This window comes from Apium graveolens, chromosome 6 (assembly GCF_009905375.1).
Source record: "Apium graveolens cultivar Ventura chromosome 6, ASM990537v1, whole genome shotgun sequence".
In the NCBI taxonomy this organism is placed as follows: Eukaryota; Viridiplantae; Streptophyta; class Magnoliopsida; order Apiales; family Apiaceae; genus Apium; species Apium graveolens.
Genome location: NC_133652.1, coordinates 93,077,450 through 93,149,538, shown reverse-complemented (window position 1 = coordinate 93,149,538; position 72,089 = coordinate 93,077,450). Strand labels below are relative to the sequence as shown.

General features: G+C 35.1%; 1 protein-coding gene across 2 annotated transcripts; it reads right to left on the bottom strand.

Annotated features, from left to right (window-relative positions):
• Positions 1-37,632: 37,632 nt before the first annotated feature.
• On the bottom strand, positions 37,633-42,799 carry LOC141667027 (MADS-box protein SOC1). Of its 2 annotated transcripts, none has more exons than XM_074473323.1 (8): positions 42,671-42,799; positions 42,173-42,392; positions 39,295-39,376; positions 38,884-38,945; positions 38,673-38,772; positions 38,551-38,592; positions 38,257-38,298; positions 37,633-38,003 (listed from the first exon to the last, which is right to left on the bottom strand). In XM_074473323.1, the coding sequence occupies exons 2-8, from the start codon at positions 42,352-42,354 to the stop codon at positions 37,860-37,862; spliced, it is 654 nt and encodes a 217-aa protein (XP_074329424.1). In that variant the 5' UTR covers positions 42,355-42,392; positions 42,671-42,799; the 3' UTR covers positions 37,633-37,859. The 2 variants fall into 2 exon arrangements, with proteins under 2 accessions (XP_074329424.1, XP_074329425.1); XM_074473324.1 differs by lacking the exon at positions 42,671-42,799 and adding an exon at positions 42,559-42,666.
• Positions 42,800-72,089: the final 29,290 nt, after the last annotated feature.

The window sequence follows — 72,089 nt, the reverse complement described above, 5'->3', positions numbered from 1 at the left end:
ATGTAAATCTCGCACTTCTCTCCATACAAGTAGTGCCTCAAATCTTTAGGGCAAACTATTTCCACGAACCCAAGCTCATGGGTGGGGATATCGAATTTTATATTCCCTTAATTATCTTGACGCGTACGCGATTACCTTGTTGTGCTGTATAAGAAGCACCCTAATTCCTTATGCGAAGCATCACTACACATCACAAAATCTCCTTTTCCATCCGGCAACGCCATCATAGGGGTTGTCGTCAATCTTTGCTTCAGTTCTTAAAAGCTGTTCTCGCATTTCTCTGTCCATTTGAACTTCTCAGTCTTACGAGTAGCTGCGTTAAAGGGGCTACTATCTTTATAAACTTGAACGAACCTCCGGTAGTGACCGGCCAATCCTACCTCTGATAGTTTCCCTAACCATGGTTATCAATTCATCAGTGGTCCTTCATTCATTCTTGTCAAGATCCTCTACGGGATCCTACTCAGCAACAATCCCTTCTAGGACAACATCCTCAACCGCTACATCCTCAATATGAACATCATTCGGTCCCTCGTTAGGATGTTCTATCGGATCCACAATCTGATCTCCAATAAGTAATAAAACATCACCGCGTTGTTGCTCCTCAACCTCAGGGTTCGGAGTCCCGCTACCATATACGATAACGAACTACGCTTTTATCACGATATTTATAAGGGTTCCCATAAGGGTTTTAACTGTCAGTACTACGTTAGGTAGCCCGACTATGAACTTGGAAAGAGTTCTTATTATCTTAGTGAACTTATTATCTTAACGCCTCATCATCTCTGAGGTTTATAACGCTTAGCTCTGATACCATTTCTGTAACACCCCCAAATCCGGGGTCGGGGATTCGGGTTATCACGAGTTCCATTTCCCTTATCAATACTTAATCTTAACAGTCAACCAACAACTGCGTAATGTGACCCCAAAATATACACACATACACCACAAGTTATAGTCTCAGAGATAAATACCAAAATAACACAAGTCATTTTATTCCATAATTATAAGTCATTACACCTCAAAAGGGTTTCTAAATAAATTTACATATACTTTGCCATTATTACAATTCATAATATACATAAGTCCGGTACATCAAAAGTTGAAAACCTAGCCTATTGGTAGTTCCTACCTCAGCCACAACGCATCAACGCCTACAGGAAACTGCGGAACGTTTCTTATCCACTCACGAATTGGGAGCTTGGTCCTATTCATCTTGTCTATCTGTTGTTGTGTGATGAAAGAAGAAAGCAAGGGTGAGCAACAAGCCCACCAAAATAACATGTATAATAATTAACAATATATGAGCATTCTCATAGTACTCATGAAAGTCTTGGTCAAAAAGAAATGAACCAAGTTTGATATCTTAATGCGACGAAATCGCAAAATATTCAGTATATATATACATATATACTTCTCAAATCTTTGAAATCCTCTGACATGTATAATATACATAGAGTTCCAGTTTATAATTGAATAAAATATCATTGCAAGGTGATCTCATATATCTAACCTTGTCTCAACATTTTTCTGAAAATCTTTTTCATGCATAAGATAATCATTAACCAGATATAAGTTGAAAAGATGAAGTTACAAGATACTCCAATATACTTATATCTTTTCTGAATACTACTTGAACTACCACCGTTCAAGTTATAATTAGTTTCAAAAGTTTATCACATAAATGAGACTACAAGATAAGACTTGAATAGATCCAATCTTTGAAATATCATTTGAAAGAAATAAAGTTACGAGATACTTCATTAAGTCCCGATATATATCCATATATATCTCTCTCATACATTTCCTGAAAACCTCTGTCATGTAAAATATGAACAGAGTTATAATATCCAATGAATTTGGAAAGAAAAGAATTTTGGCATAAACCCGATATCTTGCTGATCAGGCAAAGATACCAATAAGTAACATTTTCTACTAGTAGATGGATGAATCCCCCACCGGTCATCACCCTGGCCTCATTAGGACCTTGTGCTGGACCGCCACCCATCCTCTTACGCGTTGATGGGCTGCCACCCAGTCACTTACACTTTGATAGACCGTACCCCGGCCTATCGCTTATGCCGACTCAATTAGATGGACTTACTTCCCGAATATTGGGCAAGTAATCAAACTGTTTATCAAAACAGCAACCTTGTTGTGAATATAAAATACACCACAGAGCCGGATCCCTCAGGTTTTGAGCGAGTATTTAAATCCCCTTTGAAAGGAGGATCTTAAATATAAAATGAGTTTTGGGATCCGCCCTAACTTTTAAACATCATTTTGAAGACTCGAAAACATTTTTAAGAATGTTTGGAGTAATGCTGATTTAATAAAATAAATCAGTCCCAATATATTAGAAAATATCTTAATATTATTATTTAAATAATATTCCCATAAAAAATAATCTTTATAAAAAAATTAATTGAAGTAGAAGTTTTAAAACTTATTCTTGAATTAAATAATAAATAACCAAAGATATACTTATACGAAAGTACAATCTTTATTTGAATAATCGAAAATAAGTTTGATTATCGAAACATTATTCTTTAATAAAATAAAGAATATTATTTAATAAAAGAAGCGGAGTCATAAGTCCTCGAATGAATATTCAAAATAATATTCATTAAATAAAATAAGCGGAGTCATAAGTCCTCGAATGAATATTCAAAATAATATTCATTAAATAAAATAAAGTTATCGAATAAACCTTATTCGATTAATAGTTTTGAAAACTATATCTATATATATATATATATTACACTCGGGAACATCGACTCCCGGTTTAGAAAATGTTCACCTTTGGGTCCCCTATACTAAGGGTATACGCAACTACTGCTTATCTCTAGCATAGGTATTATGCAACTTATAAGCATGAATCAACAATTAGATATCAATATTATGAAACAGGCATGCATATAAACACAATCAGCATGCTCCAATATATCGCAAGATTTTGCTAATAACAATCATGCATCTATCACAAGATAATGCATATATATGTATACATCACAACAACAGTATAATGGGTAGAAAACTTGCCTGAGCGATTGGGGGTGGTAAAAGGCTTGGGACGAGTCTGGTAACCTATAAACAACATATAAGTTGGAATTCAACCAAAGTCGCTTAAGAATCTTTACTTTAACCAATTAGACCCTAACGTTCGCTTTTGCGCTTAACGATTCACTTAAGTCGCTCGAGTACCCTCGGCTCCACCATTTTTAATAAATTAACCATTAAGAATTTTAAGGCGATTCTTTCGCGAGTACCCTATCAACTGCCTAATCCACTTTACATAATTGTTTCATACTCTAATTAGTCATTTAAGGACCTTAACCAAGGTTTCAAAGTAAGGCGAGGGGTAATGGTTCGTTAGCGAAATGCCGTTACTTAAAACGGTCGTTTCTCCTAAACCGTACATCGGATTCAAGTAAACCACATCTCAAAACGAAGATCGTAACATGAACTATCTAAACATGGCAATGGTCAGAATTTAACAGTGAGTTCACGGGTCCTGAAGTTAAGAGAAAAAACAGTCTAAGGTAAATCGGGCATTACGACGGCTATGTTTACGCGATTACCAAATTTGTACAACTCCAAATCAATCCCACAATCATTACTACAACCAAACTCCATCCATACTCTACTACAACAGCCCCAAAATCTCAAGTTCTCCAATTTATACTACTCTAAATCATGAACTAAAAGCTTATACTTAAGTTCATTAACTAATAATCAAGATTTACAACTCCAAAAACATTACAAAACCAACCAATCTCTAAATATCCAATAACCATGCTTCTCATGAACGATACTACTCATAACAAACTCTTAACATTCAATAATAATGCTAGGTTAAAAGATTATACCTTCCTTGAGAGTAGGAGTAACTAATGAGCTTGAAACAACTTTGGAAAATCCTTACTAAAGCTTTATCTAAACAAAAACACAAGATCAAAATTTCAAGTTCTTGAAAAAAACTATTCACTCTCTTCTTCCATGAATTATTGGAAGAGATTGTGAAGGAATTAGAAGCTTAGATTCATAGGATATCTATATCTATGTACAAGGAACCTTGGATAATTACCTCACTAATTAACAAAGCTTGGAACTTGAATTTGAATTTTTTTCTTCTTTGAAAAAGAGATGAAGCCGAGAGCTTCTTGGCTTGGAAAATGAAAGTCAACTTTGTGTTTTGTGTTTTTGATTTGTTTTGGCTTGGTTGCCTTGTTTTTGTTTTGTTTAATTAACCTCTTAACCATGGTAAAATGTGTGTGGCTTATAATCAACCAACAATTCCTTCCCTTTTGGTCATGCTTATGTCATCCTCCTATGTCATCTTCCCACACTTGTCTTCTTCTTGTTGGTGTGATGACATCATCATCACTAACCTCTTTGATTAACTCCTAATTACTTGGCTAATGATCGCTGATCTGTTATACGATTCGCTTAACTTTCGTTTTTGTTTATCGTTTGAGGGATCATACCCGGGATCTTATTACTCGGGTTCCCTTAACCTTTCTCAATATATTATATTCCTTTTATGATCCTCTCTTATAATCCTTGAATTTAAATCCTTTTTATCCTGTTACCTTATACTCAATTCTTTCGGTATCTGGTGGATTTTCGGGAAAAATCAAAGTGTTCGAATTTGGATTCTGACAATCTTTACATACACTTATATACCATATAGAGTACTAATAAGATCTCAGAATATCAATAAAAGAACCCCTACAAAGTGTGGCATGAAAAGTTTTCTTATTCAGCATAATCAGCAAAATCACTATTCATAAGGGGTACAAAAAGTCCAAATTTTTTTTGGGGTTATTACAACATTTCTGTATACACATTGTTTAGAATCTGTAGTAGTACTTAAGTCATGTTGACTGTAACTAGATATGCAGAATAGGTTGATTAATTGTACATAGATGATGTCTTATAATTCTGCATAAATGAAATGGAGTCAAGTGCCTGATTGCTACCCGACGGATGAATAACAATGGATTTGACGGATGATCAACAACCCGACGGATGATCAATAACTCGACGGATGATCATAAACCCGACGGATAAAGAATTTAAATATCTGTTGACAGTGACAACACAGTCACATGCGTCGAGTGTATGTAAATGGAATGTGGTAGCCTATTCAACTGGGTTTTCGAGAACAAAAAAGCATTGCCATTTCCATGCTATTATGAAGATATTCAAAGATGCTGGAATAGAGTCATGAAGTAGCATTGTATTAGAGTTGATAGTTTTTATTTTATTATCCTGTCTTATTACTTTGTAATCTTGGTGATATATAAACTAAGCAACAATAGAATAGTAACTAAGAAACTAAGCAACCAAGAGAGAAACATTTGTACGCTGCATTCTTAGCATTTCTCCCATTCTTAGTTGTTATCATTTTTGTAAGCAGCTGTGAGCTTTTTGCACACAGAGTTCTCTCGATATATATTATATATCTCTGATGGAATCATTCAAATCCACCAGAAAGTTTTTAAAGACTCTTATTTTTAATTACTTGTGTTTTGATTCATTTCAAGTAACTATTCCGCATTCTGCTAATCAATTCACACTTATATATATATTTGAGTTAGAACATTTTTATTCAAGAAAAAGTTTCAAGAATTCCATTCAACCCCCCTTCTGTAAACTTTTGCAAACTTTAGTGGTCGCTTATTTGGTATGTTTAAACATGCACCAGGAAGTGCTACTTGTTAGATATATTTGAGATGTCATGTCTAATATATTTCATGTTTACTTTTCAGATCTTAACAAACAGGAAATATCAGTTCTCAGAACGTCTAATGATTACCCCTTATCGCAATAACCCTTAAAGCATATACTCAACCATATTCACATAGCATGTATTACGGTATGTTAGGTCACACAACACTGTAGAAGGGGGTTGAATACAGTGTAGAATACAATCAAATCAATTTAGAACACAAGTAACAGTAAACAAATATATTCGATATAATAAACTCTGTTACAATGGTACTGTTCTCTCTCAGTGATGAACAAATATCACGAGAGCTGCTAGGTTACAATGTATAATCTTCTTGATAATGATAACACATATAGTGTAAACTTATGTTTGTGTTTATATAGTACACAGTTACAAGATAACTTCTAATTGATATGGAATATAATTCTGTCTCCTAAAATATATCAATCAGATATCTTATACAATTCTTTAAGTCTTCAAACTCTTTCCATGCATATCTTCTTTTTGTATTAGTCTCGATCTTCTTTCCTGTAAATCAGCTTCCTTCCTTAACTGTTAGTCCTCCAGTACTTAAGTTCTGATATCCATCTTCTGATATTTATCTTCTGATAATCTAAGTCCTGATATCCTTAAGTTCTGACTTCCAGTAAGTACTGATTCCAGTAAGTACTGATATTTTCCTATTTTTTAAGATCTGAAAACTAAACATGAAACATATTAGACATGACATCTCAAATATATCTAACAATCTCCCCCAACTTATAAATTGTGCGAAATATACAAGTTAATAGATTTGATGATGTCAAAAACATTTAAGTTTAAATGCAATAAGAGTTTAATAAAACTATTAACTACAACGTGCAGTCCTTATAGCTTTACCAACTTCACTGGATCAATCTGAATCCATAATGATTTTTAACAAAATCTCTTACCAGCTTGTCTTCAGCTTTCCTCAGAATTTCAACTAACTGTGCTTTAACTTGCATCAGTTCTTCATCTTTACTATCACCAATATGATAAATGGCAGTTCTGAGAGCTTGAATTGATGTTCTATCAAGTCCATCACCAAGTCTGATAACTCTAGGATGTGAAGAGTTTTCATTATAACATAAGCATTTTCCTTTCAGAATAACTTCCACCTTAGCAGAATTCTTCAGCATAGGAATTTCTCTTTCATCATCTTCAGTAATCATTGGTATATACTGAGAATTCTTTGTACCAAAGATTCTAAATAGATCTCGCATAGCCTTAAAAATGTATTCTGATCATCTTCTTGTAACATCAGATTTCCAGAAGATAGTGAATATGTTGAAGTTCTCTGACAGACTTCTTTAGCACATCAGTATCAGCTAGTCTGTAAGTTAATCCATCATAGAGAAATAAAATCAATTTGTCCTTTAAATTTTCCTTATCAGGAGCATTTATCACGATTTGAGCAGACAACACCTTGTCAAGGTGCTTTTGTTTGATTTGTTCATATGGTTTATCTGTCAACATGAAAGGATCTCTTAGAGTAACTCTTACTCCTGTTTGTATTTTCTCTTCATCAGAACCTAATCCAGATTTATCTCTAGGTTACTTGGATCTCAATCCAAATGTTGCAAGTTGATTCATCAAGAGATTGGATTTTGGTTCAACTGGAGTAGCTTTCTTCCATAACAGCTTCTTCTTATCAGCAATTATCATCTTTTCAAAATTAACTTGATCAGAATTTGTTGTATCTTCTGTAGCTTGCTGTTCTTCATCCTGAACAGCTTGAGCAGTGTCAGAGGTTGTTTTAGATTCTTCAATTACCTTTCTTTTCTTCAGAATTTGAACAGTTTCATCTTCTATCAAATCATTATCATGCATTATAGTTTGATAGACTGGAATGGAAGAACTTGTCTTTTTCTCAATCTTTAAAGGTTCACCAAACTTTTCTTTTCCTTTTGATTTAGGATCAATCTCAGTTTGTGATCTAGTATTTGACTTTGAAGTCTCAGAATTTGACTTTTCCCTGATCACAATGCCTTTTTCCTTAGGCCTTGGAGGTTTCTTTACATCAGAAGCTTTAGACTTAAGATTTATCTTCTCAGCAGCAAATCTAGCTTCTTCCTCCTTGAGAGTTTCCAAATCCATTCCTGGATTTTGTTTCAGAAATAATTTTCTTCCCATCTCCTCATCAAGTGTCTGGATTTTAGGATTTTTTTAATAACAGTAATCTGCTTCCCCTTTAGCTTCAGAGTTTGTAAAAACTTCTGAGAGTCTTTAGATCATGACTGAATCAGTATATCAGAACTTGACATCAGACTTTGTTTATCAGAACTTAACTTTAGTCTTTTAGCATTCACAGCATCAGAACTTGACTTGTTCTGTGTAGAAGATTTTCCTTGAACTTTTCCTTGACCTTTACTATTATCAGAGTTTCCCTGGTCATCACTTTTATCATCCTTTTTCTTCAGTATTTCAGTCGGTGAGCATTTGGACTTAACTACCTTCTCCCCCTTTTTGGCATCATCAGGAAGTAAGAGAGAAAGAAGGAGTTTAACTGAAGATTGGATTTCTTCCAATTGAGCTTTCTGAGAAACTTGGTTAGCCAAGGCCTCATCAATTTGGGCCTGTTGCTTCTCTTGAATCTTCTCAATGGCTTCAATTTTCTCAAGAGTAGGTCTGATATATCTGTTATTGTCAAGCTTAAGCTGTAGATCTAGCTTATCAGCATGTTCCTTTAGTGTATCAACCTTCTCAAGAGTAGAAGAATGTAGACCTTGAAGATGTTTGGTCGATAGAGCAGTGATCTTGAGTTGTGTCTTTAAATCAACATTTGTGAGCAACTCATCAGCTTTAGCAATATGCTCTGTCAGAATGTTAGAACTTGGAATGAAATCAGTGTCATTCCACTTCTTGGTCCACTCCACACCTCTATGAGTATCCTCCCAAGGAATAGGTGCTTCCTTTTCAACAAATTTCTTCACCAATTCTTCCTTTCCAAGTATAGGAACTGGAGTCTCAGCAGAAACATTGTCTTCAGAACTTGAGGAAGACTCGTCATGTTCTGAAAGCACAAATGTGTTTGAAGCAACTGGAGATTCAGGAACAGCTTCATTTAAATTCTGAACATCAGAATTTATCTCCAGAGCTGGTGTGGTTGATGTAGATGGTATCTCAGCATTTAAAATTGGAAAATGAGTTGAAAATTGCTGAGCTTCTGTAGATGGAGCTTCCAGATAAAGAACATTTGGTATATTCAAATTGTGAATATCTATTTCAGAATTTTTAGTTTGTTATTTAGCATCATCTGTAGCTTTAAAAGGTGAGACGGGAGGGGTTAAAACTGTATCAGTAGCAGTGTTTTTGGCTTGAGCTGAAAGGGCTTCAATGATAATTGGTTCTTGTGAGATCATAGATTCCTGATCCCCTTCCTCAGCTTCTTCGGTATCTTCTAATGGAGCCTTAACCAAATACTTCCTAGCCTTCATTTTCTTCAATCTCCTTGCCAACGAAGGAGTTATTTTAGCAGCTTCAAAACTTACAGATTTCTTCTTCAAAGTATCAGAACTTTGAGTTGTAGTTTCTTTCTGAGAAGTAACATTCTCAGCTCCAACTATCACAGGTTCTGATGCATGAAACCGTGCTTCAATTGTTTCCTCATCACTATCAGATTCATCTCTGAGAATCATCTTCCTTCTCTTTTGTGGAGGTTGAGGAACAGACATTGTCATCTTTGGCCTGGAAGATGAAGATTTGATGATATGTGCTGATGATTCGGGTTGAGATGATTGAGTTGATGGTTTGACAGATGTCCTGATGGTAGATTTTGGTTGTGGTTGAGAATTTTGAGGTGTTTGGGTAGTGGTGGTAGGTGCTGATGGTTGAGGTTCGGATGGTTGGATATCAGGATATAATGTAGTGTATGTAACTGGATCATAGGTTATTAAGGCCTGTTTGACAGATAAATGAATTCAGAGGGGTCTTAACACAACCTTCTTATTATCAGTAGATAATAAGTCATTAAAAGCTCTTTTAGCTAGTCTAAATGGTGAAAGTGATTCACTAGCTAATTGGGGCTTATCAGAACAACAAGTACTATAGATAAGTTGACAGAATCTAGCAAAATATACAGTATTCCTATCTTCTGTCATCCTGTCCCCAATAAAGCCTAAAACAGCACTTGCATAATCAAAATCAGTTTGATTAATGAGAGCATACCCGATTTGTTGATTGAGTATGGGGATTGCATCGAAATTAGAACATTTGTTGGTGAAGGTCTTTGTAATGCAGTCAAAGAAGAAACTCCATTCCCTCCTTATGTTTGATCTCTCCAATTGACCCAGCTTGGCCAATGTCTTTTCATACCCCAGACTGGCCATCATATTTTGAAGAACTGGCTCCTCAACAGTGGAGTAAGCACGGTTCCCAGGCAGCTGCAGTGCTTGACGAACTATAGTCAACATCACGACATGCTCATCCTCCCCTATTGTAAAAATTATACTTGGGGACCCTTGAGCACCACCATCATCATATACTCCACTTCTCCAAAACTCCAGCACTTGGGTTCCAGAGATTACTTCAGGTTGGGTTAAAGCATACCCAATATCAGAATTAGCAAGAAAGTCCTGAATAAAGTGAAGTTCCGATGGAGCATCATCCTTTCTAAGAATAGACGAATAGTTGTTAGGAACAAACTTAGCTCCATTGAAGATTGTGACGCCCTCCAAACCCGGGGTCTAGATTTGGGGGTCACTAGCCAATAAACTATAATAAAATAATCACAGCGGAATAATATAATAAATATGACCCCTTGCATGCACTGGATCGATCACAGGTTATAGTATAAAACATGCACTAAAACAAACCCAAGTATTATTACAAACCATAAGTCTAATTAGTACTTATTCAAATTTTATTACAAACCTTTATACTATTCAAGCGTCCCAAACTACCTAACTGGAAAACACACTAAACTATTTACAAGCACTTGACCTCTAATCAACCTGGAACTCAAGCCTGCTCCGGTTTAGCTGAAAGATTAGATTAATAAACAAGTATGAGCGAAGAGATGCTCAGCAAGTAATATAAAGTTTGTAAGTGAACAACAATAACAATATCTGAGTAAAAGTCCAAGTTAAGGTTTAAGCGATAATTTAATCAAGCACAATTATGCACTATGTTGTTCCTGATGATCATTCACGAAATAACACCGACATCCCGCATCCATACCGTAAATATAGGTATCGATATCCCGCAGCCATACCGTACCTATTGGATATCCATAAAAGGCATATACTCGCCTAGCAAGATATTACACTTTCGTATAATAGCTCACGTTGGACCGGTGCCTCGGCCTTTTACGCTAACCAATAATCAATTCACACAATAAATTTTGGTTAAAGAAGTCGGATCAATGACATCCTTATCCATTCAACTCCCCATGTCACATGGTCCGGAGTTATCTCAACAACTGATGGCGAAATAACTAGAACAATTAGTTATACGCTAATCTCAATTCAACGTTCCATTGTATAGAGTAATTTATAGCGAAATATAAAACGTTTAACTATTCTGAACTTAGAATAGTATGGATATTGAAAGAATAAAGTCCAGAGTCAATATCAATTGAATGGTAGATGAAGATATAAGTACTTGCATAGTATGATTCGAAATAAACGTCACTTGAACGATAAGTGAAGTTAGGGGTAGGTATGCTCGATAACCTCTTAATATAACTCTGCTTATAGTTGTTGGCTACTATCTCCATCTTACACTTGACCGCACTCCTTGCTACTCGATTCTATAAACAAAAGGACTATCTTAATTGACAAAACCAAACTTAATCGACGTAACTATACGTCTTGACATCTACCCGATCGTTTATAACTAAGCATGGCATTTTAAAACTGTAAACAGATAGCATGCATATCACGCAACAAGTAATCATGGCATTCGTATAACACGTAATCACATATTTCATGTAACACATAGATCAGATCATTAAAAGATATGTCTCAGTGCGTTCAGAATTAAAATCGAGTCACTATTAGCATTTACCGATCAAATACTGAATCAAACTGATACACAAATCAAATGATATTTTTTAGAATTATAAATATTAAGTAATTGATTTTTAAAATTAAAATAAATGATTTTTAAAACAGAATAATGTATTTTGATTTAAATTTAAAATAGAAAATCAGAAACATGTCAGGAATCTCCAGTCTCCTTCCTCACTGGATCAAAGGGCGGTGGAAAAGAACCGGTGGCCTGAGTTCGTGAAGAACTCGGCCGGAAACTGGGAAATTACCCAGAAACCGGCGAGCCCCCCCCCCCGGTATTCCGGCGACCCACAGAAGCGGCTAAATCGAGTCGTTTCTGCTCGTTTATCATATCAACTCGTTCCTAACGTCCTCAGCAACCCAGAAACTTGATTCACTACATCAAACATACCGCATAACTCATTTCTCGGCCAGAATCAAGTGACTTTCCGGCAACATCACCGGAAAATCGTTCTCGTTAATTTCTCAACAAAAAATCAAGATTTATATACCAAAATGAAGCCCAGATTAACTACAACCTAACCCAATCATCAAACATAACCAAGAACATCATTATAATCAAGAAAATCGATTTAAAAAATCCACAAAAACTTAGAACTCGACTTTAACATTCTGGGAATCAAACAACACAAATTTATAATCAAATCGACTGGAAATCATCATCTAAAGCTATCTGTAACATCAGAATCAATCAAAAATCAACACAACTCAAAAACAATTTCAAGAACAAAAACTTAAAAATCGATTTTAATCATCAGCTCACCTCAGTTTGTGATTTTGGTACCAAAAGATCCGTCTTGTCGAGAGGATTGTATTGATTACAAGAGCTTGAACACAGGTTTTGTAAATCTCTCAAAATCACCGGATTTGTGTCAAGAACAAGATTACACCCCCAAAGTTGTATTCTTGATTTTTTTTTTATTTTTAATAAAAATAAAATGAATTAAAAAGAAATAATGGCCTATTTATATTTTTACAAAAATTGTACCCCAAAATAAATTAAGGGTGTTTTTATCCCCTAATTATAATAATTAGGGCCCCAAAATAATAATTACGGGGAATAATTTTAAAAACGATAAAATACAAAATAAATGTCAAAATTCTCAAAAAATTGCGAATAATTTGAAAATATAAAAATAAAGGGTATTTAAAATACGAATAATTTTATAAAAATAAAAACATGGATTTTGAGGGGTTTGTCGTCCCGGTGGGGTCCCGGTCCGTTGATTTTTGAAAAACAGAAACGATCTCTAAATTATCGGAAAAACCCAAAAACACCTAAAACACCTTCACACGCGTATAAAATTAAATAAAATGAGCATCTTAATTAAGACGCTAATAAACACGCGTCCCGATTACAGATAAAGTCATTTAATTACAATTTAAACGTATATTAATCAATCGAAAAAATTTCTGGCCCGCACGAAAACACACATAACAGCTACAACATCTAATATCATGGCAATTATTACTCTAAATTTATAAAACACATAATATTTATTTATTTAACATATAATATTTACATAATTTTTCCCGGATATTACATCCTTCCCCCTTAACAGGATTATGTCCTCAGAATCAGCCTAAGAAAACAAGTGAGGATACTTGGATCGCATTTCGTTTTCCAATTCCCAAGTCGACTCTTCAATCTTGGGATTCCTCCACAAGACTCGCACTAGAGACACAGACTTATTCATAAGCACTTTTTCCTTCTAATCTAAAATCTGCACTGGTTGCTCGACAAAAGATAAATCTGGCTGAATCTCGATTGGCTCGTATTCAATCACATGGTTGGAATCAGGAGAATAACGTTTCAACATTGACACGTGGAACACGTTGTGGATATGCTGCATGTGAGGTGGTAATGCTAACTCGTACGCAACCTTTCCCACACGCCTCAAAATCTCAAAAGGGCCAACATAACGCGGACTCATTTTTCTTTCTTCCCAAATCTTGATAAACCTTTCCAAGGCGAAACCTTTAATAGCACTGCCTCACCAACTTCAAATTCCATATCCTTTCTGGTAGGATCAACATATCTGCGTTGACGATCTTGAGCTGCTACTAATCATTTCCGAATGAGTTCTATTTTCTCTTTCGTCTGCTGGATCAATTCTGGACCCAAAATCCCCCTCTCACCAACTTCTTCCCAAGATATTGGAGATCTGCATCTTCTCCCATACAAAGCTTCGTAAGGCATCATTCCAATGCTGGCATGATAACTGTTATTGTAGGAGAATTCAACCAATGGCAAATGTTCATCCCAACTCCCTTCAAAATCTAGCACACATACCCTTAGCATATCCTCTACAGTCTGAATCGTCCTTTCACTTTAACCGTCTGTCTGTGGATGATACGCTGTACTCATGTTCAGCTTCGTTCCGAGACAATCTTAAAAACTTCTCCAAAATCTTTAATTAAATCGAGGATCTCTGTCTGAAACTATGGATACTGGAACTCCATGTCGGGTCACAATTTCCTTAAGATATAATCGAACCAATCTATCCATTGAAAATCTCTTGTTGATAGGAAGAAAATATGCTAACTTTGTCAATCTGTCGATAATAACCCAAATAGCATCATGATTTGCCCTGTTCCTCGGTAATCCACCCACAAAATCTATCGTTATATGCTCCCACTTCCATTCTGGAATGTCTAATGGATGTATCAGTCCACTGGGCCTTTGATGTTCCGCTTTGACTCGCTAGCAAGTGTAACACTTACTTACCCATTCTGCAATTTCCTTCTTCATACTTGGCCACCAAAAGTTTTCTCTTAAGTCTCTGTACATCTTCATACTCCCGGGATGAATTGAATATCTGGAGTTGTGAGTGTCCCGAAGAATTTCATCTTTCAGCTCGGCTACGTTGGGTATCCATATTCTAGAAGAAAATCTTAATATCCATTTATCATCTTTTTGAGTCCATATTTCTTCTCCTGTTAAACTGTCTCGTTCATGGCTCATGACTTCTTCTTGACATCTTTTTATCTTCTCTAATAGTTCTGGTTGAAAAAAGATTGCACAAAACACATCTGCAGACATACTTGGGGTACTGACCTCTATTTCAAACTTCTCAAATTCCTTGTTTAATTCCTCAGATGAAGTTATCATGTTTAACCTTTCTTTTCTGCTGAGAGCGTCAGCTACCCCATTGGCTTTACCTGGATGATAGTTGATGGTACAGTCGTAGTCTTTGATCAATTCGAGCCATCTTCTTTGCCTCATGTTCAATTCCTTCTGGGTGAAAATATACTTCAAACTCTTGTGGGATGTGTAGATCTCGCACTTTCCCCATATAGATAATGCCTCCACATCTTCAATGCAAACACTATAGCTGCCAATTCAAGATCATGTGTTGGATACTTCTCTTCATGTGGTTTTAATTATCTTGAAGCGTAGGCTACCACCTTGTCATGCTGCATCAAAACACATCCCAATCCTTTGTACGACGCGTCACTGTAGATCATGAAATTTCCTTGATCATCTGGTAAGACTAGCACTGGTGAAGATACTAATCTATTCTTTAATTCTTGGAAACTTTCCTCGCACTTCTCGTCCCATTCAAATTTCTAGTTCTTCCTGGTGAGCTTTGTCAACGGCGTAGCTGTCTTTGCAAAATCTTGCATAAATCTTCTGTAGTAACCTGCTAATCCCATGAAACTTCTTACTTCCGTTGGTGTTTTTTGCCTCTCCCAGTTGATTATGGCTTCAATATTTGATGGATCCACGTCCACTCCTTTATTGGTAATCACGTGCCCAAGAAATTGTACTTCTTTCAACCAAAATTCACACTTGGAAAACTTTGCGTACAATTTCTCTTGTCGCAGTATCTCAAGAACTATCCTCATGTGCTCTGCGTGCTCCTCTTCTGTTTTGGAATAGATCAAAATGTCGTCTATGAACGCGATCACGAATTTATCCAAATACTTCTTGAATACTCGATTCATTAGATCCATGAAAGCTGCTGGTGCGTTGGTTAATCCAAATCCCATCACTATAAATTCATAATGCCCATATCTGGTTCTGAATGCGGTCTTCAAAATGTCTTCTGGCTTGATCTTCAGTTGATGATATCCAGACCTTAAATCTATCTTAGAAAACCATACAGCGCCTCTCCATTGGTCAAACAAATCATCGATCCTTGGCAACGGGTACTTATTCTTAATGGTCAGCTTATTCAGTTCTCGATAGTCAATGCACAGTCGCATACCCCCGTCTTTCTTTGACAAACAGTACTGGTGCGCCCCACGGGGATACACTGGGTCTTATAACTCCTTTTTCCAAAAGATCTTGTAACTGAATTGCCAATTCCTTCATCTCCACTTGTGTCATTCGGTACGGAGCTTTAGAAACTGGTTCTGTTCCGGGTGCTAGATCAATCACAAATTCAATTTCTCTGTCGGGAGGTAATCCTGGTAGATCATCTGGAAAGACATCTGGAAATTTGTTGACAACTGGAATCCCTTCTAGTGCTGGAACTTCTTTGCTGGTGTCTACCACATGGGCCAAATACGCTTCGCAATTCTGACGCAATAACTTCTTCACTTGAGCTATCGTTAAGAACTTTTTCTCTTCCTTATTTCCTCGAAATATCGCCTTTTTCTTACTACCAAAGGCCTGAAGTCTTACTTTCCTATTTTTACAGTCAATCTAAGCGTTATTTTCGGACAACCAATCTATTCCTAGAATAACATCAAATTCTTCCAACTTAAAAGGTATCAAGTTGGCATAGAAATGATGTCCTCCTATCTCAATATCACACCTCGGGCACACTCGGTCAACAGAAACTTGATCCTTATTAGCTAACTCTATCATTAATGCTTGTCCTAACAACTTAACTTCGCAATGCAGTTTATCGACAAAAATTTGAGAAATAAATGACCTTGTAGCTACAGAATCAAATAAAACTTTAGCATCTACGGAGTTGACTGGAAGCGTACATGTAACCACATCAGAGCTTTCAACAGCATCCTTCATAGTCATGTTGAATGTCCTGGCCTTTGGCTGGTCCTTTGCTGATGGTCCTTCAATCCTTGGCACATTCTGAGATGGAGCACTTGTAAGCCTTGGTGTGTTACTCATTGTACCTTGTGTTAGGAAATTCCTGGCAATATGTCCTGGCTTTCCACACTTATAACAACCAGTTCCCAAATTCTGACCTTAAGTCGGATTCTGACACACATTAGTAAAGTGCCATTTCCTGCCGCACTTGAAACATGTCACATTAGCATTACAATTCCCAAAGTGCTTCCTTCCACAAAACTAACAATCTGGTACTGTCGGACGATTGGGCCTCTGCTGATTTCAATTCTGAAAACGGTTGCCTTGTCCTTCATTTCCTGATGGAGGTCTTCTGAATCCCACATTCCTATTACCCTGAAACTCTGGCCTTTTGTTGAAACGGCCCTGAAAATTACTTGGCTGCTGACCTCCTTCTGAGGTTTCTATTTTCCTTTTCTTCCCATCCTTTCCTTTCTGAGACATATCACTTTTACTTTCGATCACCATTGCTTTCTGAATCACTGCCACATATGAAGTTAACTCAAACATGGCCACTCTGTTCTGAATCCAAAACTTCAAACCCTGTTCAAATCTTCTTGCTTTCTTTTCATCTGCATCAACCTGGTCTGGCACGAACCTTGCTAACTCAGTAAACTTAGCCTCATACTCAGCCACAGTAAGATCACCCTGGGTCAGGTTCAAGAATTTGATCTCCATTTGATTCTTCATATACCTCGGGAAATACTTCTACAGGAACAGCTCTGTAAACCTTTCCCAAGTTATAAACTTACCTCCTTCCAATATTCGCGTGGATTCCCACCAATAGTTCGCCTCGCCCTTCAGAAAGTAGCTTGCAAACTTGGTCTTCTGTTCAATCCCTATTCTGACTAATTCAAAAGCCTTTTCCATCTCCTTGAGCCATGCGTTGGATTCCATGGGATCAGCACTTCCCTTGAACTTGGGTGGCTTCACGGCTTGAAACTGCTTAAAAGTCACTGCAGGTGGTGCTGCTGCTTGTTGCTGTTGCTGTTATTGCTGCTACGTAAGATGTAACATCTGCTGCTCCATCAGTCCCAATGTCTGGACAATTGCTGGATCCATCCGACTTTTGGTACGATCCTCTCCTGAATTATTCCTTCTCTTTGGTGCCATTAATCTGGTAAGAAAACAAGCAACATATATAATAATTTGTCAAGCATTGTGTCAAATATGTAGCAATTCTTTAGCATATCAAAATTCTCAAGCATTACCTTTTCTCAAAATATCATAAACTTGCTACCATATTAACATAAGCGACATGATTATCACATAATCCTGCTTATTATCTTGAGAATAACAACACAAAGAAAAATCAACGAAGAATTATCCAAACCTTTTAAATCCTTGCTTAAAATCTTAAACAGATCAGCAAACAGTGGATATGGTTGAAGCACAACCTTCCAACCTCTCTTCCAACACTTCTTACCATTCTCAAAACCAACAAAATAACAAGGCAATAACACAAAGGCCTAAGGCTAAATGCAAAATAGGAAACCTAAACAACTTAACTATAACCCAGCCCGATAACCTAAATTTATCCTTATAGGAGCTAAACTACACACTCCTATCTTATGTGATCTTCCTATGATTCACCTATGACAATCCTAAGCCTGCTTCAGTGACCAAAACCTGTAGCTTTGATACCAACCTGTGACGCCCTCCAAACCCGGGGTCTAGATTTGGGGGGTCACTAGCCAATAAACTATAATAAAATAATCACAACGGAATAATATAATAAATATGACCCCTTGCATACACTGGATCGATCACAGGTTATAGTATGAAATAGGTACTAAAACAAACCCAAGTGTTATTACAAACCATAAGTCTAATTAGTTTTACAACTTATTCAAATTTTATTACAAACCTTTATACTATTCAAGCGTCCCAAACTGCCTAACTGGAAAACACACCAAACTATTTACAAGCACTTGACCTCTAATCAACCTGGAACTCAAGCCTGCTCCGGTTTAGCTGAAAGATTAGATTAATAAACAAGTATGAGTGAAGAGATGCTCAGCAAGTAATATAAAGTTTATAAGTGAACAACAATAACAATATCTGAGTAAAAGTCCAAGCTGATATAAACTTTAAGGTTTAAGCGACAATTTAATCAAGCACAATTATGCACTATGATGTTCCTGATGATCAGTCACGAAACAGCACCGGTATCCCGCAGCCATACCATAAATATAGGTATCGATATCCCGCAGCCATACCGTACCTATTGGATATCCATAAAAAGGCATATACTCGCCTAGCAAGATATTACACTTTCGTATAATAGCTCACGTTGGACCGGTGCCTCGACCTCTTACGCTAACCAATAATCAATTCACAAAATAAATTTTGATTAAAGAAGTCGGATCATGACATCCTTATCCATTCAACTCCCCATGTCACATGGTCCGAAGTTATCTCAACAACTGATGGCGAAATAACTAGAACAATTAGTTATTCGCTAATCTCAATTCAACGTTCCACTGTATAGAGTAATTTATAGCGAAATATAAAACGTTTAACTATAATGAACTTAGAATAGTATGAATATTGAAAGAATAAAGTCCAGAGTCAATATCAATTGAATGATAGATGAAGATATAAGTACTTGCATAGTATAATTCGAAATAAACGTCACTTGAACGATAAGTGAAGTTAGGGGTACTTGCCTGGTATGCTCGATAACCTCTTAATATAACTCTGCTTATAGCTGTTGGCTACTATCTCCGTCTAGCACTTGATCGCACTCCTTGCTACTCGATTCTATAAACAAAAGGACTATCTTAATTGACAGAACGAAACTCAATCGACGTAACTATACGTCTTGACATCTCCCCGATCGTTTATAACTAAGCATGGCATTTTAAAACTGTAAACAGATAGCATGCATATCACGTAACAAGTAATCATGGCATTCGTATAACACGTAATCACATATTTTATGTAACACATAGATCAGATCATTAAAAGATATGTCTCAGTGCGTTCAGAATTAAAATCGAGTCACTATTAGCATTTACTGATCAAATACCGACTCAAACTGATACACAAATCAAATGACATTGCAATACAAAAAATATTAGGACTCAAAAGTATTTTTATTGAAAGCGTAATATTTTTGTGAGTCTATATGCGTTCGTTTCGTATTAAACGGACGAACGGTTTATTTATTATGAATAAAAACAAACGGTTTATTTATTATGAATAAAATAAGAAATAAATGGAATTAAATCAATTAATAATAATATTAATTGACTTTTAAATATCAAAATATAATTTTTAAAATTTTAAAAATAATTTTTAGGAATTATTTGAATTAATTATAAATAATTTACATTTATTTAACTTTTTATAAATAAAATTAACTGATTAAATGATTTTAATCAATTAATTGAATTCATAAATAATTAACTAAAATAAATTTTAAATAATTAAATCAAATTATATTTTTGAAAATAATAAAAGAAAATAATTTTAGGAATTTAAAATAATTAAGAAAATAATTTTTAGAATTATAAATATTAAGTAATTGATTTTGAAATTTAAATAAATGATTTTTAAAACAGAAAAATGAATTTTGATTTAAATTTAAAACAGAAAATCAGAAACATGTCAAGAATCTCCAGTCTCCTTCCTCACTGGATCAAAGGGCGGTGGAAAAGAACCGGTGGCCGGAGTTCGTGAAGAACTCGGCCAGAAACTGGGAAATTACCCAGAAACCGGCGAGCCCCCCCCCCCGGTATTCCGGCGCCACAGCAGCAGCTAAATCAATCCGTTTCTACTCGTTTATCACATCAACTTGTTCCTAACGTCCTCCGCAACCCAGAAACTTGATTCACTACATCAAACACACCGCATAACTCATTTCTTGGCCAGAATCAAGCGATTTTCCGGTAACATCACCGGAAAATTGTTCTCGTTAATTTCTCAACCAAAAATCAAGATTTATATAACAAAATGAAGCCCAGATTAACTACAAACTAACCCAAACATGAAACATAACCAAGAACATCATTATAATCAAGAAAATTGATTTGAAAAATCCATAAAAACTTAGAACTCGACTTTAACATTCCGGGAATCAAACAACACAAATTTATAATCAAATCGACTAGAAATCATCATCTAAAGCTATCTGTAACATCAGAATCAATCAAAAATCAACACAACTCAAAAACGATTTCAAGAACAAAAACTTAAAAATCGATTTTAATCATCAGCTCACCTCAGTTTGTGATTTTGGTACCAAAAGATCTGTTTTCTCGAGTGGATTGTATTGATTACAAGATCTTGAACAGAGGTTTAGTAAATCTCTCAAAATCACCGGATTTGTATCAAGAACAAGATTACACCCCCAAAGTTGTATTCTTGATTTTTTTTTGTTTTTAATGAAAATAAAATGAATTAAAAAGAAATAATGGGCTATTTATATTTTTACAAAAATTGTACCCCAAAATAAATTAAGGGTGTTTTTATCCCCTAATTATAATAATTAGGGCCCCAAAATAATAATTACGGGGAATAATTTTAAAAAGGATAAAATACAAAATTATGTCAAAATTCTCCAAAAATTGTGAATAATTTGAAAATACAAAAATAAAGGCTATTTGAAATACGAATAATTTTATAAAAATAAAAACATGGATTTTGTGGGGTTTTCGTCCCGGTGGGGTCCCGGTCCGTTGATTTTTGAAAAACAGAAACGATCTCTAAATTACCGGAAAAACCCAAAAACACATAAAACACCTTCACACGCGTATAAAATTAAATAAAACGAGCATCTTAATAAAGACGCTAATAAACACGCGTCCCGATTACAGATAAAGTCATATAATTGCAGTTTAAAACTATATTAATCAATCGAAAAATTTTCTGGCCCGCACGAAAACACACATAACAGCTACAACATCTAATATCATGGCAATTATTACTCTAAATTTATAAAACACATGATATTTATTTATTTAACATATAATATTCACATAATTTTTCCCGGATATTACAAAGATCAAGTCTTTTGGTGCCATCTCTGAAGAAATTAAGTGAGAAATATATTGTTTGCAAGGTGTTTGATAAAAGTCCTGAAAGAAAAACGCTTCAGAGAATATGAGAGAGAGAGAGAGAATAAATGTTATGACCGGCATTTTGTGTAATATTAATTTTGGACTTGGTATAATATTATAGCCGAATGTAATTATACTTAATGGTTGTACGTTGTGTGAGTGAAAATTTCTGCATTTTAAATTTGCTTTATATAGTATATGATTTTTCAAAGCAAGAGTTTATTTATTTCCTTTATTTTTGATTTATAAGGAATATTCTAAACCTTGGAAAATTTTCTTTTAAAAGTTATTTTGTTCACAAATTTCAAAGGTGATTTTATAAAATTTCTAAAAATCCAAGTTATTTTATGGTATAGATTTCATAATTTTTGAACTTGTATATTATTTTATAAAAATAAATCTTTACAAATTTTATTTGTTATAATTAGCGAATTACATAGAAGCCCTTTCCAACCCCACTAACTCATTTGTTGATTACCAAATTACCACACTAACCTTGCATGCAAAATGGCCTAAGTTTAGCTAGAGGTCATTTTTGTACATTCTCACTTCCACTCATTATTTTGTCGACCCAAAAGCATAAAACTAAAAACCAAGTGGGAGAAGTCATTTTCACTCACTCCACACTCCAACACACCTCATTTTTCTCTCCTCCCCTCCCTCCCTTGTTGCTCTCGGCCGAAGCCCCCATCCCCCACTCCCTTCCATTTTTCATTCCATTTCTCATCTTCCCTAGTGTAAATCTTCTACCTACATTCATTTTATATACTTTCCAAGAGTTTTGTGATCTGGGAGTTGAAGTTTCATGGTTGCATGTGTAGTTCTTGTGTGATCTCCAAAGAGAAACTCTTGATTCTTATGAATTCAAGAGCTCTCTATGAGATATATTTTATATATGTGTTAACTAAGTGTTTTATGGAGAAACCATGCTTTAAAATCCTTTACATGCTACTGAAATTTCATTATATAATCATGTGTAGTCATGCATGCAAGTTTTAAGATGTTAAAATGATGATCAACCATGTTTTGCATGCTACTCTTTTCGAAATCATGTTGTTATGTCTAAAAATCTATAAATTCGAAATATGTGTGCTTAAAATAGATTATTTCCATGATAAATTTCTTATTAATAGTTAAGAGAAGATATATTTCATGAATATTAAGGATGAGTAATAGGTACAAGTCGAATTTGCAAGCATTTAAACTTTATGCTTTAGCCGAAATCTTGTTAAGTGTTTCCATGACTTGCATGTTATATTTTTAGTTGCATGTTATTGTTCTTGGGCATGGATGATCTCCCCTCCTGTTGAGGCACTATTTTAGGACATTAATGCACTAGGTTTGCTTTGGTAAGGGTTGGATGCTTGGTTTTTAAGCGGGAGTTAAGGTGGAAGGAGATTAGTTAGTGTTTGCATTTTTCCAGATTTGATGCACTAGTTTATGGGGAAGTTTTGAATGAGCATTTGCTGTGCACTTTGAGGACCAAGCCACCAGAAGCTAGAACTAGGAGTATATAAAAGATTTTAGGTGTTTGTTGGAGGTTTGTAAGTCATTTGGTTAGGTGCACGAGTGAAATCACAAAATCTGTCCAGCAGGGGACAGTTTTGTTGCAACTTAGAAATAGGAAGTTTTGACCATGTCATGGGTAGGCCCTCATTAGGCCCTGTTGGGCCTTAGTTAGAGGGAGTGTCAGAGGAGTTTTTCCAGCCATAGTTCATAGGATTTGAGTTATAATCATGTGTCACAAGTTAGTTCAAGTCAGGGCATTTTCTGCCCAGAAAAATAGGGGAACCATGGACTTTAAGCTTAGGCCCAAGGAGGCCCAAGATAGGCCCTTGAACCACATCGAGTTTGGAAGATGCCTTAAGGTCAGAAGAGTCTAGTGTAGAAGTTTTGGAGGTAAACTTGTAGTGAAAGAGTGTCTAATGCACTCAAGGAACCATAGATGTCATTCTGAAATTTACCTTAGTGAGCACTTTCACTTATCACATAGTTTTAGAGCACTTATGAGTGAGACCTAGGTTGACCACTATGGTTGAAAGATAGTATAAAGCCATTAGAGTAAAAGGCCCAAGTGAGGGTCAATAGGTTTTGGATAGTTTAGTAAAGGCACATCGAGTTAGGAGGCCAAAATTTTGAGACTTTGTCTAGTTTAGCGATCAAGTGACTTAGTTGGGGATCGAGATCATCCAAGCCTAGTGTTGGATTATGGTGTGTGTGATATTATTTGATATTAAAATATGATATGTGAGTATATGTGGCTATGTGTACTATTGTATTTATAAGGTGATTATAAATTGCGTGCATATAGGCCTAAGTGTCATTTGTGTTTAATTTCGGGTTGTAAATAGGTTGAGTTGGTGAGAATATATTATAATGAGGTTATTATTATTTATGTAGGATCTCGAGACGAGGGTAAACTTGCCATAAAGGTCGAGTAAAGTTTCCAGTTGCTCCTACCAGCCATACCAGACCAGCCTTTCTCAAGGCAAGTGATTCAACCTGTTTTTCATTTACACTGCAAATGTGTGATAACTAGTTCCTATATATATATGATGTGAGTATCCTGAGTTATCTTGTTATACTTGAACCAAGTGATTCTCAAATCTATCTTCGTATTATATAGAAATGCCATGAACCCTTAAGTACATATTACAAGTAGATCAAAAGTCGTATCATGCTAGTACATCAAAGTAATTGGAATGCCATGATAAAATAAAGATTTGTTATAATACTTGATTGATCCTCTTGATTAACATGCTATAGATTCCTAAAATCTTGACATCTCACCCTGATACTTGAACCCCAATAGAAACTTTACCTTGATACCTAAAAGCCAGATATTCTTTAAAGTTGTTCATGATTGTTTGATAACCCTATCCTTACCCTAAAGTTTGACATCCTGATATACCTTAAGCTAATGATCACTTTCTTTATACCTTAACACCTCTTTGTAACCAGTGATGCTTATCTTCTTGATGTTATAATACATATACCTTGTCTATAACCATTGCTTGAAGCCTAATTTGACATTATTCTTCCTATTATCCAAAAACCCTACTAAATCTCCTTGTCAAAATCCTTGTAAATAGAAATTGTTCAAGTACCCCGATAGAATAAAGTCTAGTGAATCATGGTCCTGAGATTTTGTGACATATTTCCAGTGTTTCAAAGTTGATCTATAATCCCTTGATAAAGATGTTTACTATTTAAGAAATTTTATTATCAATCGGCATCAGTTTTTGAAATGATTAAAATGTGGATTTTCAGTCCCAAAGGGGGATAAATGTTTCTTTGAATAGTGGATCTGGACTGAGACGCGAGTCCTTTCCATACTTATATTATAGGCTTAAAAGTTGTCTAGGGATCCCATTAATGTTTTAGAACCCAGCGAGGTTCGGGATTACTTCGCGGCTGATCACCGGCTGTAATCCGTAGCATCATAAAATGTTTTTGATTAAGATATGGTTTTGAAAATGTTTTGATTCAAGCAAATGATGCCATCACCCAAAATTTCATCTCTTGTTATTATTAGTTATATCTTTGCAATGTCATTCTTTCATATCTCGATTTATGTTTTGTACCGTATTGTTTAGCACTTGTTGAGCATTTGGCTCACTCCTTGCTTTAACCCTGATATTACATCTAGCAGCTATGGTTAGATTCAAGCAGATAGCACGTAAGACTTGTGACGCCGATGCGTATGTCCGAGCTCAGGTAGAATAAGGGATAGTTTGTGTGAGGACACGATGCTAAAACTAGTTATAATAGTTAGTAGTTTTGGGCTGTTCCATACCCTAAACTGTAAGATCTTGGATTCAGATGTATTTACTTTCTTTTAAATATTATAATAGTTATATATTATGTTTTGTTTAGTTGGAGGTGTGACAATAAAAGAGATTAAGAATAGAAAAGTAAGTAAAAGATTAGAAAATCTTTTTAACTCCCATATATATACTCTCTCCACTCAACAGTTATATTTTTGAAGCATGGGATACACTTTACTCCTGGAAACATGTGAACAGTCAGTAAATAGTTAAAGCATGAGTTAATGGGCACGTAAAATAAGCAATAATTACCGTGCACATGCAATTTTTCAGGACAAACACGTTAACCACTAACCGATTATGATTTTGACTATTTTTATCTTACCCAAATATATTCTGATTTAAATATGACTGATTCAGATTTTACCACAAATAAGTCAAGTAAAGAAAAATACCACGTAAGCATCAAGGATTCCATCAGGATTTAATATCAGAACTTAACTTATATCAGATTTTAACAGTCATCAGAATATGGCTTCTGAACTCAAAAAGTGAATATCTTTTTTTGTGATTCTTCATACAAATACTGACTGGGTTAATTATCAAGTAGGTCACTTACTGCGTCCAAATGTATCAAGTGAGTCACTGATTACAAAACTGACTCAAATGAGTCACTCATTTGAAGATTTATATCAAAAATATCACTCTATCGTTGGTTGAAATTCTTAAAAGTATTATATGTTGAGTTTCGCACATTTTTTATGAATGATATTACATCCAAATGAAAGGTTCTGAGTTCTACTATTTTATTTAATTTTATTATATTTTTAAAATTTTATCAACTATTTATTTTTAATTTTTTGATTATTTTATTTGATTTAAATAAAAATAAATAGTAAATAATTTTTTAAAAATCTAAAAATATTATCTAAAATACTAGACCTCAGAATCTTTCATTTGGATATAATATCAATCATTAAAAATGTCTGAAACTCAATATATAATACTTTTAAGAATTTCGACTAACGATATAGTGATATTTTTTATACAAATTTTCAACTGAGTGACTTATTTGAGTCACTTTTGTAATCAGTGACTCACTTGAGATATTTGGACGCAGTCAGTGACCTACTTGATAATTAACCCAATACTGAGTTGTTTTCTTCACAGTTTAATCATCAGAACTTCCATCAGAACTTGTCATCAGAATTTAAGCAAATGACACTTAACTGTTTGTCAAAAACAACTTAATCACCACAGTAATTTTCATTATTCATATGGAGTGAAAGTGTGTGTATTTAGCAAAATATCAGATAAAGATTAAAGTCTGATAAACTTCAGTACATCTTAGAAATAAGGCATAACTAAGAAAAGTGCTTAAAATCTGTCATCAATCATGAAGTCTACTATAAAATAAATTTATGCAAGAGTCTACCTCAACTCTTTGTGCTCATTTTATGCATCTTTTGAAATTCCTTTTTACAGTGGCTTCTCAGTGTAAGTGAGTCACGACTGCTTATCAGAATTTATGCTTTTGTCAGAGTATTTCTCCAGTAATCAGAGAATGTGAAAAGTCACCAAGAAAATTTATTTGTTTTTCTAATGCATATTACTTAATACCAGCAATGCACTTGGGTCTTCCCTTCCACATATTTACTCTAGATCTCAAAAGAGTACCTGACTTTTCTTTTCTTTTCTTTTCTTTTGATAAGTGAGGCTTATCAGCATTTAGGTCATCCTAAAGATTTACTGACATCAGAATCTAACAGATAAGAAGCAATAATCTAGTTTGTGACTTAGTAATAAGATACACAAAGTAAACTTGACTAAGCTCAAAATCAGAATTTGCTTGTGTTAATGAGTTTCCACATAAACAACTAATTCAAACATGGGATTTCTAGTATGTTAAAGACTACTAGGTCAGCATCTAGCATAGTTATCCTCATTGGATTAAATAGTCACAGAACATTCAAAACACTATCAGAGTTTAAAGATCCATATCAGATAATAATCAGCATTTAATGAATTTCACTTAAAGAACATATTTCATTAAGATAAGACAATTTGTAAACACTGATCATAAAGTCTGATGCATGAGAACAAAAACTAAGCAGATTTAGAGAAAGAACCCGAAACCATTCCAAGTTCATTTACCAGTCTTGTAAAGGTAGCTTCACATAGTGGTTTTGTGAAGATATCTGCTAGTTGTTGATCTGTTGGAACAAAGTGCAATTCCACTATACCTTCCATCACATTTTCCCTTATGAAATGGTACCTAATGCTTATGTGCTTTGTCATTGAGTGTTGAACTGGATTACCTGTCATAGAAATAGCACTTTGATTATCACAGTAAATAGGGATTTTAGAAAATTCTAACCCATAATCCAGTAACTGATTCTTCATCCAAAGAATCTGTGCACAACAGCTTACTGCAGCAATATATTCTGCTTCTGCAGTTGATGTGGAAATTGGCTTCTGTTTCTTGCTAAACCAAGAAACCAATCTGCCTCCAAAAAATTGGCAGCTTCCACTAGTGTTTTTCCTGTCTATTTTGCATCCTGCAAAATCTGCATCTGAGTAACCTATTAGCTTAAAATCTAATTCTCTAGGATACCACAATCCCAGATCAGCTGTACCCTTAAGGTACTTGAAAATTCTTTTCACAGCTATTAAGTGAGGTTCTCTTGGATCAGCCTGAAATCTTGCACAAAGACAGGTAGCATACATGATATCAGGTCTACTTGCAGTTAAATAGAGTAAAAAACCATTTAGCAAAAAAAAAAAATAGAGTAAAAAACCAATCATACCTCTGTAGTTAGTAATATCTACTGGTGGATGTTTATCTAACTTGGTTGCAGTGGCCATGGGAGTGGATGCAGTGGAACAATCTTGCATTCCAAATTTCTTCAGTAAATTTCCGTTGTACTTGGATTGACAGATAAAAGTACCTTCTTCACTTTGCTTGACTTGAAGACCCAGAAAATAACTAAGTTCTCCCATCATACTCATTTGGTATCTTGACTGTATTAGCTTTGCAAACCTCTTACAGAATTTGGCATTTATAGAACCAAATATGATATCATCAACATATATTTGTACCAAAAGTAAGTCCTTTCCATGGTTGAGGTAGAACAGTGTTTTATCAATTGTACCTCTGTGAAACCCACTTTGCAGAAGGAATTGAGCTAAAGTCTCATACCATGCTCTAGGAGCTTGCTTACGGCCATAAAGTGTTTTATCAAGCCTGTAGACATGATTTGGAAATTTTGAATCTACAAAGCCTGGAGGTTGTTCAACATAGACCTCTTCTTCCAATTCTCCATTAAGAAAAGCACTTTTCACATCCATTTGAAAGACTTTAAACTGTTTGTGAGCAGCATAAGCCAAAAAGATCCTTATGGCTTCTAATTTAGCAACTGGTGCAAATGTTTCATCATAATCAATACCCTACTGTTGAGAGTAGCCTTTAGCAACCAGCCTTGCTTTATTCCTTGTAATTATGCCATCACTATCAGTTTTGTTTCTGAACACCCATTTTGTGCCAACAACCGATCTATTCTTTGGTCTTGGCACTAGGGTCCAGACTTTATTTCTTTCAAATTCATTTAACTCTTCCTGCATTGCTTGCACCCAATCAACATCTTGAAGAGCTTCTTCCACTTTCTTTGGTTCAATCTAAGATAGAAAAGAATGATAGAGACATTTATTTGATGTTGCAGTTCTAGTTCTGACACCTGCTTCAGGATCTCCAATAATTAAGTCAGGTGTATGTGATTTGGTCCACTTCCTTGCAGATTGAAGTTGACTTCTAGAACTGGATCCTCCCTCATGATCCATGCTGTCTTTATCAGCATTTTCTGATGCTCCCCCTGTAGTTATGCTCTTTGAGACTTCAGAATTTGACTTGGATCCTTCATAATTTGAAGTATCAGAGCTTCGAGAATTATCAGAATTTAACTCATCAAAAATAGATGAATCAGCACTTAAAGAGCCAGTGACAGGTTCTGATGCTTCTTGAGAGTCTTGAGATGTGGTAGGATCTTCAGCTTACTCCACCTGGACAGGTGCATTTTCCTTTGGAGTTGTTACCACAGATTCAATGACATCAGTACTTACATGTTCAGAGTTTAAGTCGTCAGAATTTACAGAATCAGAATTTAAGTCTTCATTTTCAAATCTCAGCTGATCGTGATCATTGAAATCTTCAAGTCCAGTAATCTTCTTATCATCAAAAGATACATTGATAGATTCCATAACAACTCTTGTTCTTAAATTGTAGACTCTGAAGGCTTTTGTGGAAAGTGGATATCCAACAAAAATTCCTTCATCAGCTTTTAGATCAAATTTTGCCAGCTATTCATGATGAGTCTTAAGAACAAAACACTTGTAACCAAATACATGAAAGTATTTCAGATTTGGCTTCTTTTTCTTCACCATCTCATATGGTGTTTTTCCATGCATGTTTTTTAGTGTTGCATTCTGTGTAAAATAAGCATTCTTTACAGCTTCAGCCCAAAAGTAGGTTGGCAGCTTTCCTTCATCAAGCATAGTTCGTGCAGCTTCAATGAGAGTCTTGTTCTTTCTTTCTACAGCTCCATTTTACCGTGGAGTTCCAGGTGCAGAAAATTCCTGTTTGATTCCATGCTCTTTGCAGAACTCTTCCATGATTGAATTCTTGAACTCAGTGTCATTATCACTTCTTATAATTTTAACAGAATCTTTGATCAACTTATCCGGCTGTCTGACATGATAAGTTAGAGTAAATGCAGTTTCATTCTTCTTGTGCAAGAAGTACACCCAAGTGTACCTTGTGAACTTATCCACTATAACCATAACATATTTCTTCTTTGCAATAGACATGACATTGACTGGACCAAATAGATCAACATGTAGTAGGTGATAAGGCTCAAGAATTGATAACTCAGTTTTGCTCTTGAAAGAAAATTTTCTTTGTTTTTCCTTTTGACATGAATCACAAAGGCCATTAGGAGCAAATACTGATTTTGGCAATCCTCTCACAAGATCTTTCTTTACAAGCTCATTTATGTTGTTGAAGTTTAAATGAGAGAGTCTTTTGTGCCAATTCCAGCTTTCTTCAATTAATGTTCTACTCAACAGACAGATTGCAGAACCATCAGAACTTGTTGAAAGTCTGGCTTTATAAATGTTACCATGCCTGTAACCTTTCAGAACCACTTTGCCTGTAAAATTGCTTACAACTTCACAGTGTTCTTCAAAGAAATCCACATGATAACCTCTGTCACAGATTTGACTCACACTCAGCAGATTGTGTTTAAGTCCTGAGACAAGAACTATTGTTTCAATGATGACATTCCCAAGATTAATATTGCCATATCCCAGAGTTTTTCCCATGTTGTCATCTCCATAAGAAACTTCTGGGCCAGCTTTCTCCACAAATTCTGAGAGCAGGGCTTTATTTCCAGTCATATGTCCTGAACATCCACTATCCAGTACTAGGATGTTTCTCCTGTTGCGCTGCAATCACAAAGACCACTAATGGTTAGTTTTAAGGACCCAGACTTCCTTGAATCCTTTGGCCTTTTAAGTTTGTTATCATTTGCAGCGGATTTAATATCAGAGTTTATGCTAACATGCTATTTATCAGAACTTATATCAGACTTTGCATCAGATTTTACACTAGAAGGAATTAAAGCAACTTTCTTCAAAGAAGGTTTTATTTGATAATAATCATAGTATAAACTATGATATTCCTTACAAGTATAAATGGAATACCATAAACTACCACAATGAAAACAAGGATTTTGTGGCTTAAACCTAACAGACTGACTCTTAACTCCTGACTTAGGAGGTAAAGAGTTTATATTCTTATTCTTCCTGCAAAAAGAAGCAAGATGGTTAGAGTTTCCACAATTATAACATTTCTTTCTAGGAGCATTAGGAACAGGCATATAATTATTATTTTTATTCACACCTTCCTTTCCATTCCTATTTTCCTAGCTGCCTTAACCTTGTTGACATTCATTATTTCTTTCATCTTATGCTTAAGCTGCTTTTTAGTCATTAAGCCTATGTTGACTTCAGCTGGTTTATCCTGTTCTAATTTGTCAGAAGTTGACTTCTCCTTAACTTCTGTCACAGACTCTTTCATCTTTTCAGAATCAGACTTTACAGTTTTAGCTACAAACTTGACAGGATTTACCTTTGGCTTAACAGTTTGTTTAACAACAATTGGCTCAATTTGTTCAGTTCCTTTTTCACTTTTGTCATCTCCATAACCTAAGCCCTCTTTCCAATTTTCACTACTTAATAAATTCTGAGTTGTTCTGCCAGAGTTAGTCCAAGTCCTGATAATCTCTTTTTCTTTTTCTAACTTAGTTTTTAGAGATTTATTCAATTTCAGCAATTCATCTCTAACATAAAAAGCATCATCTCTTTCTTTCTGAGTTTGATGGAACATAACTAACTCTTTTTCTAAATAATCATTCCTTTTCTTAAAAGCAAGATTTTCAGAAGTTAATCTTTCACATGTTAAAGTTTGATCTCTGTAGCTAATAAACACGGTTTTAAGATATAATCTTAACTCAGTAATATCATCAGTATGAAAGACATAAGTTATTTGAGGTACCTTTAACTTAGCAGTTTCAGGACTGCTATCAGCATTTGCCATCAAGGCATAGTTCTCCTCATCTTCAGAATCTGAAGTGTCTGTCCAGTTTTTCTTCTTTGTGAAAAGTGATTTGCCTTTGTCATTTTTTCCTTTCTTGCAGTCAGGAGATATGTGGTCTTTCTCACCACAATTGTATCATTTGACATTTGAGTAATCTCCTCTATCAGACTTTCCTCCTCTGCCTTCAGATTTTTTGAAACCCTTCTTATCAGTACTTCCACCTTTCTTGAAAAACTTATTTCCCCTTCTGAATTTTCTGTAGGCTATCTTTGTGATACCCTTCACCATAAGAGCACACAATTTCATCATCTCTTCATCAGCATCTATTTCAGGTAAACTTTCAGTTTCTGAATCATCATCATCAAATTTTAATGATTCTGAATCAGACTTTGTGACGAGAGCTTTTCATTTGCCTTCCTTTGAGACAACCACTTTGGGGAATTCCTCCTCAGCCTTAGGAGCAACTGTCCTTGACTTTCTCCCTTGTCTCTTGCTTCTTTGATCCATCTCAAGTTCATAAGTGAGCATACCATAAATTTCATCAAGAGTAGTTTCATCAAGAGCATAGTTGTCTCTTATAATAGTAGCCTTCAAATCCTAACTTTCAGGAAGAACTAAAAGGAATTTTAGATTTGAATCTTCAAGATAATATTCCTTTTCCACTAGTGACAGATCATTCAAGAGTTTGACAAACCTGTCATATAAGTCAGTTAATGACTCATCACTTTTTGAGTCAAAGTGTTCATACTCTTGAGTGAGTATAGTCCTCCTGTTCTTCTTGATTGCATCAGTTCCCTAGAATCTTGTCTCCAAAGCATCCCATATCTCCTTTGCAGTCTTGCAGTGAATTACCCTATTTGACATGACATTATCAATAGCACTACGCAGCAAATGCCTTACCTTTGCATCCTTGGAAATGGATGAGATATCTTCAGCTGTGTACTCACTTTTCTCCTTTGGTATGGTCTTTCCTGGCTGATCTGTAACTACAACAGAGAGCTTGGTTGGCTTATGCGGTCATTCATTAATTCTGTCAAGGTATTCTGGGTCAGTAGCTTCCAGAAACATAGCCATCTTTACTTTCCATATGGGGTACTCAGAAGGTCTCAGTATGGGAACCCTAATAGTCTCATATCGACTGTGGATTTGAGTCTTTTGAGTTTTTTTAGTTTTGGCGGGCTTGGTTGGATTCTCTGCTTCTTCAGACATGATTGTTTTGGATCTTTACTGTATGTGTGTTAACAGATAGGCTCTGATACCACTTGTTAGGTCACACAACACTATAGAAGGGGGTTGAATACAGTTTCGAATTTAATCAAATTGATTTTAAACACAAGTAATAAACAGATATATTCGATATAATAAACTCTGTTACAATGGAACTGTTCTCTCTCAGTGATGAACAAATATCACGAGAGCTTCTAGGTTACAATGTATAATCTTCTCGATAATGATAATACATATAGTGTAAACCTATGTCTTTGTTTATATAGTACATAGTTACAAGATAACTTCTAATTGATATGGAATATAATTCTGTCTCCTAAAATATATCAATCAGATATCTTATACAATTCTTTAAGTCTTCTAACTCTTTCCATGCATATCTTCTTTTTGTATTAGTCTCGATCTTCTTTCCTGTAAATCAGCTTCCTTCCTTAACTGTTAGTCCTCCAGTACTTAAGTTCTGATATCCATCTTCTGATATTTATCTTCTGATAATCTAAGTCCTGATATCCTTAAGTTCTGACTTCCAGTAAGTACTGATTCCAGTAAGTACTGATATTTCATGTTTGTTAAGATCTAAAAACTAAACATGAAATATATTAGACATGACATCTCAAATATATCTAACAAGTAGCACTTCCTGGTGCATGTTTAAACATACCAAATAAGCGACCACTAAAGTTTGCAAAAGCATATTATTCCCTTTTACTAGTTTGCAAAAAGAAAGTCAGGCTTTAAAAACTTCATATCAACTCCTGGATATATTCTGCAGCCTCCATTCGTACCTCGTCAAGCTCGTTCGTCGTATAAGATAAATGGGTCTTGGTCGCCCACTAATTTTTAATAAACGTGACAAGGAATTAGCACATGAATTATGTAGAACTGTTTATTTTAATAGTTAACACGTGAATTAGATATACCTTGGTTCTAAATGTCATTTCTCTGTCTAAAATGATTTCTTTCATATAGCGCAGGACGACGTAGCCGCATTCATGACCACCAGGCTGTTTGGGCGATCCCTTTATTAAACAACAGAAATCAAAGTCAGAAGCAAAAAAAGGGAACTTCTCCAATCTGGAGAAACAGACTAAATGCAAAACTTACAACAAGATTCTTTATTTTTGCAGGTTTATTTCCCCTTCCAGTTTCGACATTAAAAGATTTTATTGCGGTACGTGATAGAATGACACAATGTCAAAAAAATATCTAAAAATAATCTAGAAGCATATATATCAAAACTGAAACATGTACACGTAGAGATTACCTTGACAGTGCTTTTTCCAACTTAAGAAAATGATGCGGCTGAGACAAAGGATTGCAGATATAGATGTCACCCTCCCATATTATGACCAAAATCCAATGTTCACTGTTTTTTAAAACAAATATAATAAAGTTAGAATGTTTGGAAAAAATTACCTAAAAATTAATTGTAACAAAGTAAAAATTTACTTCTCGTTATATGGTAGGAAGAATACACGATCAACATTCCCCTCTTTCAACCGATTGATAATGTAAGATTCAAAACCTTTATTGAGGGAAAATATAACTCCAGGATCGCAGAAGGCAAACAGATATAAATCATCATTCTCAATGACCACAATATGCAAGTAGCTAAAAAATGGGCTCATCAACGTATGCATTTGTGCAGAATAAAAAGAATCAAAATAAAACTATGCTTATGCCATGTATGTCGCTATTGTAGATTTTTCGATCATGTCATACTCTAACAAGGCAATTATATTTTTATGCAAAACAAATATTGTTTTCTCTACTCCAAAGACCTTTGCATTGCACGGAATCGGCAAAGAGGCCCCAGTAGCTTTCATGAATGTTTTTGCATATTTGTATAACAAACTGAAGCAACTAGGCACGTTCTTATGTGTCTTTGCCTTGTCAAATTCTTCTTGCAGGCATAGCAACTCACTTTTTGCTTTTGACAAAGATATTTCCTTAACCTTTTTCTGAAATTAATTAATTAATCATTTATGAAACCCCTTTTCTGAACATAATGTGAGAAATTATTGGCGTCAACATAACTTTTTAATTACAGTCGGGAAGATTACCATATCCCGAGGCCATGCTAAATGTGAGCCAACAGCTTGGCGGACCATCTCTATTTCACCATGTACGGGTACGGGAACCAAGGCTTCTTCTTGGATGCTGCCGTCCACCAAAACACGAACACATCCAGCTGGCATAGGCACTCCAAGTATTGATTTGTTCATATCCGAGTCTTCCAAAACCATGCCAAATGCAACCTTGTTCTTACTATTGTCCACAGCGAGCTCATATTTTTTTGCACCCTACATTTATAAGGGAAGACATAAAATAAATAATTTATGCAAGCATGTATTATATGCACTATCACATATTGATACTACATGCTTCTTACCATGGACACGCAGTTTTTAATGTTCGATGCATGTTCATACGGAAGTTTCATATTCAAGAATGACGACAACATTGTTCTTCTTTCAGCCTTTAATAAAGTAAAAGGAGAAGGAGGCAAGTAGGTTTTCTTTTCTCCTACTTGTGGAGCTAAATCATCCCCAACACCCATGTCAAGCATATCATGACGAGATACCTCGCTATCTTTTGACTTGTGCCGCATATTTAACAGTGTCCCCATCAGATTATCAAACACATTCTTCTCGATGTGCATAACATCGAGACAGTGACGAACGTGGTGAAACTTCCAATATTCTAACTCGAAAAAAATAGACTTTTTCTTCCACAGACAATCAACCTTTTTGGACTTCTTTACTTCCTTGCCATAAGAAAATTTAATTTGTTCCTATTGTACTAACACTTCTTCACCGGAAAGGGGTGGACAATAAGGGAATGAATTATTTGGCTAGGGGGGATGGGGAAGGCGCGTATAACATCGGTTGGGCTAAAACACCGAAGTTTATAACAACAAAAGACATCGGTTGGTTAAAATCGATGTAGAAAACACCTTTTACATCGGCTCCAGAAGCAACCGATGTCTAAGAGGCGATGTATATTCTACAGTTTCTCGTAGTGAAATGATTAAAAATTAGGTTTTAGGCCGCGATGCATGAAGGGAGGATGCGCCCTCATTAAGTGAAATACATTATATGAGCTATTTGGGCGTGAGATTGCAATATAAGAAAAAGTGGGTGCACCCCATAGAGCGAGGGAACACCCTGGCATAGGAAGATGCAAAGCTTGGCTTGTATGTGTGGCTGGACTTGCCGTCACCTAGGTCAAGGCAAATAAGGGAAAGCTTGGGACAATAGAAACATGGAGAAGGCAATTGGGATTATTTTTACTAACGTATTTGTTGTAGGTACTTTTTGAAGAATTCCCTCATTGAATCGGTCAAGGAGGGGATGTTCGTGAAACTCTTGAAGGTCTCCAGGGGTATGCCTGCTAATTGAAGGCCTCCTCATGTATTCAACGGGTGTCCTCGTTGGGGATGTGAGGTTAACCTTGGTGTGACTTTGTCAGCTCTGTTCTTGTATCCAATAGGTGTCTTTGTTGGAGAACTTTGGAGTCATCCTGCATTTTGCACCTAAAAGATTTGGATTACCTGTCCTGCTATGGTGGGTTATCCTCATTCGAGAGACTGATGCGTTTGGCATTTGGGGTGAATCGTGGCTATACCTGCGTTCGTAATCAAAGGAAATAGTTGGTATCGGATTGTTATCCTTGTGTACGGATATGCACTATCCGTGAAATTCTATGATTATGGACGAGACTTAAGCCTTCGCGGTTGTGCCTCATAATTGAATATTTCTAAAACTAACGGAAGACGGATTCTGGAAGGACTTCTGTTGAGCCTCAGAATGAAAAGTCTAAACCCATTAGATTTCTTGTTCCCTAAGAACTATGTTGAGCTTGATCCCCTGTAACTAGGGGTACGTAGACACATTGAAAGGGGTTGAAAACGAGAAACTTAAGGAGCCACTATTAACCCTAATCAATCTCAATCCCCAATTCATCACAACCACCACACTCCCCTCACTTCTCCGATAAAAAATCACCATCGTAGATTTTGATTCCGACAACGAATCTCAAACTTTGTTGTCATCAAAATCTTCCGTGAAAGCCTACATTAAAATTTCATTTCAAATATTGAAGCAGTTACACGGGATATCATGTGAGTATTTGCATATTTCGTCATATTTTCACTACTTTCTAAAACTATGAAATATCACTACATTCTGAAAAGTGAAAGTTTATGAAAGAAACATTAATGCACCAAATTAGCCTAATCTGTGTTCTTGTTCGATGAAGATACAGTAGTAATTCTTCTTTTACAATACAATACGATACAATAAATATATAACAATTGATATGGTAAATAACCAAGAAGAGTAGTATCATTTGTCGATGATGCGCTTAAATCTCTTCTCTGGAGGTCCAATGAACAGTTCAGTCTCCACATCTGAATTCTCGCTGCTTTCCGTTGTGGAAGTTAAGTTCCCTCTATCTTCTGGCGACTCTTGTCGCTGTTCATCTTCAAACTAAAAAATCAATGAATAACACACAGTCACAGTTTTGCAGACTTGCTTATGATCGATGCAAAGCCTTTTCTACTATGTACCAATCTTTTTTAGGTTGGTTAAAGAGATTGTAGAGTACATTTTAGTTTTATTTTTGGGTCGGACAGGGTAGGAAAAACCCCATAAGGAAAGCCAATTCTCATCAAACTTCATTCTAGTTTTCTTTTTCAAAAAATCTTAACTCATGTATGTAGAAGCCATGTTTATAAATTACCTTGGCAAGTAGGCTTGCATTATCTGCTTCAAGATTCTTCCCCTGAAATTTATAAAAATTTCAAGAAAATGTAATAATCACCAACAATCAGTACTTTTACCCTACCTTTTACTCGTACTAAATCCTTTTGAGTGCGTGCTCACGCGCATTTGTTTGTGTCATAAGAACTTTGAAACAGAAACGTATATTCTTTTTCTATTGTTGCTCCCAACAAGTAATTAGTTTCTTCTTCAATAATCAATTAGCTCAAAGAGTATAAATGAATCAGTCTTAGTATTCTACGAAATAGTTTACCTTTTCCTTAAGTTGCTCAATCTGCTCTTTGAAGGTCTGCATCTGGAAAATGAATACACTAATTGTATAATACATCCTAAAAAAAAGTTTTATAAAAACTAAAAAACTACCACAGAAGGTACCTTTCTAGCTCTCACAGTGCATACACTCTTCTCCAGCTGCTGTTCTATCTGTTGCAGTTCACTAATGGAGCATGATCCTAAACCTTCTCCCAATAGTTTCCTATTACGATACATATAACATGTGTTGAAATGTTTGAACACAATTAGCTGATAAAATTAAAAGAACATCGTATCCTATAAAATTAAGTATACAAGACTGTGAGGCGCAAACCGCTTTGAAACTTCAAGTAGCTCAATCTTCTTTGCCAAAATTGCTGTTTCATGCTTCAGATGCTGCATGCAATTACACAACAATATAAGACTCACGTATCTTCATGTTTTTGAGACCATTATAGTATTCATATACTAATGTTTTTATAAATGAAATCTGCACCAAGTTAGGAAAAAGATAAACGAAAGAGTTCTAGATAGATTTGTTATATCTGATTCTGACCTTGAAAAACACTTCTTTAAGCAATCAGCTTCAAAAATTTATAAGTTTCGGGTTTATAGAAATCTAAGGGCCAAGGGGTTCATCTTACATAAACAAACTAGATCTCTGGGTATCAAATTGTACAACAATGTGTTTGTGCTCATAAAATGAAATCGCAGCGGGGGACTAGCTATTTGAGAGAGATAGAACCTGTGTATCCTGCACCACAGGTGGGTTGTTACTTTTAACATCCTTTGTGTGTTTCCGGTATCGTTGGATTGTCTCATGCATGCTGCATAATGACAGCTACATGAGGTTAATTAATTCCAAAACATTATCCAAGTAATGAACAACAATAACATAATAGAAGGAGAGTTAAAATCGCCTATATTTCTACTGCAGGTTGATTCAACTATTAATAAACTTGTTATACAGTAATAAACTGTAACAAAGCTACTTGTAAAACATATTGAATGAATAAAAAAACAGAAAAAAAACCACAAACACTCACACAACCGCGCGGCCACAAGCACTTGCTATACTATATAAAAAATAATTCTGTAAATCAAACTCATAATAGAATTCATTATTAACGCATGAGGCACACAAGATATATATGAATACTTGTCATCTTTACGGCCGCGAAACTCACTGCAACATATCTCAACATTTTGATTATGATCAAAAGTTTAGACTCCGATCGGCAGGGTGTCCCGAACTGAGAAACGGATATTATTTTATAGGTCCTGTCGGGAAAAATGCATATATAAAACAAATAAAATTGCAAAATTTACAAATTGGGTGAAAAAAATGAAAAAAAATTACAAATGTCATAGTGTTAGATGCTGACGAGGGTTCTAAAAATCGATAATAGATTTTATTAGGCCAAATTATAGAGTACGTAATGTCTTAATTAGAAAGTGAGAGTATTTTATATATATATATAACATAATTAATTATATTTTCCGAGTTTCGAAATAGTACTTGATAAACAAATAAAAATATTAAACAACTAACTTTTGATATTAGTATGTACTTAATTTTTAATATTTAATTTATAAATGATATGCAACATAATTAATTATATTTTTAAATTTCTTTACTATCATTTTAACACTAAAAATGCTTTGAATTTATTATTTTTTTTAAAAAAAACTAGTACTCACTTCCGGTTACTCTTTTTTGGACCATTGCTCTTTTTTCAAAATTTTAATTTCGAAATCAAAACCAAGTTTTTCTAAAGTAATCAAATTTTGTCCGAATCTGATCTGAGTCAAAGTAAAAACCAATTCATGACCGAGTAGCGCATAATCGGATTGAAAATAGAACCGAGTTCGAATACTCAACCGAGTAATCGAGTTTTAAAAGACGGATACCTAGATGCATTCAAAATGATATATGTATCACCAATCAAAATATTCCATAATATCACCAATTACACTGTCAATTTATAATAATTTTTGGTAGCTAACCTCTAGAATTACTCGAAAATAATTATTTTTTTATTTAATTAGACACGCATGCACACACAGTAAAACTTTTAATTAGCTACTTTAAAATAAATGAAACTTATTTAATCCCTTTTGTGATCTTTTGATATGCACTTACCTTTTATTCCCGAGTTTTAATTAGGAATGAAAACAAGTGGTGGATGAGTAAAATAATTTCACTTGCATTAGTAATTGTGTTCCCTGAGTTTTTAAAAAGAGCGAAAACAAGTGATAATGAATGTAAATTTAACAAATTTTCACTGTAAAATTTCCACTCCAAAAATAGAATAAAAGTACTTTACATCACTTACTTCCTTTCTTTTAAAAAACTGGGGAGCGAGAATGTAAGTAAATGCTTTCGACTATCTTCTATAATTTTCAGACAAGTGTGTGGATAGGGTAACTAAATATATAAATTTTGGGGTAATTAAGAAAATATTCATGTGAATTTAACTATATCAAGAGGCGGGTAGATATATAACTCTATGGCAAGTGTACATGTGGCTCAACACCTTAAAATAAAATATTTACCAGGTAAAACAACTTTTATTGTTTGTTTTACTCCTACTTGTGAGGCAATGACGCTTAGGGTTTTTTTAATGGGAGTGAGATAGTGGTTGTGCAATATACATGTACATTACTGTTCTTGAGTTTATGCTATTAGAAGTTGGTAAATTGTGGAAAATTTTACAAGGGCAAATGTTTGTGTATCAGATGACAAAAACTTAGCAGAAAGAAAATTTAAAAACTGAGTATATAAATATATGAGTACATTACTAAGTATACATATATGAGTACATTGTACCCCCAGGCCTGGACTACTGATCCTCTCACTAGGACCCAAAAAGCCTCATCTTTTCTCATGATTACCAGATTAAGCATAATTTCAAATCGTTTCCAATATAATTGTGATTACGTTAGGGACCTTGATAGTAATAATCACTGTGGGTCTCTTAAATCTACAGCACAGACTCAAGACCTCTATAAATTAGTAAAAAAAATTCTAAAAAAATGTTAATTAATCGACATGCTAGTATGGTAAGAGTATGAAATCTTATTTTGATTTGTAAGGTTTCGAAATACATTAGACATTTAAATAAAACCTTATTTTCCAGATTTAAAGTGCCATAAAAACATGTAAACTAAATGCTGGATCTAAAAATATATAACATCACCTAATCGAAACTATAGAAAGTAATCCAGACTGGGGTCATCAGTTGATCAATTGTTTTTAAGTTTAAAAAATGAGCTTGACCACAAGCAGCTGTACGATAGACATAATTAACATATGATTTACACATGCTGCATACATATGATCTGATGTTGTTTACAGCACAGTGAGTCAAAGATCTAGAGAAGGAAGAGTGATCAGAGGAAGCATGAAACCCTAAGCTACAAAGCTGCAGGCATTAGATAGTTAATGATTCTAGCGTGAAAGAAGTATATACAGCTGATAGACCCCGATGACACACACAGACTGAGAGAGAGAGAGAGAGAGAGAGAGAGAGAGAGAGAGAGAGAGAGAGAGAGAGAGAGAGAGAGAGAGAGAGAGAGAGAGAGAGAGAGAGAGAGAGAGAGAGAGAGATGTAAGGAATTACCTAGAGCTAGCAAATTCATGGAGCTTGCCTCTAGGAGAAAAGATAATCAAAGCAACCTCAGCATCACAGAGAACAGAAAGTTCAAAGGCTTTCTTTAAAAGTCCATTCCTTCTCTTCGAGAACGTTACTTGCCTGCTTGTGGCGTTTTCTATACGCCTCATCTGTGTCTTCCCTCTCACCATCCCTCCTCTTTATCGACCCTTTCACCTCTACTCAATACCTACAAACAAATTTCAATTTCAGATCTTTATCAAATCAATAAACACACACACACACACACATTCTTTTCTTTTCCTGAAGTAAAGAGGGAGAGGGTTGAAAGAACCATCATTCAAAAAAACATATATATCAACTCAACTTCAGCATAAAACAAAGAAAACACTTACAGATGAGAAAAAAACTATAAAATGATTTAGATGGGATGAAACATAGGTGTAGAGAAGGTAACAAAAACAACTTGATAAAAGGAGGGGGGGAGCGAGAGATCCGAAAACATACCCAGAAAACACACAGGAGAGGAAAGCCAAGAAAACAAAGTCAAGTATTGATTGATTTTTAGGTCCTTTTATGGGCTTATCACCCCAAATGAGGGCCAAACACTAACTAAGCATTTTTCTTACCATCTTTCTATTTTTACTATATATGCACAGTGCACTTTCACAAATATATTGTACAGGGCAAAAACTCCCATTTTTTTAATATTTTTATTATGCTACCCCGTATTGGTCCTTTTCATCAACTAGTTATAAGTTACCCATTTCATTTTCTTCAAGTTCCCCCACACCTCCCACCAAAAAAAGGCCAGCACAATATTAAAATGTAAAAAATATGATTTATATCCCTTTAACAACCCAACTTTTTCTAATTTTGGCAAAGGAAAATAAATTTAATCAAGTAGAGATAGTTGAGAGTTGTTAAGACATAGCATTCGTCCGTACAATTTTAATATATAGTACATGTTTACAGTTTATATATTGTAGTGCAATTTATAGAATAATACAGATAGAATAGGGAATCGATCAATCAGAAGGCGAAAACGCATTGTACTGCTATCATCTGTAAGTATCATATCTGGGGACATCAGCCCCTCCGTGTGGGTCCGGTTTGGCCATAAACTAATAGTCTGATACCTTCGTACCCTATATAGTGGATCCCACTCAACCCCTCCATTGCTGCTTTTAAAGTTCTTTGTTAATTCCTTTCCAAATGAAGGTTAACTCAGAAGAAGTTAATGCCCTCGACTCTCGTTGTGTTTAGCTATCCACATTTGTAACCCTAGCTCCCTGTCCCAATTTTTCTATTAATGGCTGTTGCACGTTTTCTTTCTAAAAATCCATCCATTCATATAAAAAAAAACATATATAAAAACATATGCACCCTTATACAAAACATATATAAAAAATCTTAAATTATGCCTCAACAATATATTTTAATTATATTTAGTAAATAATAAACCTGTAAGGGTCGGGAATGTATATTGTCGGGAATGTATATTGTCATAATCTTTCTTTTCATTAATATAACTTAACTTAAATTTAAAATAAATAATTGCTTGCCCTGACCCAAAATAATACACACTCCACAATACATTAGTCTCAGAGATGAAATCGAAATAAGTCATTGAATCCACAATTTGAAAGTTATTACAAACCCAAAATAATTACTTAATAGATTTACAATTCTTTACCATTATCCTACACAAGTTATCATTATACATAATTTGATTCCCAAAAGCTGAACGGCTAAACTATAGATAGATCTACCTCTGCAGCAATGGTGGCTAAGATATCAGCAGGTAGACGTGGAACGCTTCCCACGCTCTTGCGATGGGTCTACGCTTAAGTCTGGTCATCCCTCCTAACTGTTGTTGTGTGATGAAGAAATGAAGGAAGGGTGAGCAAAACAGCTCACCAAAATAACAAGTATACTATGATTAATAATGCAAAGTATCGATAGTTTTTCTGAAAATCTTTATTGTGCATAGGATAATTATTTACTAATATAAGTTAAATGATGAAGTTACAAGATACTTCAAAATACTTATATATCGTTTTAGAAAAACTACATGAACTACTACTGTTTAAAGTATGATTAGATCGAAAGCTCATCACATAGGTGAAGCTATAAGATAAAACTTGTATTGAACCAGTCTTTGAAGTATCACTTGAAAGAAATGAAATTATGAGATACTTCATTATGACCATATCTATATATAAGTGTATATATATATATCATACCACTACAAGAAAAAGTTCAATAGACCTCACACATTAGACATCGGTTACAAATGTCACTGATGTTAAAAGATGTAATAGCATCACCCCGCATTAATCTGATGTCTTTGTTGTTTCAAGATATCGGTTATTATAAAACTGATGTCTAAAGTTGCCTAAATTTTTAGAACTCGCGCCCACTTCAATATATTTCCCCCTTGTCAAAATTTTCCCCGCTATTCCAAAATTTCACTCTGACTTAGAAAATATGTTTCCCCCCATTTTGTTCTTTTCTTTGAGCTAATAACTAAAAAAATAAAATTAAACTCTCTCAGTCACATCTCTCCCCTCACCGACCTCTCTCTCTATCTCTCGATCGAATCTCCACTCTGTATACTCTCTCCACACCTTTGTCCCGTGTCTCTCCTCCCACCTCTTACATATACTCATCTCACATATCTCCATCTCCGCTCTGTACTCTATACTCAACATCTCCATATTGGTTAGAAGATAAACTTGGTAAGATTATCTTGTTAAAAACTTGGATGGTAAGGTTGAATGTAACTGGTCTTGAAGTCTTAATTGAGATAAACTTTGTAAATTGAGGGGTTTCTTCAATCAAAACCCTAATTTTTTTAAATTGGGGGTTTTCTCAAATTAAAACCCTAATTACTTTTATGTACTGTAGTTAATTCTAAGTATTTTAAATTTATTAATTTATTTGAATTTGTTGTTCAGAGGATCATTATTGCATACAGTTGTGGATTCAAATATTTAGGTATGGATTTGAATTTAAATATTTATAATATTTGTGGATTGGAATATTTTGGAAGTGCTTGTATGTTATGTATGCTATGTTATTTGTAATTTATTTGATTTATCTATATGTTTATGTTGTTACTTGTGCAAGCAATAAGAAAGAATGGGCATGTTGTCGCTGTGACCGGAGATGGTACTAATGATGCTCCTACTTTACACGAAGTTTGATTGATTTGAGTGAAATAATTAGTGCACTTAATCTCTTTATGATATAAGTTTCATCTTGGTGTTAATTTACAAAACTTTGTTTTAAAAAATAATATAGGCTGATATTGGTCATGCCATGGGAATCCAAGGAACAAAGGTTGCAAAAGAAAGCTTAGATATCATAATATTGGATGACAATTTTGCTTCAGTTGTAAAGGTTAGTATTTGTTATGTGCAATTTATGTGGTTTGAAATCTTATTAAGAAAATATATTATATAAGAATAGTTGAGAAGAATTATCACGAGAATTATTGATAAGATGTCCCTTTCTTGAACTTCTGTAAAGTAACCAATACCTATTAGCAATGATATAATATTAACTTACATTAGTCACAAAAGATACCTGTTTTGATTTATTGATTTCTTTAGACCTGCTGTAATAACCCCAATTTTTGGAAATTTTTGAAACCCTTATGAATAGTATTTTGCGGAATGAGAAAACTTTTCATGCCACACTATGTAGGGGTTCTGTTATGGATATTCTGAGATTTTATTAGTACTCTATATGGTATATAATTGTATGTAAAGATCGTCAGAATCCAATTCCAAACACTTTGATTTTTTTCGAAAATCTACTAGATACGGAAAGAATTGAGTATAAGGTAACAGGATAAAAAGGATTTAAATTAAAGGATTTAAATTAAAGGATTATAATAGAGGATCATAAAAAGGAATATAATGTATTGAGATAGGTTAAGGGAACCTAAGTAATAAGATCCCAGGTATGATCCCTCAAACGATAAACGAAAACGAAAGTTAAGCGAACCGTATAACAGATCAGCGGTCATTAGGCAAACAATTAGAAGCTAATCAAAGAGATTAGTGGGGATGATGTCATCCAACCAATAGAAAGAGGACAAAGGAGGGATGATGACATCACAAAGTGATGCAAGCATGACATAAGAAGGAAGGAAATGTGGTGGATTGTTAACCACACAAAACCAAGGTTAAATTGGTAATTAACCTAAAATAAAACAAATCTAATTCAATCAACCAAGCCAAATATTTCATTTCATCAAAACAAAAAACACAAAACCTCTTATTTCTTCATTGCTCTCGGCTTTTGCCATTTTTAAGAGAAAGAAATTTCAAAACTCAAGATCAAGGCTTCCTAAATTGGTAAGATAATTCCCTAGTCATCCTTATGCATAGTTATGGCTATCTTATGAGTTTAAGCCTTCAATTCTTTCTCAATATTCTTCAAGAAATCAATGAAGAAGACAATGAATAGTGATTTCAAAGTTTTTAACTTGATTTTTTCTTGTTTTCCTTTAAGATCCAAGCATCCCTAAGACTTCTCAAGGCTTCTTAAGGCTTCCTAGCTACTCCCACCACTTCAAGGAAGGTATATCATCTCCAAACCCTAGATTCCTTTGTATAATAAGATGATTTTGATTGTTATGGTGATATAGTAGCTTAATGCTTGTGGTTTAGAGTTTGGGTTGGAGTGGTAGTGAAATGGAATGGTGAATCTTGTTGTTTTGGTTAAAAGAACTTAAGTATAGTTAAATTCAAGCTTAAGCATAAGTATAAATGTTAATATTGAATTTATTAGGGATGTTATAATGTGATAAGGATGGACTTTGGTTGTATGAATGGATTGGGGTTGTTTGGTGATGAATTGGAGTGATATAAAATTGGGTAATCACGTAAACATAGCCGTCGTAATGTCCGATTTACTTTAGACTGCTTTTGTTCATAACATTAGGACCCGAGAACCCCCTTCTAGATTTTGACCATTGCCATGTTTAGATAGTTCATGTTACGAGCTTCGTTTTGATATGTAGTTCGTTTGATTCCGATGTACGGTTTAGGAGAAACGACCGTTTTAAGTAACGGCGTTTCGCGAACGAAACATTTCCCCTCGCCTTACTTTGAAACCTTGGTTAAAGACCTTAAAGGACTAATTGGAGTATGAAACAATTGTGTTAAGTGGATTAGGCAGTTGGTAAGGTATTCGCGAAAAAATCACCTTAAAACTCGTAATGGTTAATTTATTAAAAATGGTGGAGCCGAGGGTACTCGAGTGACTTAAGAGAATCAGTAAGCGCAAAACGAGCGTTAGAGTCTAAGTTGGTTAAAGTATAGATTTACAAGTGACTTTGGTTTAATTCCAACTTACTTGTTGTTTATAGGTTACCAGACTCGTCCCGAGCCATTTGTAACCCCCAGTCGCTCAGGCAAGTTTTCTACCCGTTATACTGTTATTGTGATGTATACACTTGTATATGCATTATCTTGTAATAGATGCATGATGGTTATATTAGCAAATTCTTGCGATATATTGTAGCATGTGATATGGTACATATGCATGCCTGTTTCGTATTCTTTCCATATATATCTGTTGGTTCAGTTGATAATGTCTATGCTAGAGAATAGCGGTAATTTGCATATACCCTTAGTATAGGGACCCAAAGGTGAAAGCATTTTCTAAAACCGGGAGTCGAGGATCCCGAGTAGATTTTATATATATATATATATTTTATATATATATATGGTAATAGTTTTTAAAACTATTAATCGAATAAGGTTTATTCGATAACTTTATTTTATTAATGAATATTATCTTGAATATTCATTCGAGGACTTATGACTCCTTTATTTTATTAATGAATATTATCTTGAATATTCATTCGAGGACTTATTACTCCTTTATATTATTTATTGAATATTACTTGGATATTCATTTGAGGATGTATGACTCCTTTATTTTATTTAATGAATATTATTTATAATATTCATTCGAGGTATTATGACTCCGCTTATTATTTATTAATATTCTTTATTTATTAAAGAATAATGTTCGATAATCAAACTTACTTTTGATATTCAAATAAAGATATTACTTTCGTATAAGTATATCTTTGATTATTTACTATTCATTTCAAGTATAAGTTTTCCAACTTCTACCTCAATTACTCTTTATGGGAATATTATTTAAATAATAATATTCAGATATTTCTTTATATTGAGACTAATATACTTTATTAAATCAGCATTATTCCAAACACTCTTTAAAGTGTTTTCAAGTCTTTAAAATGAATTTCAAAAGTTAGAGCGGATCCCAAAACTCATTTTTATATTTAAGATCTTCCTTTTAAAAAGGGGATTTAAATACTCGCTCAAAACCGGAGGGATCCGGCTCTGTGGTGTATTTTATATTCGCAACAAGGTTGCTGTCTTGATAAAAGAGTTTTTGATTACTTACCCAACACTCGGGAAGTAAAATTCTTGGAACAAGTTAATCCATTAACAGGCATCGCCTGGGAAATATCGGTGAGTTTTCCTTTCCAACTAGATACGACTTCTTGGTGGAGCCGTATCAACAAGTTTCTACTTGGGGAAAGTGGGGACGAGCATTACGTTTCAGAGTCATGGATTTCATCTGAACTAGGAGTGGCGTAAGTGGTCGAGTAGCGCCGGCCCAGCCTTATTATATTGGCCCAAATGGTCTGGAAGTTCCGCTAAGGCGGTCCACTCCTTAGGAGTTCAGTGTTCGGTTGACAAGTAAATCCGACAGGTTCTCCTCTACATGTAGAAAATGGTGGGGTTGCACTACTACGACTGATCATCGTAAGTGGTCTTCCTGGCGCGGTAAACTCCCGTAATGAGTTCATCATCCAATTGGATATTCCTGCAACACTACCCAGAGCACTTCAATAGAAAGGCTATGGTTGGGCGATTGTTGAGTGTTGGCAGGGTCGAGTTTTCAAAATGATGTTTTCATCAAATGAAGTATCTCGTAACTTCATTTCATTTTGAGGATATTTCAAACATTTAATCTATTGAAATCTTGTCTTGTAGTCTCATCTATGTGATGAGCTTTTGAAACTAATTATAACTTGAACGGTGGTAGTTCAAGTAGTATTTGGAAAAGATATAAGTATAATGGAGTATCTTGTAACTTCATCTTTTAAACTTATATCTAGTAAATGATTATCTTATGCATGACAAAGATTTTCAAAAAAAAAAAACGTTGAGACAAGGTTAGATATATGAGATCACCTTGCAACGATATTTTTATACAGTTATACACTGGAACTTTGTGTATATTATGCATGGAAGAGGACTTCCAATATTTTGAAAAGTATATATGTATATATATATACTGAATATTTTGCGACTTCATCGCATTATGATATCAAACTTGGTTCATTTCTTTTGACCAAGACTTTCATGAGTACTATGAGAAGGCTCATATATTGTTAATCATTATATATATTATTTTGGTGGGCTTGTTGCTCACCCTTGCTTTCTCCTTTCATCACACAACATCAGATAGACAAGATGAACAGGACCAAGCTCCCGATTCGCAAGCGGTTAGAAAACGTTCTGCAGTCTTCTGGAAGCGTTGATGCCGCTGTAGCTGAGGTAGGAGCTACCAATAGGCTAGGCTTTCAACTTTTGATGTACCAGACTTATGTATAATATGAATTGTAATAATGGCAAAGAAAATGTAAATTTATTCAGAAAACCTTTTAAGGTGTATTGGCATATAATTGTGGAATAAAACGACTTGTGTTATTTTTGAGTATTCATCTCTGAGACTATAACTCGTGGTGTGTGTGTGTATATTGTGGGGTCACAGTACAGAGTAGTTGATGGTTTAATGAGATTGGGTGTTGCTAAGGGAAATGGAACTCGTGACAACCCGGATCCCCGACCCCGGATCTGGGGGTGTTACAGAAGTGGTATCAGAGCTAAGCGTTATAAACCTCAGAGATGATGTGACGTAAAGATAATAAGTTCACTAAGATAATAAGAACTCTTGCCAAGTTCATAGTCGGGCTACCTAACGTAGTACTGAATGTTAAAACCCTTACGGGAACCCTTATAAATATCGTGATAGTAACATAGTTCATTCTCGTATAGGGCAGCGGGGCACCGAACCCTGAGGTTCAGGAGCATCAGCATGAGGATGTTTTATTACAAGCTGGAGATCAAATTGTGAATCCGATGGAGTACCCTAATGAGGGACCGGATGAGATTCATATTGAGAATGTTGCGGTTGAGGATGTTATTCCGGAAAGGATTGTGGCTGAGGAGGATCTCATGGAGGATCCTGATGAGAATGAAGAGAGGACCACTGAGGAATTGATGACCGTAGTCAGGGCGACTACCAGAGCAAGAATGGCCGCGAGGGTGGCACTAGAGGATGAAGAGTTACCAAGGGCACAAAGGTTAATGAGGGCAGAAGGAGTGGGGCCTTCCACGACACCAATTATACCAGTATCAGACCCTCTTCCAGAGGTTCCTGTAGACATCCATGAGGTTCCACCAATTCCTGTTCCCTCCCCTGTACAGAGCCCAGCACCTACTGAGGAAATGCCACCTTTATCTCCTGCACCATTGTCACCTGATACCGTGCTTGGTTATCCATTTGGATCTCTTGGGTCTGCACCACCTGCACCCCATGGACTGCTAGATGCTACCACTCAGGCTTCTCTTATCGCCAATTATCATATGACTTTGGGTGGCCTGTCTGAGGCCCGTAATGTTAGGAGTGATCTGTTGGATCGACTTACTGCACCGAGGATTGAGGGTGGGGTACTTCCCGCAGGATTAGCTCATAGCATGGAAAGGATTGAGGCTACCACCCGTGTTACAGCTAGAGGCCATCTTGAGGGTCAGATTGATCCGGCTCTACTTGCAACTATCCTAGACCTCATCACTGCTTTAATGGAGCAGGTTAGGGATATCGTGCGTGCCCGCATTTCTTGATCCATAATAGTGTGCAGAGTCTGAGCAATCTGACAAGAATTTCATGTAGCACCGCTTTTGGAGGATTAGCCTAAGTTATGAATGTTTAGTTTTAATGACGAGATGATTATCTATGGTAGTACTTTTGGGATAGGAGCGATAAGATCAAATGATGTAATTCTCTTTAATGTGTTCAGTTGTTATACCCTCGAATAAATGGTTATGTATATATTCGTTAATTTCAGTTCAGATCAGTTTGTTTGTGATAAGATCACATTGTTAATTGCTCTATTAACACTTAAGAGAGTGTCATAAAGTTTATTGAACTTAAGAATTCATAATTTGCAATCGTGCAAGGACTGAACGAGGGAAAGACTTAAGCAAAGTAAGTAAGACAAATATCCAGAGATTCTCAAAATTTTCCAAGTAATATGCCCCCACAAGGAATAAGATTAGGGTCAAACCTTGAATGTGATAATCAGGGAGGTCGCAATTAAGATATAAGGAACCCAGAATATAATAAAGTGAAAAATGAGGATTTTAAATTAAAAGATGACCCCAATTATGGGGAGTAGGAAGAAATATTTAGACTAAGAAAACAAAAGTCGAGCGAGATAAGGAGACCCGAGACGGTACTCCTATACGGAAATTCATGGACCTGTCTAAACAGAACTTATACTTTATTCCCAACCACCACCTTGAGGGAAACAATGTAGTGGGAAATTCTTTCAGGACCTTTAAATCGCTAAGCTCTCTGTGTTCCAAGGAACAAGTTGACCCAGTCGAGGCAAGAGCCTGGCTAAAGGAAATATAGGAATCATTTGAGATTCTAAATGATTGACGAACCTCAAAAGACTGTTTTTGTCACTTACCCTCCTAAGAGAGAGACCACCCACTGGTGAAAGACCAAGGAAGGCACGGAGCAAAAGATTATAATAAACTGATTTAAGTTCAGTCAATTATTTTCAGGAAAGTACTTCCCAAGGTTATGGAGATAGTGTAAAAGTTTTGGAGCCAGAACAAAGACAGACGAGTATGATGAATTATGAATCTAAGTTGTAAAAGTTGTCAAGATTCGTTCTGAGGACACGAATCCAGAATGACGGGATGTTTGAAATCAATGCTTATGTTGTGTTGGTTCATGAAATAATGATAAGAGAAAGGAAAATAGAAAGAAACTGAAGTGTAAAGGAATATAAAGGCAATAGAGTTTGAGGAATGATAAGGGAGTTGGGTATGAGGAAACCCTAAAGACTCGTAGCAAAAGAAATAAAAAAAGTATGCATTCGTCGGGATGAGGGTGATTCACCATGAGTTAAAATTGATGGTTGAAGGCATAAGAGATATATATATTTTATCCCCTGTAAGTTGGGAGGATTCGAGAAAACCTTGAGATAATTCGAAGGATAAATAATGAGAAGCGGATAGACTGAGGAGACAAGGAAGTAAGAAATTAGGAAAATTGGATGAAGGAAGTGACCTTCAAGAATGTGAAGTGTAAGACCGGTGGCTTTATACCCAGAAAGGGAGACACCGGGTATGAAAGATATCCCAACATTGAGGTGACTGTTGAGATAAAACAACAAAAGTAAATAAGGAATTATTAAGAAGAAGTTCACGTTGAACACGACCAATATCTTCCAGAACATCCTTGTTATCGTTACCAAATTAGGCAAGAAAAGCGGATAACCGTTGTTATCTTATGAAGGCCATATGGGTTGACCTCAGTTTGAATACAGATGTTATTGTGAAATTAGACATGTACTATCGAGGTGGGAATGATTGAATAAGACACCCTTATCAGGGATATATGACTTGATCTATCCATGGAAGGATGCATGTACCTTTTTAAAGGTAGGAATTAAGGATAGAACATCGGTAACTTAAAATGAATCCTAGGGGAATGCATAAAGGTTGGCATTTCACCCTTAATAGGGACAGTATGAGTTTTTACAGTATGATTTGGAAAGGGTTAAGGTAATAACAACCTTTAAGAATCAGTGGAGAAATTTTTTCAGAAGTATATAAAACAATGATTCTGGTATTAATAAATGGTATCTTGATATGCCCTGTATCTAGGGAATACAGGAGGAACGATTTAAGGATAACCTTAGAGGTTTTACAAGGAGAAAGGTAATATTCAAAATTCTCAAAAATAGAAATGTTGATAAAGGAAATATGACGTAATTATAATGATGCCAAGTGGGGCACGTGTTAAACCACGAGAAGGTATGGATCGAACCAGTAATGGTCGAAGTTGTTCAGGGCAATTAGGACTTAAGATAAAAAGATGTTCTAATTATGATTGAGAGTCAGTCGTGACCGTGATTAACCTCTAAAGACTGAGGCAATAACTTATGGAAAAATGGTAATATTTTTTTTTTACTCATCAGATTTTAAGGAAAACATCTTCACATAAGTTGTGATTGAAATAAGGTAGAAAATTTATTTGGAGGTGGTTAAAATGACATTGACTGTAAGGAAATTTTACTATCAGGAAAGGCCAAAGAGGTGGCCGACACTTTAAAGGTAAGAGGATAATTATAGGCGCTTGTGCCAAAGGAATACAGTGATGATGGTTAAAGCTATGCAGTTTGTATTATGGTTTGGAAGATTGACATTCCTTCTGATGACTGTGCAATACCCAACCGTAATAGTAGTTGGTAAAGGTTTAATTCGTGTAATCGCCATGAGCGGGCTATCTATCTCAGAAGATACTATATTGAGAGTAATCCAGGAACATATTTCAAAAAAAAAGGGGACTAAACGAACCTTTGAGTTAAGTCTTCAATTGAAGGCATACGATTAAGAATGGTATTAACCTGCTATCGTTGCTTTGATTGAAACTCATCTGCAATTTTATCTGCTTCATGACATGTATGTACATCAGGATCTAGAGTGTTCTTCGTGAATCATGAATGGTAATTATGTTACCTCCTTAGGAGTATTATATACGACATGTATGGACTCCGTATGGTTAGATATTAAGATTTCATGGAAAGTGAATGACGACAGTAGGTCAGTGGTGGACCATAGTAATACAGCAATGATTATGCGAGTAATGAGTCGATTACAACCATGAGAGTTGTATTGGAATGAATGTTGAGATTGAGTACCACTAATCGGGTCGTGGTAGTGTATAAGTTATCACTGATAGACTAATTAAGTAGAGTATCTACCTATTGAATATTTATTTCCCTCTTATGAAAAGAGAGTCGTATTACTATGTGAGGAAGGTTGCGGTGCAAGCATAGAATTCTAGTAACGATGATGTCTAGAATGAGATCCCAGGTTCGATTTTCGATATCGAGGGAGTTTCAAAGGTGATTGGGTATAAGCTCGAGGAAGAGCATGGGTCCATAGAATGATGGACGGAATAGCAAAAATATTTAGGCATGTGAGATACGATGTTGCACGTTTTCTTAGCTGTTGCACGTTTTCTTTCTAAAAATCCATCCATTCATATAAAAAAAAACATATATAAAAAACATATGCACCCTTATACAAAACATATATAAAAAATCTTAAATTATGCCTCAACAATATATTTTAATTATATTTAGTAAATAATAAACCTGTAAGGGTCGGGAATGTATATTGTCGGGAATGTATATTGTCATAATCTTTCTTTTCATTAATATAACTTAACTTAAATTTAAAATAAATAATTGCTTGCCCTGACCCAAAATAATACACACTCCACAATACATTAGTCTCAGAGATGAAATCGAAATAAGTCATTGAATCCACAATTTGAAAGTTATTACAAACCCAAAATAATTACTTAATAGATTTACAATTCTTTACCATTATCCTACACAAGTTATCATTATACATAATTTGATTCCCAAAAGCTGAACGGCTAAACTATAGATAGATCTACCTCTGCAGCAATGGTGGCTAAGATATCAGCAGGTAGACGTGGAACGCTTCCCACGCTCTTGCGATGGGTCTACGCTTAAGTCTGGTCATCCCTCCTAACTGTTGTTGTGTGATGAAGAAATGAAGGAAGGGTGAGCAAAACAGCTCACCAAAATAACAAGTATACTATGATTAATAATGCAAAGTATCGATAGTTTTTCTGAAAATCTTTATTGTGCATAGGATAATTATTTACTAATATAAGTTAAATGATGAAGTTACAAGATACTTCAAAATACTTATATATCGTTTTAGAAAAACTACATGAACTACTACTGTTTAAAGTATGATTAGATCGAAAGCTCATCACATAGGTGAAGCTATAAGATAAAACTTGTATTGAACCAGTCTTTGAAGTATCACTTGAAAGAAATGAAATTATGAGATACTTCATTATGACCATATCTATATATAAGTGTATATATATATATCATACCACTACAAGAAAAAGTTCAATAGACCTCACACATTAGACATCGGTTACAAATGTCACTGATGTTAAAAGATGTAATAGCATCACCCCGCATTAATCTGATGTCTTTGTTGTTTCAAGATATCGGTTATTATAAAACTGATGTCTAAAGTTGCCTAAATTTTTAGAACTCGCGCCCACTTCAATATATTTCCCCCTTGTCAAAATTTTCCCCGCTATTCCAAAATTTCACTCTGACTTAGAAAATATGTTTCCCCCCATTTTGTTCTTTTCTTTGAGCTAATAACTAAAAAAATAAAATTAAACTCTCTCAGTCACATCTCTCCCCTCACCGACCTCTCTCTCTATCTCTCGATCGAATCTCCACTCTGTATACTCTCTCCACACCTTTGTCCCGTGTCTCTCCTCCCACCTCTTACATATACTCATCTCACATATCTCCATCTCCGCTCTGTACTCTATACTCAACATCTCCATATTGGTTAGAAGATAAACTTGGTAAGATTATCTTGTTAAAAACTTGGATGGTAAGGTTGAATGTAACTGGTCTTGAAGTCTTAATTGAGATAAACTTTGTAAATTGAGGGGTTTCTTCAATCAAAACCCTAATTTTTTTAAATTGGGGGTTTTCTCAAATTAAAACCCTAATTACTTTTATGTACTGTAGTTAATTCTAAGTATTTTAAATTTATTAATTTATTTGAATTTGTTGTTCAGAGGATCATTATTGCATACAGTTGTGGATTCAAATATTTAGGTATGGATTTGAATTTAAATATTTATAATATTTGTGGATTGGAATATTTTGGAAGTGCTTGTATGTTATGTATGCTATGTTATTTGTAATTTATTTGATTTATCTATATGTTTATGTTGTTACTTGTGCAAGCAATAAGAAAGAATGGGCATGTTGTCGCTGTGACCGGAGATGGTACTAATGATGCTCCTACTTTACACGAAGTTTGATTGATTTGAGTGAAATAATTAGTGCACTTAATCTCTTAATGATATAAGTTTCATCTTGGTGTTAATTTACAAAACTTTGTTTTAAAAAATAATATAGGCTGATATTGGTCATGCCATGGGAATCCAAGGAACAAAGGTTGCAAAAGAAAGCTTAGATATCATAATATTGGATGACAATTTTGCTTCAGTTGTAAAGGTTAGTATTTGTTATGTTCAATTTATGTGGTTTGAAATCTTATTAAGAAAATATATTATATAAGAATAGTTGAGAAGAATTATCACGAGAATTATTGATAAGATGTCCCTTTCTTGAACTTCTGTAAAGTAACCAATACCTATTAGCAATGATATAATATTAACTTACATTAGTCACAAAAGATACCTGTTTTGATTTATTGATTTCTTTAGACCTGCTGTAATAACCCCAATTTTTGGAAATTTTTGAAACCCTTATGAATAGTATTTTGCGGAATGAGAAAACTTTTCATGCCACACTATGTAGGGGTTCTGTTATGGATATTCTGAGATTTTATTAGTACTCTATATGGTATATAATTGTATGTAAAGATCGTCAGAATCCAATTCCAAACACTTTGATTTTTTTCGAAAATCTACTAGATACGGAAAGAATTGAGTATAAGGTAACAGGATAAAAAGGATTTAAATTAAAGGATTATAATAGAGGATCATAAAAAGGAATATAATGTATTGAGATAGGTTAAGGGAACCTAAGTAATAAGATCCCAGGTATGATCCCTCAAACGATAAACGAAAACGAAAGTTAAGCGAACCGTATAACAGATCAGCGGTCATTAGGCAAACAATTAGAAGCTAATCAAAGAGATTAGTGGGGATGATGTCATCCAACCAATAGAAAGAGGACAAAGGAGGGATGATGACATCACAAAGTGATGCAAGCATGACATAAGAAGGAAGGAAATGTGGTGGATTGTTAACCACACAAAACCAAGGTTAAATTGGTAATTAACCTAAAATAAAACAAATCTAATTCAATCAACCAAGCCAAACATTTCATTTCATCAAAACAAAAAACACAAAACCTCTTATTTCTTCATTGCTCTCGGCTTTTGCCATTTTTAAGAGAAAGAAATTTCAAAACTCAAGATCAAGGCTTCCTAAATTGGTAAGATAATTCCCTAGTCATCCTTATGCATAGTTATGGCTATCTTATGAGTTTAAGCCTTCAATTCTTTCTCAATATTCTTCAAGAAATCAATGAAGAAGACAATGAATAGTGATTTCAAAGTTTTTAACTTGATTTTTTCTTGTTTTCCTTTAAGATCCAAGCATCCCTAAGACTTCTCAAGGCTTCTTAAGGCTTCCTAGCTACTCCCACCACTTCAAGGAAGGTATATCATCTCCAAACCCTAGATTCCTTTGTATAATAAGATGATTTTGATTGTTATGGTGATATAGTAGCTTAATGCTTGTGGTTTAGAGTTTGGGTTGGAGTGGTAGTGAAATGGAATGGTGAATCTTGTTGTTTTGGTTAAAAGAACTTAAGTATAGTTAAATTCAAGCTTAAGCATAAGTATAAATGTTAATATTGAATTTATTAGGGATGTTATAATGTGATAAGGATGGACTTTGGTTGTATGAATGGATTGGGGTTGTTTGGTGATGAATTGGAGTGATATAAAATTGGGTAATCACGTAAACATAGCCGTCGTAATGTCCGATTTACTTTAGACTGCTTTTGTTCATAACATTAGGACCCGAGAACCCCCTTCTAGATTTTGACCATTGCCATGTTTAGATAGTTCATGTTACGAGCTTCGTTTTGATATGTAGTTCGTTTGATTCCGATGTACGGTTTAGGAGAAACGACCGTTTTAAGTAACGGCGTTTCGCGAACGAAACATTTCCCCTCGCCTTACTTTGAAACCTTGGTTAAAGACCTTAAAGGACTAATTGGAGTATGAAACAATTGTGTTAAGTGGATTAGGCAGTTGGTAAGGTATTCGCGAAAAAATCACCTTAAAACTCGTAATGGTTAATTTATTAAAAATGGTGGAGCCGAGGGTACTCGAGTGACTTAAGAGAATCAGTAAGCGCAAAACGAGCGTTAGAGTCTAAGTTGGTTAAAGTATAGATTTACAAGTGACTTTGGTTTAATTCCAACTTACTTGTTGTTTATAGGTTACCAGACTCGTCCCGAGCCATTTGTAACCCCCAGTCGCTCAGGCAAGTTTTCTACCCGTTATACTGTTATTGTGATGTATACACTTGTATATGCATTATCTTGTAATAGATGCATGATGGTTATATTAGCAAATTCTTGCGATATATTGTAGCATGTGATATGGTACATATGCATGCCTGTTTCGTATTCTTTCCATATATATCTGTTGGTTCAGTTGATAATGTCTATGCTAGAGAATAGCGGTAATTTGCATATACCCTTAGTATAGGGACCCAAAGGTGAAAGCATTTTCTAAAACCGGGAGTCGAGGATCCCGAGTAGATTTTATATATATATATATATATTTTATATATATATATGGTAATAGTTTTTAAAACTATTAATCGAATAAGGTTTATTCGATAACTTTATTTTATTAATGAATATTATCTTGAATATTCATTCGAGGACTTATGACTCCTTTATTTTATTAATGAATATTATCTTGAATATTCATTCGAGGACTTATTACTCCTTTATATTATTTATTGAATATTACTTGGATATTCATTTGAGGATGTATGACTCCTTTATTTTATTTAATGAATATTATTTATAATATTCATTCGAGGTATTATGACTCCGCTTATTATTTATTAATATTCTTTATTTATTAAAGAATAATGTTCGATAATCAAACTTACTTTTGATATTCAAATAAAGATATTACTTTCGTATAAGTATATCTTTGATTATTTACTATTCATTTCAAGTATAAGTTTTCCAACTTCTACCTCAATTACTCTTTATGGGAATATTATTTAAATAATAATATTCAGATATTTCTTTATATTGAGACTAATATACTTTATTAAATCAGCATTATTCCAAACACTCTTTAAAGTGTTTTCAAGTCTTTAAAATGAATTTCAAAAGTTAGAGCGGATCCCAAAACTCATTTTTATATTTAAGATCTTCCTTTTAAAAAGGGGATTTAAATACTCGCTCAAAACCGGAGGGATCCGACTCTGTGGTGTATTTTATATTCGCAACAAGGTTGCTGTCTTGATAAAAGAGTTTTTGATTACTTACCCAACACTCGGGAAGTAAAATTCTTGGAACAAGTTAATCCATTAACAGGCATCGCCTGGGAAATATCGGTGAGTTTTCCTTTCCAACTAGATACGACTTCTTGGTGGAGCCGTATCAACAAGTTTCTACTTGGGGAAAGTGGGGACGAGCATTACGTTTCAGAGTCATGGATTTCATCTGAACTAGGAGTGGCGTAAGTGGTCGAGTAGCGCCGGCCCAGCCTTATTATATTGGCCCAAATGGTCTGGAAGTTCCGCTAAGGCGGTCCACTCCTTAGGAGTTCAGTGTTCGGTTGACAAGTAAATCCGACAGGTTCTCCTCTACATGTAGAAAATGGTGGGGTTGCACTACTACGACTGATCATCGTAAGTGGTCTTCCTGGCGCGGTAAACTCCCGTAATGAGTTCATCATCCAATTGGATATTCCTGCAACACTACCCAGAGCACTTCAATAGAAAGGCTATGGTTGGGCGATTGTTGAGTGTTGGCAGGGTCGAGTTTTCAAAATGATGTTTTCATCAAATGAAGTATCTCGTAACTTCATTTCATTTTGAGGATATTTCAAACATTTAATCTATTGAAATCTTGTCTTGTAGTCTCATCTATGTGATGAGCTTTTGAAACTAATTATAACTTGAACGGTGGTAGTTCAAGTAGTATTTGGAAAAGATATAAGTATAATGGAGTATCTTGTAACTTCATCTTTTAAACTTATATCTAGTAAATGATTATCTTATGCATGACAAAGATTTTCAAAAAAAAAAAAACGTTGAGACAAGGTTAGATATATGAGATCACCTTGCAACGATATTTTTATACAGTTATACACTGGAACTTTGTGTATATTATGCATGGAAGAGGACTTCCAATATTTTGAAAAGTATATATGTATATATATATACTGAATATTTTGCGACTTCATCGCATTATGATATCAAACTTGGTTCATTTCTTTTGACCAAGACTTTCATGAGTACTATGAGAAGGCTCATATATTGTTAATCATTATATATATTATTTTGGTGGGCTTGTTGCTCACCCTTGCTTTCTCCTTTCATCACACAACATCAGATAGACAAGATGAACAGGACCAAGCTCCCGATTCGCAAGCGGTTAGAAAACGTTCTGCAGTCTTCTGGAAGCGTTGATGCCGCTGTAGCTGAGGTAGGAGCTACCAATAGGCTAGGCTTTCAACTTTTGATGTACCAGACTTATGTATAATATGAATTGTAATAATGGAAAAGAAAATGTAAATTTATTCAGAAAACCTTTTAAGGTGTATTGGCATATAATTGTGGAATAAAACGACTTGTGTTATTTTTGAGTATTCATCTCTGAGACTATAACTCGTGGTGTGTGTGTGTATATTGTGGGGTCACAGTACAGAGTAGTTGATGGTTTAATGAGATTGGGTGTTGCTAAGGGAAATGGAACTCGTGACAACCCGGATCCCCGACCCCGGATCTGGGGGTGTTACAGAAGTGGTATCAGAGCTAAGCGTTATAAACCTCAGAGATGATATGACGTAAAGATAATAAGTTCACTAAGATAATAAGAACTCTTGCCAAGTTCATAGTCGGGCTACCTAACGTAGTACTGAATGTTAAAACCCTTACGGGAACCCTTATAAATATCGTGATAGTAACATAGTTCATTCTCGTATAGGGCAGCGGGGCACCGAACCCTGAGGTTCAGGAGCATCAGCATGAGGATGTTTTATTACAAGCTGGAGATCAAATTGTGAATCCGATGGAGTACCCTAATGAGGGACCGGATGAGATTCATATTGAGAATGTTGCGGTTGAGGATGTTATTCCGGAAAGGATTGTGGCTGAGGAGGATCTCATGGAGGATCCTGATGAGAATGAAGAGAGGACCACTGAGGAATTGATGACCGTAGTCAGGGCGACTACCAGAGCAAGAATGGCCGCGAGGGTGGCACTAGAGGATGAAGAGTTACCAAGGGCACAAAGGTTAATGAGGGCAGAAGGAGTGGGGCCTTCCACGACACCAATTATACCAGTATCAGACCCTCTTCCAGAGGTTCCTGTAGACATCCATGAGGTTCCACCAATTCCTGTTCCCTCCCCTGTACAGAGCCCAGCACCTACTGAGGAAATGCCACCTTTATCTCCTGCACCATTGTCACCTGATACCGTGCTTGGTTATCCATTTGGATCTCTTGGGTCTGCACCACCTGCACCCCATGGACTGCTAGATGCTACCACTCAGGCTTCTCTTATCGCCAATTATCATATGACTTTGGGTGGCCTGTCTGAGGCCCGTAATGTTAGGAGTGATCTGTTGGATCGACTTACTGCACCGAGGATTGAGGGTGGGGTACTTCCCGCAGGATTAGCTCATAGCATGGAAAGGATTGAGGCTACCACCCGTGTTACAGCTAGAGGCCATCTTGAGGGTCAGATTGATCCGGCTCTACTTGCAACTATCCTAGACCTCATCACTGCTTTAATGGAGCAGGTTAGGGATATCGTGCGTGCCCGCATTTCTTGATCCATAATAGTGTGCAGAGTCTGAGCAATCTGACAAGAATTTCATGTAGCACCGCTTTTGGAGGATTAGCCTAAGTTATGAATGTTTAGTTTTAATGACGAGATGATTATCTATGGTAGTACTTTTGGGATAGGAGCGATAAGATCAAATGATGTAATTCTCTTTAATGTGTTCAGTTGTTATACCCTCGAACAAATGGTTATGTATATATTCGTTAATTTCAGTTCAGATCAGTTTGTTTGTGATAAGATCACATTGTTAATTGCTCTATTAACACTTAAGAGAGTGTCATAAAGTTTATTGAACTTAAGAATTCATAATTTGCAATCGTGCAAGGACTGAACGAGGGAAAGACTTAAGCAAAGTAAGTAAGACAAATATCCAGAGATTCTCAAAATTTTCCAAGTAATATGCCCCCACAAGGAATAAGATTAGGGTCAAACCTTGAATGTGATAATCAGGGAGGTCGCAATTAAGATATAAGGAACCCAGAATATAATAAAGTGAAAAATGAGGATTTTAAATTAAAAGATGACCCCAATTATGGGGAGTAGGAAGAAATATTTAGACTAAGAAAACAAAAGTCGAGCGAGATAAGGAGACCCGAGACGGTACTCCTATACGGAAATTCATGGACCTGTCTAAACAGAACTTATACTTTATTCCCAACCACCACCTTGAGGGAAACAATGTAGTGGGAAATTCTTTCAGGACCTTTAAATCGCTAAGCTCTCTGTGTTCCAAGGAACAAGTTGACCCAGTCGAGGCAAGAGCCTGGCTAAAGGAAATATAGGAATCATTTGAGATTCTAAATGATTGACGAACCTCAAAAGACTGTTTTTGTCACTTACCCTCCTAAGAGAGAGACCACCCACTGGTGAAAGACCAAGGAAGGCACGGAGCAAAAGATTATAATAAACTGATTTAAGTTCAGTCAATTATTTTCAGGAAAGTACTTCCCAAGGTTATGGAGATAGTGTAAAAGTTTTGGAGCCAGAACAAAGACAGACGAGTATGATGAATTATGAATCTAAGTTGTAAAAGTTGTCAAGATTCGTTCTGAGGACACGAATCCAGAATGACGGGATGTTTGAAATCAATGCTTATGTTGTGTTGGTTCATGAAATAATGATAAGAGAAAGGAAAATAGAAAGAAACTGAAGTGTAAAGGAATATAAAGGCAATAGAGTTTGAGGAATGATAAGGGAGTTGGGTATGAGGAAACCCTAAAGACTCGTAGCAAAAGAAATAAAAAAAGTATGCATTCGTCGGGATGAGGGTGATTCACCATGAGTTAAAATTGATGGTTGAAGGCATAAGAGATATATATATTTTATCCCCTGTAAGTTGGGAGGATTCGAGAAAACCTTGAGATAATTCGAAGGATAAATAATGAGAAGCGGATAGACTGAGGAGACAAGGAAGTAAGAAATTAGGAAAATTGGATGAAGGAAGTGACCTTCAAGAATGTGAAGTGTAAGACCGGTGGCTTTATACCCAGAAAGGGAGACACCGGGTATGAAAGATATCCCAACATTGAGGTGACTGTTGAGATAAAACAACAAAAGTAAATAAGGAATTATTAAGAAGAAGTTCACGTTGAACACGACCAATATCTTCCAGAACATCCTTGTTATCGTTACCAAATTAGGCAAGAAAAGCGGATAACCGTTGTTATCTTATGAAGGCCATATGGGTTGACCTCAGTTTGAATACAGATGTTATTGTGAAATTAGACATGTACTATCGAGGTGGGAATGATTGAATAAGACACCCTTATCAGGGATATATGACTTGATCTATCCATGGAAGGATGCATGTACCTTTTTAAAGGTAGGAATTAAGGATAGAACATCGGTAACTTAAAATGAATCCTAGGGGAATGCATAAAGGTTGGCATTTCACCCTTAATAGGGACAGTATGAGTTTTTACAGTATGATTTGGAAAGGGTTAAGGTAATAACAACCTTTAAGAATCAGTGGAGAAATTTTTTCAGAAGTATATAAAACAATGATTCTGGTATTAATAAATGGTATCTTGATATGCCCTGTATCTAGGGAATACAGGAGGAACGATTTAAGGATAACCTTAGAGGTTTTACAAGGAGAAAGGTAATATTCAAAATTCTCAAAAATAGAAATGTTGATAAAGGAAATATGACGTAATTATAATGATGCCAAGTGGGGCACGTGTTAAACCACGAGAAGGTATGGATCGAACCAGTAATGGTCGAAGTTGTTCAGGGCAATTAGGACTTAAGATAAAAAGATGTTCTAATTATGATTGAGAGTCAGTCGTGACCGTGATTAACCTCTAAAGACTGAGGCAATAACTTATGGAAAAATGGTAATATTTTTTTTTTACTCATCAGATTTTAAGGAAAACATCTTCACATAAGTTGTGATTGAAATAAGGTAGAAAATTTATTTGGAGGTGGTTAAAATGACATTGACTGTAAGGAAATTTTACTATCAGGAAAGGCCAAAGAGGTGGCCGACACTTTAAAGGTAAGAGGATAATTATAGGCGCTTGTGCCAAAGGAATACAGTGATGATGGTTAAAGCTATGCAGTTTGTATTATGGTTTGGAAGATTGACATTCCTTCTGATGACTGTGCAATACCCAACCGTAATAGTAGTTGGTAAAGGTTTAATTCGTGTAATCGCCATGAGCGGGCTATCTATCTCAGAAGATACTATATTGAGAGTAATCCAGGAACATATTTCAAAAAAAAAGGGGACTAAACGAACCTTTGAGTTAAGTCTTCAATTGAAGGCATACGATTAAGAATGGTATTAACCTGCTATCGTTGCTTTGATTGAAACTCATCTGCAATTTTATCTGCTTCATGACATGTATGTACATCAGGATCTAGAGTGTTCTTCGTGAATCATGAATGGTAATTATGTTACCTCCTTAGGAGTATTATATACGACATGTATGGACTCCGTATGGTTAGATATTAAGATTTCATGGAAAGTGAATGACGACAGTAGGTCAGTGGTGGACCATAGTAATACAGCAATGATTATGCGAGTAATGAGTCGATTACAACCATGAGAGTTGTATTGGAATGAATGTTGAGATTGAGTACCACTAATCGGGTCGTGGTAGTGTATAAGTTATCACTGATAGACTAATTAAGTAGAGTATCTACCTATTGAATATTTATTTCCCTCTTATGAAAAGAGAGTCGTATTACTATGTGAGGAAGGTTGCGGTGCAAGCATAGAATTCTAGTAACGATGATGTCTAGAATGAGATCCCAGGTTCGATTTTCGATATCGAGGGAGTTTCAAAGGTGATTGGGTATAAGCTCGAGGAAGAGCATGGGTCCATAGAATGATGGACGGAATAGCAAAAATATTTAGGCATGTGAGATACGATGTTATAATACTTGATGTTGATATAAATACATATATGTTTTGTTCTCCTATGATAAACCTCTATAGTTCAGAGGTAGGTTCCAAGTCAGATATTTTGTGGCAGTATATTTTTTTCATATATACAATTCTCTTCAATTCGTTCTTTTCTCTTCTTTTCATTTCATATAAACTGAGAAGAACAACCCTTCCAGAAGGGGAGGTATTGCCGAATGACTATCTATCTGTGTGATAGAAGCCTAGTAGGATACCATCTATTGTTTAATTGCTTGTCAAGTACTAAAGGCTGGCCACCTTCTGTACTAACTATGCAATAGAACAAGTGTTCATGATCATGGTGATCTCTCAACAAATTCCTTTACTACTATATGATTGATCAAATTTTGGAAAATAGAAACAGCTGAAAAAGGAGTAATAAAGTTGTGGTAGTATTCGGAATGGAAACACATTCGTGATACTAAGGTTGACGAGGTTATTAAAAGGTTATAGAACGCTAACGAGCAAAAGTATAACCAGTATAATATTAGGAACGGAAGGTAGTAGCGATTACGAACTGGAAAAGAATGGGTATTGAGAAGAAAAAGCTCTAATGCTAAAAGCTATAATGAGAGTCTGTGCAATAGACTTGAAAGAAATTGGAATGATCACTTAACACGGATTGAGTTTTCTTACGACAATAGATCATATGTCATTATCGAGTTGTCGCCTTATGAGATCCTTGAGGGAAGACAATGTCGATCTCCCTTATGTTAGGATGAAGTTGTAGAGCGCAAGATGCTCGGACCCGCAGTAGTCCAAAGGAGAAAGGATATAATAGATCTAATCAGAGGACGGCTGGTAGTAACCCAAGATGGACATAAGAAGTATGTTGATTTGACACGAAAGGACAAAGAATAGGAAGTAGGGGACCTAGTGTTGTTAAAGGTATCCCCTTGGAAACCCTTGGAAAGGATTGATGAGATTCGGAAAGAAAGGAAAGCTAAGTCCATAATTTATCGGACCCTTGGATATATTAAGAAGTATTGGGGAGTTAGCATATGAGCTAGCCTTACTCCAGAACATGTAGCAAGTCATAACGTGTTTCACGTATCAATGTTAAGGAAGTGTAATTCGGATGCCAGATAAATAGGGGCATATGAGCGCATAGACATACAACCAGACGTAACCTATATGGAGCAACCAGGAAGGGTTATAGATTGAAAAAGGAACAAGTGCTTAGGAGAAGGGTTATCATACTATTCAGAGTTTGATGGAAGAACCACAATGTGGGAAAATTTACTTGAGAGTTAGAAAGTGTAATGCTAAGAAAGTATCCCTATTCATTTTCTATTTGATTCCGGGACGGAATCCTTTTAAGGAGGGGAGACTGTAATAACCCCAATTTTTGGAAATTTTTGAAACCCTTATGAATAGTGTTTTGCTGAATGAGAAAACTTTTCATGCCACACTATGTAGGGGTTCTGTTATGAATATTCTGAGATTTTATTAGTACTCTATATGGTATATAAGTGTATGTAAAGATCGTCAGAATCCAATTCCGAACACTTTGATTTTTCCCGAAAATCTACTAGATACGGAAAGAATTGAGTATAAGGTAACAGGATAAAAAGAATTTAAATTAAAGGATTTAAATTAAAGGATTATAATAGAGGATCATAAAAAGGAATATAATGTATTGAGATAGGTTAAGGGAACCTAAGTAATAAGATCCCGGGTATGATCCCTCAAAAGATAAATGAAAACGAAAGTTAAGCGAACCGTATAACAGATCACCGGTCATTAGGCAAACAATTAGAAGCTAATCAAAGAGATTAGTGGGGATGATGTCATCCAACCAATAGAAAGAGGACAAAGGAGGGATGATGACATCACAAAGTGATGCAAGCATGACATAAGAAGGAAGGAAATGTGGTGGATTGTTAACCACACAAAACCAAGGTTAAATTGGTAATTAACCTAAAATAAAACAAAACTAATTCAATCAACCAAGCCAAACATTTCATTTCATCAAAACAAAAAACATAAAACCTCTTATTTCTTCATTGCTCTCGGCTTTTGCCATTTTCAAGAGAAAGAAATTTCAAAACTCAAGATCAAGGCTTCCTAAATTGGTAAGATAATTCCCTAGTCATCCTTATGCATAGTTATGGCTATCTTATGAGTTTAAGCCTTCAATTATTTCTCAATCTTCTTCAAGAAATCAATGAAGAAGACAATGAATAGTGATTTCAAAGTTTTTAACTTGATTTTTTCTTGTTTTCCTTTAAGATCCAAGCATCCCTAAGACTTCTCAAGGCTTCTTAAGGCTTCCTAGCTACTCCCACCACTTCAAGGAAGGTATATCATCTCCAAACCCTAGATTCCTTTGTATAATAAGATGATTTTGATTGTTATGGTGATATAGTAGCTTAATGCTTGTGGTTTAGAGTTTGGGTTGGAGTGGTGGTGAAATGGAATGGTGAATCTTGTTGTTTTGGTTAAAAGAACTTAAGTATAGTTAAATTCAAGCTTAAGCATAAGTATAAATGTTAATATTGAATTTATTGGGGATGTTATGATGTGATAAGGATGGACTTTGGTTGTATGAATGGATTGGGGTTGTTTGGTGATGAATTGGAGTGATATAAAATTGGGTAATCACGTAAACATAGCCGTCGTAATGTCCGATTTACTTTAGACTGCTTTTGTTCATAACATTAGGACCCGAGAACCCCCTGCTAGATTTTGACCATTGCCATGTTTAGATAGTTCATGTTACGAGCTTCGTTTTGATATGTAGTTCGTTTGATTCCGATGTACAGTTTAGGAGAAACGACCGTTTTAAGTAACGGCGTTTCGCGAACGAAACATTTCCCCTCACCTTAATTTGAAACCTTGGTTAAAGACCTTAAAGGACTAATTGGAGTATAAAACAATTGTGTTAAGTGGATTAGGCAGTTGGTAAGGTACTCGCAAAAGAATCGCCTTAAAACTCGTAATGGTTAATTTATTAAAAATGGTAGAGCCGAGGGTACTCGAGTGACTTAAGAGAATCAGTAAGCGCAAAACGAGCATTAGAGTCTAAGTTGGTTAAAGTATAGATTTACAAATGACTTTGGTTTAATTCCAACTTACTTGTTGTTTATAGGTTACCAGACTCGTCCCGAGCCATTTGTAACCCCCAGTCGCTCAGGCAAGTTTTCTACCCGTTATACTGTTGTTGTGATGTATACATTTGTATATGCATTATCTTGTAATAGATGCATGATGGTTATATTAGCAAATTCTTGCGATATATTGTAGCATGTGATATGGTACATATGCATGCCTGTTTCGTATTCTTGCCATATATATCTGTTGGTTCAGTTGATAATGCCTATGCTAGAGAATAGCGGTAATGTGCATATACCCTTAGTATAGGGACCCAAAGGTGAAAGCATTTTCTAAAACCGGGAGTCGAGGATCCCGAGTAGATTTTATATATATATATATATATATATATTATATATATATGGTAATAGTTTTCAAAACTATTAATCGAATAAGGTTTATTCAATATTTTTATTTTATTAATGAATATTATCTTGAATATTCATTCGAGGACTTATGACTCCTTTATTTTATTAATGAATATTATCTTGAATATTCATTCGAGGACTTGTGACTCCTTTATATTATTTATTGAATATTACTTGGATATTCATTTGAGGATGTATGACTCCTTTATTTTATTTAATGAATATTATTTATAATATTCATTCGAGGTATTATGACTCCGCTTATTATTTATTAATATTCTTTATTTATTAAAGAATAATGTTCGATAATCAAACTTACTTTTGATATTCAAATAAAGATATTACTTTCGTATAAGTATATCTTTGATTATTTACTATTCATTTCAAGTATAAGTTTTCCAACTTCTACCTCAATTACTCTTTATGGGAATATTATTTAAATAATAATATTCAGATATTTCTTTATATTGAGACTGATTTACTTTATTAAATCAGCATTATTCCAAACACTCTTTAAAGTGTTTTCAAGTCTTTAAAATGAATTTCAAAAGTTAGAGCGGATCCCAAAACTCATTTTTATATTTAAGATCTTCCTTTTAAAAAGGGGATTTAAATACTCGCTCAAAACCGGAGGGATCTGGCTCTGTGGTGTATTTTATATTCGCAACAAGGTTGTTGTCTTGATAAAAGAGTTTTTGATTACTTACCCAACACTCGGGAAGTAAAATTCTTGGAACAAGTTAATCCATTAACAGGCATCGCCTGGGAAATATCGGTGAGTTTTCCTTTCCAACTAGATACGACTTCTTGGTGGAGCCGTATCAACAAGTTTCTACTTGGGGAAAGTGGGGACGAGCTTTACGTTTCAGAGTCATGGATTTCATCTGAACTAGGAGTGACGTAAGTGGTCGAGTAGCGCCGGCCCAGCCTTATTATATTGGCCCAAATGGCCTGGAAGTTCCGCTAAGGCGGTCCATTCCTTAGGAGTTCAGTGTTCGGTTGACAAGTAAATCCGACAGGTTCTCCTCTACATGTAGAAAATGGTGGGGTTGCACTACTACGACTGATCATCGTAAGTGGTCTTCCTGGCGCGGTAAACTCCCGTAATGAGTTCATCATCCAATTGGATATTCCTGCAACACTACCCAGAGCACTTCAATAGAAAGGCTACGGTTGGGCGATTGTTGAGTGTTGGCAGGGTCGAGTTTTCAAAATGATGTTTTCATCAAATGAAGTATCTCATAACTTTATTTCATTTTGAGGATATTTCAAACATTTAATCTATTCAAATCTTGTCTTGTAGTCTCATCTATGTGATGAGCTTTTGAAACTAAGTATAACTTGAATGGTGGTAGTTCAAGTAGTATTTGGAAAAGATAGAAGTATAATGGAGTATCTTGTAACTTCATCTTTTAAACTTATATCTAGTAAATGATTATCTTATGCATGACAAAGATTTTCAAAAAAAAAATATTGAGACAAGGTTAGATATATGAGATCACCTTGCAACGATATTTTTATACAGTTATACACTGGAACTTTGTGTATATTATTCATGGAAGAGGACTTCCAATATTTTGAAAAGTATATATGTATATATATACTGAATATTTTGCGACTTCATCGCATTAAGATATCAAACTTGGTTTCGTTTCTTTTGACCAAGACTTACATGAGTACTATGAGAAGGCTCATATATTGTTAATCATTATATATATTATTTTGGTGGGCTTTTTGCTCACCCTTGCTTTCTCCTTTCATCACACAACATCAAATAGACAAGATGAACAGGACCAAGCTCTCGATTCGCAAGCGGTTAGAAAACGTTCTGCAGTCTTCTGGAAGCGTTGATGCCGCTGTAGCTGAGGTAGGAGCTACCAATAGACTAGGCTTTCAACTTTTGATGTACCAGACTTATGTATAATATGAATTGTAATAATGGCAAAGAAAATGTAAATTTATTCAGAAAACCTTTTAAGGTGTATTGGCATATAATTGTGGAATAAAACGACTTGTGTTATTTTTGAGTATTCATCTCTGAGACTATAACTCGTGGTGTGTGTGTGTATATTGTGGGGTCACAGTATAGAGTAGTTGATGGTTTAATGAGATTGGGTGTTGCTAAGGGAAATGGAACTCGTGACAACCCGGATCCCCGACCCCGGATCTGGGGGTGTTACACCTGCATTATCTTTAATTTTTGGTAGTAAAAATTGATGAACCTATTTTAGCTTTAAAAATTTTAGATATTATTTTGATGCCCTACAATGTACATTTATCATTGTATGTTGCTTATTTTCCTATATAGATAATTTTAGTTTAAATTGTGGAAGTTTGACTGAACATTACATTAATTCCTATACTTTTCTTTACTTGAATTTATATGAATGTATAATGCATACTTAAAATCTTTTTTAGTGTGTTTGTGTGTGTACATGTTGTCACTACTTTGCAATTTAAGATAGTATGTATGTGGATTTTTTTTTAAGAACCAGTCACTACTCTGAGTTGTGACAAACTATCTTTGTAACGAAAAGATTCAAGTTAGCATAGCAAGCCTGGTACTGAAATCATCGGTAAAACACCTTGAAATCATCGGAACATGATTGGTAGACAGTATGGTGTAGACTGTAGAGGACTTGAATTCCTCAAGGATTAGACTTTCTGGAGTGTTTATGTGTTATTTCTCCTTGCAATATTAATGATTAGCCAGTAACTCTAAGTTTTCAAAATGAAGAAATTTCAATTTTTTTATTATTTTATAAAAAAATTGTGTTACTTAGTCTTTAATGTTGTTGGTGCTTTTGTTCGTATCTATTCACTTGTTAATCATGATTTGTCATAGAGTTTCAAATATAAAGTTTATAAAACTTTCATAGTGTCTGATTGTGTGATTGTTACACATGCATATAAACTGCGTAGCTGGTGTAACTTGTTGGACAAACTTTGTATTTTAGACTAAGTTGTGAATCATTTTGAGACTCTATATGAGTGAGACACATTATGTGTTAGTGGTGTGTATTTATTG

Excerpts from the sequence above, each read along its gene's own strand:
- LOC141667027 (XM_074473323.1), bottom strand. The coding sequence starts at position 42,354 with ATGGTGAGAGGGAAGACACAGATGAGGCGTATAGAAAACGCCACAAGC. Across the intron at positions 38,946-39,294 it reads CTGTGGTGCAGGATACACAG|CATCTGAAGCATGAAACAGC; the intron begins GTTCTATCTCTC and ends AATTGCATGCAG. Across the intron at positions 38,773-38,883 it reads CTACTTGAAGTTTCAAAGCG|GAAACTATTGGGAGAAGGTT; the intron begins GTTTGCGCCTCA and ends GTATCGTAATAG.